The 71,771-nt window shown below is 44.1% G+C and overlaps 3 protein-coding genes and 1 pseudogene across 3 annotated transcripts; 3 read left to right on the top strand and 1 right to left on the bottom strand.

Annotated features, from left to right (window-relative positions):
- Positions 1 to 7,216: 7,216 nt before the first annotated feature.
- Positions 7,217 to 17,572, top strand: LOC149342102 (uncharacterized). The gene is made up of 5 exons (XM_089546750.1): positions 7,217 to 7,315; positions 9,720 to 9,871; positions 16,017 to 16,084; positions 16,886 to 16,972; positions 17,448 to 17,572. Exons 1-5 carry the CDS (start codon positions 7,217 to 7,219, stop codon positions 17,570 to 17,572), a joined length of 531 nt encoding a protein of 176 aa, XP_089402876.1.
- A 7,159-nt stretch (positions 17,573 to 24,731) lies between these two features.
- On the top strand, positions 24,732 to 36,212 carry LOC149342101 (uncharacterized). The gene is made up of 5 exons (XM_089546749.1): positions 24,732 to 24,842; positions 27,718 to 27,869; positions 29,067 to 29,134; positions 35,531 to 35,617; positions 36,079 to 36,212. The coding sequence occupies exons 1-5, from the start codon at positions 24,732 to 24,734 to the stop codon at positions 36,210 to 36,212; spliced, it is 552 nt and encodes a 183-aa protein (XP_089402875.1).
- Positions 36,213 to 44,079: 7,867 nt separating this feature from the next.
- LOC149342099 (uncharacterized) lies at positions 44,080 to 71,433 on the top strand. Its single transcript, XM_089542092.1, has 5 exons — positions 44,080 to 44,190; positions 49,758 to 49,909; positions 51,716 to 51,783; positions 52,335 to 52,418; positions 71,309 to 71,433. The coding sequence occupies exons 1-5, from the start codon at positions 44,080 to 44,082 to the stop codon at positions 71,431 to 71,433; spliced, it is 540 nt and encodes a 179-aa protein (XP_089398218.1).
- LOC149342100 (E3 ubiquitin-protein ligase RNFT2-like) lies at positions 61,994 to 69,292 on the bottom strand (annotated as a pseudogene).
- Positions 71,434 to 71,771: the final 338 nt, after the last annotated feature.

Below are 71,771 nucleotides of genomic sequence, written 5' to 3'. Positions count from 1 at the left end.
TTGAGCGCTGTTACACTCTGTCAGTCAACATTTCTAAACCAGCTCGCATCAACCTTCTTCTGAAACAGCCGTTACACCTAAGTATGCCGAATAAGTATTAAGTACCATATTTTTTCGGAATCCACGCAGCGTCAGAAAAGTAGGCAGAGACAGTTAAGGTTTCTTACGTGTGCGAAGGCGTAAGTTAGCCTGCTCATTTTGTGTTCGCAGTCACCGCGCTGCGGCGTGATGTAGCCCGATGCCATGAAACCGGATATTCTACCACTGCATGGCTGTACGTAGCCGCCGCCGCACCCGCTCTCATCGGCGCGCTATCTTGGTGAAGGCAGTCGCTGCCATACTGCGACCTAGGTATGATGCGACTGCTAATGGTTTTAAGGCCAGGTATGCAAAAATGCTGTTCCTCTGCTTAACATCCATAGATTCCTGGGAGTTGCCATACCACTCCTGGCGAAGTGCTGCAGCGGTTAAGCTCTGCGCTGCTGCGTTGGGATGGCAGGTGCTGCCACTGATGGTAATAGTGCGATCCAGGTTGTCCCGATCAACTTCGTGATATCAATATATGGCTCTTATATGACTACTATCTAGTGTTACTACACACCCGCACCCGCACAGAGGAGTTCTGCCTATATGGGGCAAATGAGGGTTACGCCTTAAAATGTAACCTGTCTACACCAAGGACGGCGAAAATGTCTGTTCTGTTTCAGTAGCGAGGAAAGAGTTCTGTAAAAAGTAAGGTGCTGTTTGTTTAAAAAAATGTTATTGAGCATCCATGGCCCTCACCCCTTCGCAAACACATGGTACCATTCAAAAATCACGTCACCGGCACGAGAACACTCGGGGAATAGATTCAGAAATATTTTCACTGTTCTACCATCAGGACTGCGACCTTTCCGGCATCCAAGGACAAAGAAGTCACGTGCAATAGGCTGCTACATCGACTCATAGCCGCATCAACCTAATACTGCACGCTGACATACAAGGATTTCAAAAGTAGACTTTCAGGATTTAAAAATAAATACAAAGAGCAGTGCAGAAAAGTTGTTTTATTGCGAAAACAGTACTACGCCAGGTCTAACCACTCGTCGCGTAGACCGTTGCCCGTGAACCTCCCTGCTCTTTTTACTCGTTTTGTTGCGAAATCAACACTACTGAAACCCAGCTCGGCTTGTCGCGTATGCGTGTGGCGGTGCGGCTACCAAACGATCTTGTGCCGTTGCATAGCTACCCGGGTTACTAGCCGAACTTACACGAGTTACTCGAGTAAGCTCGGGTATTAACTCGGGTAAGCTCAGCTAAGTTCGGACGAGTGTCGAGCCATCTGCGCGAGAGGTTGCTCGGGAAGAGCAACATGGGTCGCAAAATCCCCATCAGTGGCTGTGGTAGAAACAGCCACCTGGCAGTGCAGTGGCGCATCGCTTAACCGCTGCGCCACTGCGCTGGTAGTGGTATATACGAGGACTCGCCGCCATCTATGAATCTTAAGTAGGAATTACAAATGCAGTATACATTAGTATTAACCCACTAAACATATCTTGCCACAGCCCTAAGGAGGAGAACGAACACCTGCTTTCGCAGGTCTACTCACTTTAACTACGTTAAACCCGTAGCAATTTTTCTACTCACGATATGCGGCCAGGTGGACGCAAACTGTGGGGATGACTGTCATCGCAATACCAGTTTTAGCCCAGTGGATGATGATGATGAAAACGTTTATTAAAGCCACAATGCCTTAGTTGAAGGGAATGCTGAGCGGGTCCCTAGTCCGGGACGCCGTTGGCAAAAGCCGCTGCCCGTGCTCTGACGACGAGGGCTCGTTGTTCCTCGAAGTCCGAGCTGGACAGGGCCGCCCCCCAGCCCTCCCGCGTTGGCTGATTCATGATGCCAATGCTGTCATTTTTCTGACAAGCCCATACCATATGGTACAAGTTTGCCTTCTGGCCACAAAATTTGCACTGTGCCGAAAAGGACTCGGGCTCAATGGCGTGAAGCGTAGCTGGATTATTGAAAGACATAGTTTGTAGCCTGCGAATGTGGCATTCCTCTGATTTACTGAGACCCTTAGCGGGCCTCGTGAGTGTCGGCCTTTCAAGGCGCAAATGTTGTAATATTTCTGAATATGTTGTTAACGGAGAGGGGGAGCCTGAATCAGTAAGGAAGGACGTAGAAGGATGCCGGGGAAGAAAAGCTCGGGCCGAAGCGTGTGCGCGCTCGTTTCCTTCAACTCCCTGGTGACCTGGTACCCATATTAATTCCTTCTGTTCAGCTGAAGTCCTACATTGACTAAGAATTTTGCAGGCTAGCGGCGTGATTCTGCCACGCATATAGTTTCTATAAGCCGCCTGGGAATCTGTAACTATGTATTTCGATGCGGAGTGCGTTGCGGCTAGGGCTATCGCTACTTCCTCCATAGGGCTATCGCTACTTCCTCCATAGCCTGTGTATCCCCGTTACGAACTGAAAGCCCGTCCACGACTTGCATGTGGTGCACCACTGAGATTGTTTATATTTCTTGTACAGGACCCGCAGCGTCCACGAAGAACCTTCTTCCCTTGAATAGCACTCGTTCATCTTCTTGCTTCTCTCCACTCGTCTAGCATGATGATGCTCCGGGTGCATGTTTTTGGGAAGCGGAAGTGAAATAAATTTTTTATTCACTGCAGGTAGCATGCATGTTTATATTGATTGGTTTATGGGTGTTTAACGTCCTTAAGCGACTACAGCTATGAGGTACTATCAGCAAGAAATGAAACGCGAACAAGACAACTGAGCCAAGGACAGCAAAATAAAAAGCTCTTAGCCACGGCAATCTCAATACAAGCTCAGGTTATTTGAATTTCGAAAGCGCTAACAGTCTTCTTGAGAAATGTTAACCAATCTCGCTTGTAGTTCCTCTCTAGGAGCTAATATGTTGGTGTTTTTGTGTTGCCACCTCACTTTTCTTGTTCGCGTTTCATTCGTTGCTGATAGTACAGCATAACAAGCTTATAATGCAAACTTAGAGATAGTAGCATTTGATTACTATTCTAATTTGTAGAATTATAGTAACGTGCCAGTGTCTTGAGATATGCGTGTCTAAAATTTCCACCAAATCTATCTAATTACGCATGCCAGACTGCGGCACGCGGCATGAAGCTCTTTCCTTGTGTGTTGCAGCTGTTTAATGACGCTCTGTCTGTCAGAAAAGTAGAGTGACAGCTTATGGTGAGTACTTTTCGCTCTTGGCCAGCAGTGCCGTATCGCAACGCTTCATTTCACTTTCATTTTTCATTTAATAATACTGTCAGCCCCAAATGAGGCTTTAATAAGAGTGGAAAAGAAAGATTCAAAGAACAACAGCAAAACTGATCGCTCAAGAACAGGCATGAGTTGCGAAGCTCTGATATAGAGCAGCTAAAAGAAAATCGGATCTATGCACACACATGAAACAAACAAAATGCATCACTTCGAAAACCAGGACAGCAGCTCGCTTCAAAAATAAACCTACCTATCAGAGTTAGTGCCATACACACATTTATCTAGCTGCTGCAGGGATTCAATTTGTGATGTAGAGAATACAGGAGAGTCTAGAAGAGAGTTCCAGTCACTGCAGCTTCGGAGAAACTAACTAAACTTAGAACATTCATTTCGTACGGTTGTTAATGGAATGAACTTAATATGGCGATGCCTTAAAGTTTCATTGCCTTCGGTTTCAAATTAATCCGATTTGTTTATTTTGAGACAATTGTTAATAATGAGGTAAACGATTTTCAACTTTGCATACTTGCTTCTGGCATCTAGCGTCGCTAGTTCAGCTTTTTTACACAGTTCTGTTGAAGAGTGATCGCGGTGGAATTTATTATAGATAAACCTTGCAGTTCACTATAAGCCGCAGCGTGAACCATAAAACCTAAGGGCCTATTCTAGTAGACCATAACATGGCGATTATTTACATCGAAACATAAAAAAAAAGACGGCTGCTGTTCTGTGAGTAATGCGTATGAATCCTCAGTCCGTTATACCAGCTTGTACTTAGTGGTTTTTTTAGCAGCAGGAGACAAAATTCAGAGGTAGCTGAACCACTGAACTCTAGGCGTATCGGGCAGCTCAAGAGCACATTTCCGGCGGCGTGAGGACAGTTGTTTATTTCCATGTCTGCCCATCAGTAAACGCACTGATTCTAGACACAATGCCTTGTTTGCCAGTTGAGCGCCTTCTCAGATAACCAATCGAATAAGAATAAGAATAATAGTAAGAAAATAGCGGTATATATGTCTCGTACTTGGATTACTTCAGTAGGAAGATTATGTAATGAAATAGAAGTGTTACCCAATTTCAAGACAAGACAACGCAAGGGATCCCATTCGAAATCTCATCCCTAGATACTAATGGCGATGCTGGCCGTGTTTATTATAACATATAGGCACAAGAACTCCACCATTTGACACAGAAAGCCTCTTAGCAGTTGTTGCCTGAAAAGGGCCGGGAATGTAATCCCACGCCAGACATGACTGTGAGCCCGAATGGCGAAATAGTTTAATTTTTAAATAGCAGTGCCAGCATTGTATGCTTTTTATGTAAAGACAGAGGAGAGGTCATGCTCAAGGCAAGGCAGTTCACTATTCTCAGTGCCTGTTGCTGCAGCGCTAAAACCGGTTTACTGAATGTCTTCAAAGCGATCCCTTAGGACTGCGTGCAATCAAGTAACTGCTACTCACAAAACTTGAAACAAAAAGGCTTTACCGCAGGCATTTTTAAACACCATGGATCTTTCGTACCTGTAAAACATTCACAACAACAATTCTTGCTTAGATTCTCTACACGGCGCATCCACTTCCGAGCACGATGTTTTTTTGTTCCCCCATCACGTGCTACTGACGTTGCAGAAAGCTCATCCAAGCATTTTTTAGTGAAATAGCGGTAACCTAACTTTGTCTTGGTTAAATTATGGATAAGTTTCATTCTCGAAAAGCGTTTGCTAACACGCTGATGTTAAGCGTTTAAAATTTGGGTGGCAGTTTCAAGGAACCCTGCGGCTAAAGTCATTTAATTTTTGTCGGCGTATACATTGGCGCGTGTATTAGGCCGTTAGTTGGGCCGTTTAAATAGTGTGGGATATAAAGAGTGAAATAGAGTAATTATGCATAAAGACCCCAACGATTGCGCTATGTGGAAAACATGCGAAAATCGAAGGCGAACTTGATCCCTGTTCGTGCTCCATACTGCGCTGCCTTGGCCCATTGAGACACGTTTTTAGAAATCAAATATAACGACTGGTTTATGAGAGTTTAACGTCCCAAAGCGACTCAGGCTTTGAGGTACACTGTAGTGAAGGGGTCCGGAAATTTTTACCACCAGGGGATCTTTACTCTTTAACGTGCACTGCCATCGCAGAGTACAAGGACCTCCAGAATTTCGCCTTCATCGAAATTCCATCGCGGCGGCCGGGATCGAACCCGCGTCTTACGCGTCACAGCCGAGCCGGTAGGCAGTAAGCCACCGCGGCGGCCTCAAATGATAAAGAGCTAATCCTGTTTCTTCCACCTTTCTGCATAACACAAATATCTATGATTTAGAAGGCGTTTTTGATATCCTGAAATACACGAATAGAAACATTGGTACGTATTTTCCGGAATAGGGTCCGCGGAATATACACTTTTAGATGCTGATATTTCGTGTTGTCCGGACTCTTAATGGGTGCGGTCTATACATGATAATTTTGTTAAGACTATTTGTTATATCCGGAGTATGCCAGCATGGCTGTCGCTGTAAAAAAAAAAAATATCGGCGCCCATTGGGGCAACGACATTTTGATGTCCTAAAGCACATAGCGAAATCAGATACCAGTGCTTCGATACCTATTTCTTTCGCAAAGAGCAGTGTATTGGTGTGTATCCAAGGGAGGGAATGATGAACGGAAAGGCACGGAGGTTAACTACGCGAAGTGTGGATCCAAATTTCTAGTAACTAAGAAAAGGTATTGCCAGAATGCCATTCTTAGTACGAAATTGTATAATTATTTTTTTTTGCGAGTACTTTGACGAATGGAATATTAATTCAGCTAAAGATTAATACTTATTAAAATTAGCTAATTCTTGTGTAAATTAGCAAATTCTTCAGTATTTCAACTTCTGTTGATATAATAAGCCACCCTGGAAAACTTAAAATATCTGGCGAGGCAGCTGACAGAAACGCTTTAATATATTTTAGACAGAAGGTCGCAGCTAAGGCAGCAATGTTTTTTTTTTATTATCGACATCGGAATATTTATGATAACGCGTCCGCTGGAAGTGCCAGTAAAGCCTGCTCCGGTTATTCTTGGTGGTAAAAATTTAAAGACATCTCGCGATGACTTCTCGGGAATCGGGTTCGGGAATCGTCTTGAAAGCGGCCTCTTAATAAAAAGCTAAGTTAGTGGTACTATCGCGCTCAATATGAGTTGCAACGCGCGGTCATCGACCGGAGCTCGTTCCGTGGTGTGCCTCCTCGAAACAGTCGCTCGGAATGCTGGGAGAAACTGCTGTTCGAGGAAACAACAGCACCCCCGCTCAGGAAAAAGTTTCTCCCAGAATTCCGAGCGACTGTTTGGAGGAGGCAGACCACGGAACGAGCCCCGGTCGATGACCGCGCGTTGCAACTCATATTGAGCGCGATAGTACATCTAAAGTAACGGTAGAGAGTATTCAACAGACGCAGGCATGTCAAAAACACGTGGAGCGCTGGAGAAAAGAGCAAGTTAAATTTTTTTTGAGTTCAGAGGAGTCTGAAGAAATAATTATCCAGCGAGCTTTTCCTTAATAACACCTGTCAGACTGAGCGGACAATCTAGCACACTCACCTCGTTGAATATAAAAAAAAAGATAATGTGGAATGATAGCATGGTGCGCTGTAATTGCACATTGGAATTTCGCTTGTACCCTGGGCGTATGACTCGCTGCTTTTAAGCTGTATGAGGTATGTGTCCTAGCAGCTTATATTACGGGGAGTCAGAGAAAATCAGGATCAACGAGAGATTCAAAGATAGCTTAAAAATAAACTCAGATATTTGGCTGGAATTGCATCCTTTCTAACTGACATCGGTTTAACACAAATGCGATTGTCGGACACGGAATCCTTGATATCACTATTTTTGGACGTTTTGACCTTATGACAGTATGACATAACGCTCAAGCCAGACTTTGTATAAAGGCGACGAGAGTGGGCAGTAAGACTCAGAAGCAGGCCTCCAGTGCAAATCATGTTCCTATTCACCGTGTGTGCTGTAGGCCTTTGGGTGCTTCTTGTCCCTACCGAAGGGAAGCACAAGGAAACGAGTGAGCTCCCAGATGCCTTCGAGGTAAGTGCGGACCGGTTCATTATTAAAGGGAAGGCGCTGTTTCTGCCCAACCCCGCGTGTAAAGCACTGGAACTCTGCTAGAGCGGCGACCCGCAACGACACCGCTTTGCTTATCAAGCATGTTAACCATATGTTGCAGGGCGCTAGCGCCACCAGGGATGGAGGCGTAGGAGGCAGAACAGTTTGGTTTACGGGCTTTAACGTCCCGAAGGGACTCAGGCTATGAGAGACGAAGTAGTGGAAGCCTCCGGAAATATCGACCTTCTGGGATTCTTTAACATGAACTGACATTGCACAGTACACGGGCGATTGACCGCCGCGGCCGGGATCGAACCCGCGTATTTCGGGTCAGCAGCCGAGCAGCATGACCACTCACCCACCGCGGCAGTGTAGCAAGAACAACAACAAACTGATATCGAACTGTATATAAAGTTCTTGAAGCTCCATCTCGTGCTGTTGAGAAAAAGAAAGCATGCCAGGGCATCGATACTCACAAGTGCACGCTCGGTTTGGTTTGTTTAATTTGTTTTTACGTCCCAAAGCGACTCATGATATGAGGAATGCATTAGGTGAAGGCTCTGGAAATTTTCGGCCACCTGGGGTCGTTTAATGTGCAAGTTAAAAGACAAATGAAAAAATTGAGTCTGCGTACGCATTTACAGTGTTGAGTAGAGCATATGCCAGAACGCGCTGCATCTTCTCTTCATAAACATACAGTCCGCAACGGAAAAAAATAGAAACATGAAAATGTTATAATTGACATGAGTCTTGTATGGCACTCAAAAAATAGACATTTTCTGATGCCGAAGAAGAACTGTAAGGTCTCGGCGGCCTATCCGGATTAAACAGGCCACGCGGCCTCAACGCTGGGTCTCTGCGGGTGCAAAATCGCTTTCCACCTGGCCACTCCGAGATATGATGCCGATACGCATGCTGAAGCATGGGAATTGTAAGCGCGGGAGATAAAAAAGGCAATTCGAAAAACGACCCCACTCTAGGCTTGCGGTAAACCATTCTTTCCATTCGAAACAGAAACGTTAACGGCCACGCATCGCAGAAAAGCCGGCATCATCTTCGGCGCCGTTGGTTCTCACTGAAGATTCATTGGAAAATCTCCACGGATGCAACCCATGTGAGAGGTGATCCAGCTAGGTCACGTGATCTTGTGGCGTCGTTACAAGCTGCTGCCCACCCAATTGTGAGCAAAGTAGCCGTGAGGCAGGTGGAAATGAAATGAATGATCGCTGGCGAGAGGTTGCGCAGGAAGGCCACCCTTGGTCTCACAAGCCACACTGCCGGCAACAACTGCTACCGCTGTTTAGCTTTGCGCCGCTGCGGAAGAAGTGGCATGAGGACTTCCAGAGATCTATCTACGAATATATAGCGCCTTTATTTCGCTCCGAACAAACGCGCGGCCAAAGCACACCCGCACGTAGAAGAAGTGAACAAAGACTGCGCCTGGCTATGGCACACGACGCCAGTGCACGGCAGTTTGGTTCGGGTCTCGAAACGTCTTGGTGTTTATTTTTCTTCCACACCCAGGACATAAGCCCACAAATATTTAGCGGGGAACGGCCAATTACGCAATGTAACCTTTAACCCATTGACGCGATTGCGTCATTCCTGCAAGGAAGAGCTGAAGTTTTTCCTCTTTATTGTATTTGCTGCGCTGAGTCTGAGCTTGACGTAAAGTTGGACGCTCAGAAAAGGTTTGTTTCCTTGCCAGCGGAGAAGCTGACTGAGTGGCGGTAATTTTCAACCATTGCTCAGCACTAAACTCTCTGCAAACTATTTCCCTGGCTTTAGCATATCTTTAAATTCGGCTTTCAAGCAAAATGGCAATAAATATGAGCCTCGAAGTACCATAAAGTACTGCGGTTCAAAAGATTAAAATTGAACATTGATCTTTTACATTCAACTTTCACTATTCGAATGATGTAACCCACCACCGCTTACGAAGCAGAGCGGGCAGCCAACCTGCAGAACAAGCAGCAAACGCTGAAGATTTCCGTGGCAGAGAAGCATCTCAAACAACTTTACTGTATGATTTGTTTCTCAAACACCGATGAACAATGAGGAGATACTTATCTCAGGTGCAGCCCATCCTTCACAATATCAGCATTATTTACCCCACCATGCATTTTTTCACTCCCAGTGCCAGAATTTTTTTGTCAGGCCGTAGATTAGTTTATATAGCATAAAGGAAATGTAACAGCCTTAGAGCGAAAAGCATACCTTATAAGGTTATGCCACACCCTATATGGTAATCCTCCGCTATTCATCTTCCGATAAAAATAGGGCAGTAATCATCCTGTAATCTTAAAAGTATTTACAGACATCTCACAGCACTGGTTTCAGTTGTTGTGCAAGTCCTTCAATTGGCTACCTTTCGTTGATGACGCAGATATTTGATGCATTTCCTTCGGCGATCGCCATATATGACGAAGACATGGACGGAGACCTCGACTGTGTAAAAGCCGTTCGGACAGACTTCGACAAGGAGTCCAAAAAAGCGACCTATGTGTGGGTGCTCAAAGGACAGAATGGACAACCAGGGTGAGTGTCAGATGACTGGGATAAAGCAGGCTTTGTTACTACATCCACTACAGTATAAACAGCTATTGTTTAAAAATTATTCATTTCATGAATACAAGTACAGAATTTCACACTTGACGTGCGTTGCAGAAACGGAGCGTTTGCTGGAAATAATATTTGACTCAATATCAGGGGACAATGGTTTAAGTTATAAGCTCGGCTTCCTGTTTTTTTCTAGCAAAATTTAGGCAATGTCTTGAATTCATAGCTAGTTACTGGATTTCGGGGATGTTAAATGTTCATGTGAGCAGATATCTGGCATTTCGGGTGCACGTGCACAACATGTTGAGGGAAGTGATGTAATGCTACATCTCTGTGACGTGAGCTTGTGTAGTAACATGACGATAATCACAAAGTGGACAAGGGAGCGGAAAGCCACAGGGTGCTTTCCTAAGGCAAGAACCTTATGGCTCTCCCTTCCGTTGGTAAGTTTGTGATTACCAAGAACAATCTGCCCAACCTGTCTCTATTTTGACGGTACGTATATTAATACGTGTAAGCTTCATCCGTATAAGCGTATAAGCGTATAATGCGTATATGCGTATATAAGCTTAATGCGTATAAGCTTAACAGAAAGGGAGGCACAAGCACATACATACAGAAACCGTTATTGAATGCCTCATCTTACTGACTTGGCACTGAATGCATATTAGACTCGCTTACCTGCCATAATATCTTCAGTGTAGGAAAGCCCATGAAGTTGGTGACCACCTTATGACGATGACTGTGAGCACAGTAACGCAAAGCAACCGCGTTAGACAAGATCAAAAAAAAATTCGGTAGAATTGCATATTTAGACCAAATATGAAATGACTGCGCTAGCATTGTGCGTGGACATTATTTTGCAGGGTTTATCGTTGTTTTGAACTGCTTGCTATGGCTACTCTTTGTCATTCATGACATTGCTATGAGATTTAAATGGCATATACAGTGCGTGTATTTTGTGTTCATACTGAAATAAATCAGCGCGAGAAGCATGGAGTAACAAAGGAGAGAACAAACGCGGCGCGGTCTCCCAACTGAGAATAAGGACAGTAAAATGAAAAAAAAAAGAAATCAGTGTGTAAGCCGCTGTTTCATGATGCACAGATTTTTATTTTGTGATGGTGATAATTTAACATCGCAAGGGTCAGAAACTTTCATATCTCAAGAGGTGGGCTTTAGCTTAAATGCGTCGTCCGTCCCTCGGTTCAGTTGTTTGATGAAAATATGCATTTTTCGTGCGAACTTACTGCTGAACACCCATCTGGTTCTTGTTTTTTGGTTTACGCCCCTCTTACCGCATGCCCATACCTCGAGGTTATAAATCTGCTACTTTCATTTAAAAACCCTTCAGTTGGCGGACAGCTCCGTATTTGTCCTCTTCTCTCTTAGTCCGTGTTTTCCATGCTGTCTTCTTTTTAGCATGAAACCTTTCCAACTAACCAAGTTTGCTATCGTACAGTAGATACAGACGGCAGAACCTTTATAAGAGTAGTTCTATTCGTGCATATTTTTTTACGGCTTCCGTTCTGCAAGTCCGGAACTGTCGGCGGCGGTAGCGTTGCGAGCAGAACGAATACGTCGCGTGAATTTGTGACCCTTTCGCACGTACCATCCGTGGCAAGAGGCAAAGAGCTGTTAATTCCATGGTATCTATATTCTCGGCTGTCACCTGATATAAATTACACATACAAACCTGCGTGTATATAAGGCACGAATATATCCTTGGGCTTGGTTGGCAATACGCGAAAGAAAGCACGCAGTGAACGAACGCTGTACTTGGTCTTTAGGCCGGGGAGCGGAATTCGTCTGAAGAACCTGAGCTGCTGGCAGTAAGTTGAATTTGTACGCTGCCGTTATCAATATCTGCTCCAATGACGGTGAGCATGTACCTAATATACACAAGCTGAATTGGGCTGAAAATAATACAATGGAAAAGGCGCTAAAGATATTTTATGGAGGCCATCTAAAATATCAAGAGGACATACACGCGGGGCTAGCTTACAAGGTTGAGAGTAATGTGGAGTAGAGACATGCGTAAAAAAGTGCTGCAAAAGAAAAGGAAGAAAAAGGACGCGTGGCGAAACTATATTCTGGATGAGAATGCTTAGTTTGTGATATGTACATATACATAAAATGAATAAAACCATGCGGAAGGACCATGACTGACAGTCCAAAAAAATGGGGTGATATATATATATATATATACATGTGTATGTGTGGTATCTGACCACAAGACGGGAAACGGGAAGTCATTATTGTCGCTTCTTCAACTGTGTTCAATATAATGAAAGTCGCAGTCGTTTCGCGAAAGAAAAAAACAAGCAGACCTCTTGTTTCGAGTACCTCAATCAATCAATCAATCAATCAATCAATCAATCAATCAATCAATCAATCAATCAATCAATCAATCAATCAATCAATCAATCAATCAATCAATCAATCAATCAATCAATCAATCAATCAATCAATCAATCAATCAATCAATCAATCAATCAATAAATCAATCAATTAATCAATTAATCAATCAATCAATCAATCAATCAATCAATCAGTTTATTCTGCACTGCACAGACACTTTACAGATTCAGGACTGCCGAAGCCTCAGTGGGCTTGTATGACAGCGCCTGGCAGATAGCGGTAATTCGCGTGCGGCGCTTTACAAACTAAGAATAACAGAGAGCAAGAGAAAAGTAACACAGCAGTAAAACGTTGAACACGTCACACTTCAAAGTTAACTAGAAAAAATGCTGATTACACTAAACTGCATCTACAACAAATGTATATCAGGCAATGTAGGCGATGAAAGTCCAGAAATATATGACCATGAAAGGAACGACGAGACAAAACAGGCGATAAATTATACCAAGAACTCCAACACAAAGTTAAAGGTCAGATGAAAACAGATTAACGCAATAGTTTTTTTAGTTTATAATTTGTACTCACAGAAAACAGAAAATGCACTTGACGGAACACATTTAGTAACGAAGGAACATATAATGCACGGGGTTTTTTACTATAGTGAGTGGAACAGCGGGGAATGCAATATCTCACTTTTGGTCTGAGAGATCTACTCGGAACATACTCAACTTTATATGCCCTTTCCCAAAAATGTTTGAGTGCAAGCGTTTCAAATAAGAGTGCATTAAATCTTGGGAGCCTTAAAAACTAGAAACATCACATTCCTTCGGTAGTTGTAAATCGTAAGCTCTGTTTTTTAAGATTGGGCGCAAGATGGAGGTAAGTCTGTTTTGTCAACGAAGCGCACAAGCCCATAAACTGTTATGCCATACCTTAAAAAACTGTAACCGAAGGCATGAATTATTGCTTTTCTAACGGAAAAAGGCACGCAGAATCTAATATTGAAGATTAATTTCTGACAGACATGGTGAAGGTGAGAATTCCAAGATAAGTCACTATCAAACAGTAAACCAAGATATTTTACCCGGGAAGCATAAAGCCGGGGTGTACAGGAGCGCGGGGCCCAATCAGATGCATGTAAAAGTAAAAACCGGTCAAGCGTCAAGTTTTTCAAAGGATTACAGAAGCATATCAGATTTCTTTTGGATACGTTAACGTTGATAAGATTGTGAGCGAACCAGTCAATACCTTTTGTTGAAGTACTTTGAAGATCATTGATAGCATCAGAAAAGTGCTTTGCACAGAAAATGATAACCATATCATCAGCATATTGACACAAACGACCGGGAACTGTGTCAACTAGATCATTAACAAAGATATTTAAACAGCAAAAGGCTCAGAATAGATCTTCGGGGGACACCCGTGTTGATATCAGCGCAACTACTGCGAAAATTGGCGACTGAGACTAGCTGTCGTCTGTTCTGTAAGAAATCGGTAAGCAATAACAAAAACGAACGAGCCTCTAAATTCTAACATTTCAACTTTAGTTAAGAGCAGGCTATGACAAACGCTGTCAAAAGCTTTACTCACGTCTAGAACAATGCAATGCAACCTGGTTAGACTCGAAAGCAAAATTCAAAGTGTCAGCGAAATCTTCAAGAAGAACCTGGGTGCCTCTGCCCTGCACAAATCCGTACTGGGCAGCTGAAATGACACCATGCTTCAGGAACATGTGCCAGAGTGCTTCAAGGAACATGTGTTCGGGTGTGGCTTTGCTGCACCAACTACACGAGAAAAATACCTGTTAAATTCTTCCACAACCATTTCACCATCGCTCGCAAAATGTCCCAGAACAGACCTGTTCTTGCACATGGCAGAGTTCTCATATCTTAAGTCGTTCACAAGCCTCCACGTCCGTCGGCTGTGAGAACGTGCATCGAAAAGTTTTTCCGGCAGTGTATCTGCTTGGCAAGCCTAACCATCGCATTGACTCTGTTTCTGCATATCTTTAACCTGAGACGTAACTCGTCGCAAGAAGGCGCATGCCTTACTTGCGTCCACAGTAATTCTTTTTCTTTAATTACTGCCAATATTTCCGCTGACATCCACCTGCTATCAACACTACGCTGTTTAATATGAAGACACCGCGTGGCGGCCTGATTAAATTTCTTGAAGAGTTTAACGAATTCTTCATACATCTCACCAAAAGGAACGGTTTTTAAGAAATTGTAAAATTGTACCAGTCGTATTGTGCTAATAACTCGAACAAAATTTTGGGGTCTGTGACAGTAATTTTTTTTCTGAAATTTATAGCCAAGACGGCTGGGCGGAGTCGCAGTAGATGAAGTAGTGATCAGCAAGTTTTTAACGAACAACAACTGAACGCGTTGTAAGATTGTGAGCACGAACATTAATATGGTCAATACACGAGACAACCAGACGGTTAGATAATGTCTCTTCACGCACCATAATTAACACTTGAGCTCCATAATACTCGAGCACCATAATTAACACTCTCATAATTCAGAGACACAATTTTGGCTAGAACTATTTTGGCCACAGTGGTGTACCTAACAGACAAAAATACTCACATCGCACCTCGGGAAGAACGTCGTTCGAGAATGAATCAGGAATTTTCTAAATTCCGACCAAAAGCGTTTTTCAACGGGAAGTTGATGACCACAATTTTTTTCAAATTTCGTCAGATTTCACCATAACAATGAATACATCCCAAGATCTCCCCTCCGCACAGTTGCATATACCTGCTATTAACGTTTGCGCTAGCGTCTAGATCGTGCCTGATTCGTTTTCTATGGCAGACTTGACTATTCGATGCGAGCGATGAAAAAACTACAAAAAAAACCTTTTCGCACGAAGCGGTAAAATAAAATATTACTTTCAAGAATTTCTTTAAGGGTACGTTAAAATACTCCCATAATCTAAATTTTTCTCGAGGTGCTGCATGACTTACATCGGTTCCTGGCTTTCCTACTACTCAATCGACTTTAACGAAACCAGGAGAAGCTGGAAAATTTCCTTCCTGAGAGATATGTTTTGTAGCTGTGCTCAGTGAAAGATGTTTACAAATAATAAGGTAGAGATGTGGTGATTCCGAAGGCTTCTGCAGCCATATCGAAAGGATCGGTTGGATGTCAGGTAACATCCCAATCCTCTATTATATAGGCGTGCGCATTTCCCTTTTGGTACGTCTCCAAATCTGGTTGCGATGATTTCTCTCTATTCTGTATCCTCGCTTTCTCCCTCTTCAGTATTATTGGCACGTAGGTGGAAAGCCGACAAAGCGTTTTCGTTGCGTATTCCTATTTCCCTCCGCTGAAGAGAAAAGGTTACCTTCCTTGTCATGCCATGAATTAACGCGCTGAACAAATTTTATTTATATACATCCTAAAAGTAAATGCGAAACACTCTACACTGTAGCACGCTCTGTCCAACATGACACATTATTAACAAAGCTCCCGTTTTACGGAATCTGAGGTAGAGTACACATGGTCATGTTTACCTTCGAGGGAACTATATACAAAAATAAATGATACCTCTACCTCATCTAACCCAGATGCTATTAAGGATCTATTCTTGGCCCAACATTAATTTTACTCTATATAAACGACAGGGTGAAATGGCCTCGTCAGGCGAGAAACTGGCTTGAGCCTACTCACCCAATACAGAATTTTTTGTAAATTTTGTCGTAAATAAAAACTTACTTACATTTTTGTTCTGACTACAATCTGTACTATCGTTTCAGGACCAACATTACTTACCATTTGAAGCCTGGTGCGACGCCGGAAAAGGCTGACTATCTTTTGAACGAGTGTAAGCATTAATTTTGAACTACTCACTTTTAAAGAGAGTGTGCGCAAGATTTTTACTTTCGCAGGGTGTCAGTGGGCGATGGCGAAAAATATGCCACCTGCTTAATTAAAACAGAATAAGGCGCAACATAGACGATATGAACAACCAAATGGCGATCACTAACTCCTCGTGATTCTTTTTCTGAACCTACTACGATAGTATACTACGAACCTACTACAGTGTACTACAGTGTAGTATACTACAGTGTAGTATACTACTACAGTGGTTTTTGCCAGAATTAGTGACATCGTATATCAGATTGCACGCCCACACCGCAACTGGTAGCCGTTCCGCGAAAACTGAAGTATCATGTGTCGCTCGTTTGAAGCCTTTCCACTCTCGAGGCATAAACCGCCCGGTGGGCTTCGCTGGCACGGGAATATGCTACGGACGAGTGGAGACGAGAGAGTAGAAGTGAAAAAAAGATTGAAGTTGGGCCAGGTGGACACTATCGGGAGCTGATTTGGTGCGCCTGTTGCGCCTGACGTTAAACGAGCTTAAGTAAAGGTTTTGCGCCCGTAAAAATATATTTACTAAACATATTATTTGAGGCTGCTCCAATCTTTTGAGAGATTACGTTTAGATATCATGTCTTGGCTGGGCTACGAAAAAGTATTTTACTCTGAGGGTCGATGAGCTTAAGCATGAGACACTGTTCAAAATCGCTATATATGTCCTGTTTCGACGGCCAGAGCAGTGACTGGGAATGCAACCGTTTCTCAGTATTGATTTAAGAGCACTCTCATCTTCAACTCCCTACAGCTGATGGCCCCTGGAGGACTGCCGATTTCCTTTATTCGGATTACAAAGATTGCGTCGTGTTTGATATTCCTTACAAGGACACAGAACGTAAGTAACGATACTGGAATCGTACGACGCTCAACACATAATACATATGGACATGTTTTGCGCTGTGGTGACCGTAGTAGCACGCTTAATTTTGCATACGGCTCAGTTATCCTCTCATAAAACTTTATGTAGCCGCTTATGAACAGGCATGCTATGCATGAATATTAGAGTGCGCGTTTCTCCCGTGTGCCTTATTTCACATTATTTGGAGATTCGCATGAATGCAGAAAGCCATAATGCACTAGCAAGAAAGGTTAGAGACATAAGGTTTGCAGGGACGTAACAAAGCACCAAATCGTTGCAAATAAAGGAATGAAGTGAGAACCGTAGGTTAACTGTGTTTAATGGTTTAACTTAAGGTTTGCGAGGACAAAGCAGAGGCGGGCACAGTTATATTTAAAAAAAACAAAGATCTGTGTATTTCCACTGATGTGTGCAAACACCATAACCATAATATTCTTTTCTTTCACAACAGAGTGCGGGTTGTGGGTGTCCCTCCAAGTCAAGGATGACGTGCCACAGAAGTGCACAGACAAGTTCCAGGAGATCTGTGACTTCGGAGTCCTAGCTTACGACAAGGAGAGCTGCGGCGAAATATAGAAAGTGATTATGCCTTGCAAGTCTACGGGACCCCATGGATGACTTTTGATTGATATCTCACTCTACGGAATTAGCACAAATAAAGGAAGTGGTGAAACTGATTTAGACGTCTTGGTATTGGCGTTAACTGAAATTAAAATAAACTGAAATTTATAAAGGCGATTACGCAATTCCTTCACTATGGCTCGTTGAGGAGAGGTGTAACAATATAGCGAGGAGCCTCGGCAGAAAATACGGCCCTCAGAATGGTTGACTCTGCTCGTGTTGAGCAAAAAAATGGGCGAAGCTCCGGTTGACAGCTGAGCAGAACTTCGTTTCGTGCTAGCTGGTGCAATCGTTGTAGAAGCGGAAGGAAATAGTTCTTAGCAGAAACGTGAGAAAAAACTGGACAACTCGAGAAAGGAAAAAGGAATATCGAAAATCAGGACTAATTTCAGTGCCTTAGCACAATCTGGTTCACTAGCGAAAAAGCCACTATGTAACCTGGTGAAGCTCGAAGTATCTTGATTTTGCTCGGGTAAGCTCGGCGGGAAAACAGCGAAGGGAAAAAGGTTCCCTCCAACGTGCGTCAACCGATCCAGTGGTTGTAGCAAAGCGGCAGGCTGAAGCAGAGTAGCGAACACAATCTAACCTGGCTAAATAGGATGCGGAAACAAATCAAAAGCGAAAAATGCGCTTGAGTGCGCATTCAGAGTTGATAACCGACAAAAACACACAAAAATACGCATAGATAAATAAAGCCACACACACCAGCACACCTAAGTAGGAAAATGGGGATAAATTTTTGACAGAGGGCAATCATCCCCACTTACGACAAGCAGTTAGATATGCTCAAAGAGCCATAATTTGCCCTTCTAGCGCTTAACCGTCGGAGTGGCGTCTGGAAAAAACAATCGTATGATCACCTTCCAAGCTCTATTGTTCTTTTTTTGTTAATACTTTCTTCGAAGCAGGCCCCGGTTAATAAGTTCCAGTCTCATATCTGAGAGCAAATGCTGAGCTGCTCCTCTGGAAACCACATCGAAATACTAGTTAAAGGAGCCTTCCAAAGCACTTCTCTATCGAATTTCTGAAAGGAAATTCTGGGCACAACACCGGAGAAGGGCATCTGTACAGGATTTCTAATTTCTCTGTCTCCATCTCCTAAACGACATGTCAGGGTACAGGCCCCGCTATAATTCGCAGCCCTCGTTTTATTGTTTATAAGTGAAGGATGTCATCTAAGGCAAAAAAATATATAAGTGATGCATACACGTGTACTTTCTCTTGGTAAACCGTGCGCGCGAACCCTGCAGTGGTCTGAATCACACCTGAACCACTTGAACATAACGGAATACCTGAACCAAACCTGAACCACAATACACCTTTAGATTTATGAGATGATTATCGCAATTGCGAAAGGTGACCCATTCTAAAAGAAAGCGATGTACTGATCCCCCATTTGCGATAGCATACGTTAGATGCGATACAGGAATTTTTTATTGCCTCATTGGCTGAAGGTGTAAGCCAAACTGTCGCACGCGCTCGCAGGGAAAGGAACTGCCTGTCATAGTAACTATATCTAGTGTCGTGTTTGTTTACAAAATGTTGATAAATCGTCACTTCGATCGTTTCGTAATAAACAAGCTTCGAAAACTCTGCGGGCACTGCGTTACCTCTTTGAGTGTTTTTTCAAAGTTGGTGGAAAATAAAATCATCATTGGAAACAACAAGACAGTCCACCGTAATGTAAACCAAATGACCTCACGGTTTCCTCCGTGGTTGTACATTCAAGCGTTCTAAAACTTGAAATCAAATTCAGAATTAGCTGAACCACTGAGCTCGAAGGTTTCGAGCAGCCCAGCTGCCACCTAACCACGGGTAGAGAAATACGAATGATTTTAAGGTTCGTAGATGTGCCTATCATCAACCGCAGAAATCCTAGGTATAGACTCACTGCCATGTTCCCCAGCTGGGCATTCTATAGCACTAGAAATTTTCTTGTCTTATTGGGACCGGAGCAACCTAAAAAAGATCGACTTTAATTAGGAAGAGCAGCATAAGAGTATAATTGTGTCAGAGGGTGAGGAGGTAACAAAGGACAAATTATTGTAGCCCGAGCCAAATTCCGATTTCGCCATTTTTTTTATATATATGCAGCAGAAGGCCTAAAAGTTGAAACTGCAAATAGGGCATCCTTTATGCTACTATTAAGCCCACGCCTATTATTTCCGTGCTGTTCGTTTCTAAACTCGTACAGGCTATTCACTGTATTTTCATGTAGCATTTCTTGATGCGCATCTGCCTCTGTAGAGATCACTCAGTGCCAGAGACGTCAAGACAACCGTATACGAGCCACCTGTAGCTTGCACAGGCAGACGTGAAATATTTGATATTCACAGAGGTAATGAATGTCCTGGGGAGTAAGTGATTTTTACTCAATCGCCCACTCATTCATAAGAAACCAAACTGTGGCGTTAGTTTTAGGTGAACTTGAGAGTGCGTTGTGATGTATAATGTCGGCCAACCTTTGTCGCAGTCTCTTTTCACGGAAAACTTAGCTTAAATACTTCGCCATGCTGGTGCTGCAGCGCGCAGTCGAAAACAATGCACTGAGAAGCCTTTGCGTGGATGGTACAGCCATCTTAGTTTCTTGCGCCAGTACAGCTAAAAAAGACAGGGCTTCTTACGGCCCTCATCAATCTACCTTTCCGAAAGTCGGAAACAAGCTGCACTTGGCAGCGACATATAGATGGATTGACTAAAGTAAAAGTATTGTACGTGCTTGCCCTCAGTTCTGTTTGTCTTCAAGCAGCGATCCTAAAATTTGGAGACCGTGACATGTTCTAATGCTCCATTTTGATCGTTGAACATATGTCTGTTTTCAGAAGGCATGCAACATACAATGCCTAGTAACATTTCCCAATATTTCGATATAACGTAGTTCTGTAATAATTCTGGTGCGAAAGAAAAAGTAAATACTGCTCGCTATTAAAAGCCTTCATGCCTGACTGTTTCTGACGATGGCAAAATATATGCAGACATCCGAATTTTTTAAAAGAAATTTAGCAATGACTCGGCATGTGAGCGAGCGGTGAGTTGTCCCTACTGTTTTGTCCATCAGATCAGATGACTGCAATGTGCACTTATCGAGGAGCGTAGAGGTTTTTCTTTGCTTAATCAATATCCGGTTAGCGGAAATACAGGCCTTCGACTGCGAACCATAAGAAGAAGACAAGACAGAGCTAAAGAGAGCAGCTTACCTGAATACAGTGTAGAGATAACGAGATACACTATAATGGAAAGTAACCTTGGCTGCAAGAGCGCATGCGCAATAGGGGAAAACAAGTGTGAAATCTGCGACGCCAAGGTGTTGTTTTCTTTTATATATTTTTATCGTGTTATTCCCCTCATGCATTTTTACCAACTCTATTTTTTTTTTTTTGCGAATATGCATTAGGTACAGCCTGTTTGAAACATTGCTTGTCTCAGTGCTCAAAATTTGAACGTCTTAAAGTGATTCAGTTCTCGTATTCGTTAAACTAAGATTAAATTCAAGCCTTCATCCTACCAAAGCATTCCTAGAAGTCTGTAATATATTCCATTTCGCCGACATACTGTCCGTCAAAAACTGCAAATTTGGGGAATTTGTTCTTTATTTATATGCCTGATACATTCCTCTAACTCATACTACAGACATATAATCTATCGGAATGCCTCCAATATTTCCGTATTTTTCATACGGTACATTTCTTCTTGCCGCTTGTAAGCACGCCTAGGCCCATCATTGTGCTCAAAGGTTCTTCTGTAGCTTCCATCAATAGCAGTGAGATTACGACTGTGTTAACTTTTGTAAACCTGCGTTACCAGCAAACACAAATATAGATCGTCAGTTGAGCGCCAATACAGAACGGGAGAGCATCGCTATTTTTTGGTCGGTTAGAAAGCGTAGCCACCATCCGTACGGTGACCACCTATGGACCGTACCTCATCTACACGCGCTGTGCTCATTGTCGTCCTTGAGAAAATTTCTAGAGGCGGAGGGGGGCTTCGGCGCTTGATTCTAGGCCTTCTTGAATTGGACTTTAGAATCACTTGCAAATCTGGACAGCAACAGAAAGGAACAGACGAACTCTCTTGTCGCGTAATCAGCGCCCCAACACACGTCGTTTGGTTCGTCGCCGGTTCGTCCCGATGATACACACGCTCTGCCTGTGACACACGCACACATTGATTTTGTATTCAAAACCATGCAGAGTGACCTCTCTCCGAACAGCAGTCGAGTTTTTTTGTCGATCGATCATCCATTGCCTCAGAACTTCTCCTCAACCTCACAGCGCCCTAACGGTACGCCAAATTCCTAGCATTAAAATGCAGAATGCCACACTCCTACGTGACAACTAAAGCCTTGTCGCAATCTCCTAGGGTCCTTTTTTCGGTGCTCTCCGCTTCCAGCTGCTGCAGCCGTTCTATGAAAACCCCACCGCTGGCCACCTGGGCTTTCAGAATACATACGATCGCATTAAAGGATTGCTGTTCTGGCGGGGCCCTACGAAAAAAACCAGTCGAAAGACCTCGCTTCTAGGTTCTCTTTGACCATGCAAACCGTTGACATCACTTCCGGCGATCCTCTTCCAACTCCTGCCCTTGCAACCAAGCCACTGAACATTTACCGCTGCGGACCACCGCACCGGATACGCTGAAACTGCCTGCGACCCCGTTCGCTCCTCAGGTAGCACGTTGTTTAGTGCGCGAGCACTACAGCTTCCACTCAGCCGCTAAGCTGTTGTCTTTACGGTTCCTCTTGAGGGCACGTTGTGGCGACGTCACAAGATCATGTGACCTAGCAGGCCCAGCTGCAATCTAGGTTTAATCGCTGGGGATTATTGGGCACTTGCGCACGAGCCCTTTTTGCGGATCTTTCAACGCTCCCTTTGCATCCTTTAAGAGCTGGGTAGCTGTACGCCACCCGCCAGGTTGAAAATGGGCGACCTAGGCCGCGTGAGCTTGAGATATCATCACAATCTGCTGACCAGATTCTGAGCTAACTGCCCACCACGGCTTGTAACAGTGCAAATAATGATTAGTCGTCAGAAGTTGCCCGCGAACAGCAACCTGTGTATCACCAGCCACGATGGTGGCGGCCGCTCCCATCGCCCTATAAAAGTAATGTAAAGAATAATCAATGAAGGACTGAAAATCGAAATGCTTGCGCATCTAATTCGCATCTGGCCTAACCATGGTAAGTCATCCGCCATTTTTGTTCCTGAAGGTCCTGCTTCACTGGCACCGAGTTTCTCTCCTTCTTCTAAGCAGGTGTTTCAAATCTTTTGATTCCACTGGCCTGGTACAAATTCTTCAAGCCTCGAATGTATTAAACAAAATGACTGCTTGTCACCCCCAAAACAATGCCCGCACAAAAGCGCTGCACTGAAATCTTTCTCATATGCTCCCCATCAGTATTCAAAAAGAGCCCTTCAACTGGGACCCCATGCATCTGTTTGCTAATTTTGCCTAAAATACTCAAGTGCAAAGGAAATGAAGACACCCTCCTTTTTTTGCAAGGAAGCCCCATACCGTGCTCATTGAAGCACTTTTCTTTACTCCACCCGCACTCTGTGCAGCCCCTATCTGGAACGACTTGCATCTCGTATAGCTCACCGCCGCGAGCTTGCTCGTTGAACACGGAAACAAGCCAGGCCTTCCTGAACGAATCTTATGACTGTGCAGAACATAGAATTCCTGCCCTGGCGATAAGGTTTTTTCAGTGCACTGCCCTGCGCACATCCAGGTAATGTAAAAAATTTATATTGCTTCGCCGTTTTATTTGACCGCACGTAGTGATCTAATAGACATTAATCCGTGAAAAATTATGTAGCATTCGGCGCATCTGCTACTGACCGTCGCTGTTAATGCACTGATTTCATGCAAGTTTGCCCGTCGGCCTTTGTCGCTGTAACTCGGGTCCAATATAGCCTCTTTCGGCCTTTTCCTTCTTTTCCTTCTTCGATTGGGCGATAGCGTAAGTACCGCACATGCCGAATTATTTCTGGACAAAAGCATTGTTGAGCGGAAAATCGTTTGATGAACGCAATTTTTTCATATAATGTAAGATTTCACTATAAAAATCATTATATCCGCAGACCATCCGCCGGCAGTTTTGAATTTTTTTCTAATCACGTTTCTGCTATCGCCAAAAGCGTTCCCAGTTGGTTTTCTATAGCAGACTTAAATCCTCGATGCGATCGGTGGAAACACTTTACAAGAATGATTTTGCTACTTATCAAAAGAACAGTCTAGTACCTTCAATATTTCCAGAGCAGTATTTTACTATACTTCAGTTTTGAAAATTTTTGTCCAAGAATGTTGGACATGAGGGGCAATAAAGCCTGGTCCAAGTGTTCTCCGTGTCAAAAAATAAAAGGTAGGTGATGTTAATATCCTCGAAGCGCCCTCTAGATAAAATTCTAAGTTATATTAACAACTGCAGATAGCGTAGATTGGATTCTGCAGCCGCATGCCTGTCAAAACCTCCTTCAGCGAAGGAGAATCTAACGGCATGCTTCACAGTTATTAAAACTCAGGGGACACTGAGGTATTTAGAACCGCAAGCGTTTCTCTACAATTACAGCTCTCAGTCCGTGCATATTCTCTACAATATTCACCCTGTGGTTCTGGATAACAGCTATCGCTCAGATGCCAGTTCTCGTTCGAGTGCAGCAGATAAGTACGTCGCGTTTTGTTCATGATGTATGCAAAGTCCCATTCGATATCTGTACACTTTGCACAGTTGCATAAGGGAAGAGCAAAATGCTTGTATGCTGCTTCACATGCACAGCTGAATTTAGCCTATACTGTGGGCGCAGACTAGTGGGGTGACCTATAAAAAAAGTAGCATAAAAGACGAAGTTCCATGATAAGATAAATAAAACTGGCAATCTGCAGCTAGAATTGCATTTCTTCATACTGACAACAGCCTAAAACAAATGAAAATGGCAGGCATGAAATGCATGATATGAATACCTTTGGACGCCCAGACAGCGCTTTAGACATTTTGACGTGAATGTGTGTTGAACTTTTTGCCGTGTCAGAGCTGACAGTGCATAGCTAAGGAGGCGACAGTGAAAAAGAGGTTGAAAGAGGCGACAGTGCACAGTTAACAGGAGCTTCGCTTTGCATCATGCCTTCTCCCCTAGTCCTGGTCGGTGCGTGTGCTTTAGCTCTGTCGGTTCCATTGGCTCCGGCCGAGGCAAAGCACAACGAACAAAGTGAACACTCAGATGCTTCCGAGGTAAGTTCCGCGCGGTTCACCAGGATTCGGAAGGCCCCATTTCTGCCAAACACCGGTGTAGAGAGCTGTAAGTCCGCTTGAACTATTGCGGCAATTTGCAAGGAAAGGGCTTTCTATGCCCTGCACGTTAAGCAGTGAGTAGGCATGTTAAGAAGTACGTTAATTCACCTTAATAGGCATGTCAAGCAGTAACAGGCTGGCCATCAGACTTTTTTGTATCTCGATACGGCAATAGGCGCTGAGGAGAAAAATCAAAGTATGTCAGGCTCATCGGCACTCACAGGAACATTTCGTTGTCGTTGAAATCATAATGGCTTTTTTGTGTCAGCCCAGGTCTCTTCATCTATTTCTGAGAACTTTCGAGACACAGCTTTTATTTCGTTTATATAACCTCGAAGCTTTGTACAGTCAGTAGTGCGGGATCGTGGATTACCGTCAACGGATTTTGAATTTGTATCGAGTTTACGCAAAATAAATGGCTCTGGGTGGCGAACTATAAGTAACTCAACTATGTAAGTGGCTAGACGCGAAGAGCAAGAAAAAATCGAACAAACCAGCATACTCTCTGCAGTTAATGATTCATTTTTGTGAGCAAACGGGCTTACAGGATGAATCAAATTGCGAAGACAAACTTTAGCTGCTCCATTTAGGTGATTGTTTGTAGGTATGTGGAATTTTTGAGCTGTCTTAACAAGTGGTTTTGATGCTAAATGCTCGTGGTCCACTTTCGTAGACAACAGGAACTAGCGTCATCTGTTGGCCGCTATAGTAGAAACAATGCGTAAGTCAGGGGGCTATATTTAACTTCAAATATTTAGGAAACTAGACAGTGCAACGTCATTATTCAAGACAATCGTGATCATTATGGCCTACTTTTGATATAAAAACCTTACTAATGTAATGCTGCCTTGTTCACATTGAGTATTTTAGACCGACAAGAACTTCAGTTTAATATACTGATTATTTAAAATTACCGCGATGATGCTGAGTGTCAGGAATGCTCGCAGAAGATGTCAGCTTTGTATACACTAAAACAGTTTGTCCAGATTTACCGGGTGTGTATACGAGGCATAACTTGCTTGAGAGAGAAAGAGAGAGAGATAGAGAGCACAGTTAACATTTTTTTTCATAAAGAGAAAATTTCAGGTCAAGGCATGGGGAGAAAATAAACATTATTGAGGGATATTTGCTTTGAGCTAACGAATGCCGATAGATGCTTCTCGAAATGAAGTAGGACAGAAAGAAAAAAGTAACACCACATAGCACATACTTCAACTGACTTGAGCGCTTTATTGTGTTTTCGCATCCATCCGGGTTCATATTGCTAGCGCTGTGATCGAGTGAAACATGTGGAACCAACTAGCCTCGCGTCAGTCGTGAGCAGAGTCTGCATGCCTTGATAGCTGGAGGCCTAGTGAGCACGCCGCGCTATTTTATCGTGAGGAATATTTTTCTTTCTTTTTTTTCATAATGACAAACTACACATGAAACAAGTAATAGCGTTAACGTGCTCAAATATTAATGTTAGCCGTTTTGGTATACCAAGCTGAACTTCCTCCTAGTAAAAGCACAGCGTTTGGTACAAACCTTAACACCCTCCCGAAAACGGTTACACTGAAACACAACTATTCTAATAAAAAACCTGCAGTTGACAGGAACTAGAGCGCTATTCGATAAATCACAACTAGTTTAAGTATTTAACACTGAATACTGAGAAGATAAAGGACGATCAAGGAAAAATTGCGTCCCCTTATAGAATTTCACTTTTAGTACTTTATATCAAATAGAGCAGCTGTCGCTTTTGTTAAACATATGGTAATGGCACCCATAAAGAAGAGAAGCCATGAAATCTTTCATACGTTTGTAGAAGCCTTATATGGCACAGGGGGAAATTTGTCTTTCAGAACTAGAAGGTCGACTGTCTGTTTTAAGCAGACATGTTTCAAGAGCAGGAGGCATGTCTAAAGCTCACAAGCATCGCAAAAAACGGTACTGCATGCGTCTCCCAAACACAAGTCAACAATGTGCAAGCCCATTCCCAACGCGGAGTTCAGCTTTTGTATATAGCATTATCAGCAAAGCTCAAATCTTCATCCGCTGTTGGCTGATTTTTTTGTGAACCCGCAATTGAGTTTAAATCGCTTTAAACGATATGTAACTCATTCAGAGCCAAACGCGATCGAGTCGTTTGGAGTGAGTGAGTGAGTGAGTGAGTGAGTGAGTGAGTGAGTGAGTGAGTGAGTGAGTGAGTGAGTGAGTGAGTGAGTGAGTGAGTGAGTGAGTGAGTGAGTGAGTGAGTGAGTGGGCTCAGTCCATGGCTTCGGAGGCTTTTGCCAACCTTCTGGCGATCAGAAGGTGCGCTGGCTGGTCATGGGAGCGTGCGCTGGTCACCTTCATCTCATTCCCAAGTAAGCAAGTAACCAATTACCCAAATAATTACCCACGTAATTCAGCTGTACACTTAAAAATAGGGACAGGTGTCTCATAGCAGAGGTTACGTTGATATAACCAGCTGCAAAACTTCTCATAGGGCATATGTACAATAATAAGCGGTCCGCTATGGTAAAAATTCGGGTGCTTACGGATTGTCAAGCCGCTCGTGACCAATGACGGACCAAGTTGAAAACAATTTTTTATAAACACGCATCCACCTAGCAAGGAAATGAGTGAACAGATGCATTACCAAAGATTCATATGTACAGTAGTTCTACATATAAGATACGGCAACAGCTTTTATTTCCTGCCTCCATATGGGGCCGCCATCCATAAACACCCGGAAAGTGTTTAATGAGACAGGTCACTTTTTGAAACTGATGTTCCCAGTTACAGTTGCCAAGCAAAACATTCTGTTCATTGCCTTTCGTTGTTGTCACAGATATTCGAATCTTTTCCTTCCGCCATCGCCATTTTTGATCAAGATCTGGATGGAGATCTAGACTGCCTCAAAGCCGTTCGGACAGAATTTGACAAAGAGTCCAAGAAGGCTACCTACGTGTGGGTGCTGAAAGGAATGAATGGACAAGCAGGGTAAGCGCTAAATGATTGAGTGGAAACGGAGTTTATGCAACGTTGACTGCTGTATATAGAATTTGCGTTTATAAAATTTTCTTGCATAGAAGCTAGTCCTGAATATTATGCCCAATGTGCACTAGCAAAAGAGTGCGACAGCTGCAAATAATTTTTGAAGCAATATCACGGAACGATAATTTTATATTCTAAGCTCTACTGCCTACTGTTTGTTTTGGCAAATTTTATATAACCTACAAAATCTACAATCCGTGCCTGGATTTTTCTTTTCCGTTTCCTTTTCTTTTTGTGATTACTCGACATCATTGCACCGATGCTGTGGCTGAATGCATATAGCAAGGTTGTATCCTAAGATGGTTTACACCTTCCCCGTCAACTAATTACCGATATTCTTCATTTTCATGCGAAGCTTCATGCGTTTATAGACTGATTTGAGCCATGAAAAGTCTGCGCAGTCAAGCATCTGCATTAAAATTGGAGTCGAAGCCATTCTGTCCCGGCTATTTGCATCTCCAGAACTCCACAAATAACTGCTATCGTAATTTGTTGACATTTTGTTTGGTCACTGACGCTCCATTGTAACAACAAATGTCAGGCAAAGCATCCTTCTAAAATCACCGCTTATTTATGGCGATTTTAGGCGCTCGCTACGGTCCCTGCTTATGTGGTTTCATTGGTATTGCTAAATGGACTTCAAGAAAAGCAGGAAAGATTAGTTAATTTGGGCCACGAATGATATAGCGTGTAGTTGTCGTCTACGTAATATGATCCCCCAAATTAAGGTACAGAACAGGCGCTCCTGTAGATATAGGTGTATGCACTACCAGGAATCGCTTCCGCAGGCGCTTCTAAACAATCGGAATCATTTGAGGAAACATCCAAATCCTGTATTACACTGGTGAGCGCATTTGCTGTGTGGCATCTTTCCAATTCCGCCTGCGGCTATTTTGCTACTTTCTGGATCCTTGCTTTTTTTTATAGAATATCAGTTGCATGTAAGCGGAAAGTGGACAAGGGGGTTCATTGCCCGCTACTATATTTTTTTCCTGCAAACAAAATTTAACTTCCAGTTCAAGTGTTAAATTAATTCACAGGCCAAACTTTATGGCTTGCCTTCGAAAAATAAATGCGAACGCTCTACGAGGCGTCTCGGTAATTACGCTTTTATTGTCATTGCCATTCGTACTGTCATTTCAGGACCAATTTAACTTACCACATGAAGCCTGGAGCGACGCCAGAAAAGGTTGACTACCTTTTGGACGACTGTAAGTATTACACTCATTACCTCATTTCAAGAGTATGCAAACTATATCTTTCGCCAGGCGTCGATTGGTGGTTGTAATAAAATACAGCCTCCTTAATTAGAATAAGGCAGCGACATAAGCAACAAAAGCACGAACAAGCGGCGCCTGATATTCGTAGTGTTTTCGGTGTTGCACCTTATTAGGTTTAGGCTTGCAGCACCAAACGGCCCGACAATAACATCTTGTAATTAGTCCATTAATGTAGGACAGCCTTTATTTATAATTTCTGTGCACATTCTTTGGTATAGCACAATATTTTGAGTAAGCACCTTAAGGTAGCATGCCTTTGCTGGGCTGTGAAACATTCCTTTATTCTGAGGGTCGATGAGCTTGATCATGAGACAGTGTGTTCCAAGGCGCTATAATGTCAAGGCCTTTTTAAGGAACGAAATCAGTGATTGGGAATGGGACTTTTCTTCAAGTGTTGACTAAGAGCGCTCTGATATGTTAACTCCCCGCAGCTGACGGCCCATGGAGGACTGCTCTTTTCCCTTATTGGAACAAGGACTGCGCTGTGCTTGACATTACATACAAGGAGACCGAACGTAAGTAATGACGCTGGAATTGTACGACGCCCAACGTTTGGCACATATAGTCCTATTTTGTGCTGTCACGATGGTACCACAGTACTTAAGTGAGTTTACGCAACGCCTCCTCTAAATAGTTAAAGAAGGCGTTGGCTTACGCATCGGTCATCTTCCTAGGAAACTTTTCTAGCCACTCACTGTAAAGGCATGGTACATATTGAAATTACGGTGTGCTTGTTTACATGCGGCTCATGTCAAACGATGTACTGGTTCGCCCCACTGCAGAAAATCGAATTTCTTTATTCAAGCGCTTTAATGAGTCATTATTAAGTTGTCAGTGATGTTCAAGATAAAGTATGACAAAGTTTGAGACGGCGTTAAAACCAGAGGTTAAACATGTTTATTGGTTAGAAAGTTTTACAGGGCAACGCGCTGATGAACGCAATGATATTGTAGCAGCCCTCCAACTCTTCACGTTCACTTTTGTGTATCAACATCACAACTATATTATTGTCTTCTTCCACAACAGAGTGCACATTGTGGGTGTCGGAACAAGCGAAGGATCGCGTGCCACAGGTATGCACAGACAAGTACAAGGACATCTGCGGCTTTGGAGTGCTAGCTTACGACAAGGAGAGCTGCGGCGGCGAAATATAGAATGCTCTTGAACCTTGCAAGCCCGCAAGACCCCGGCGATGACATTTCGCTGATATTTCACTGTGTGGTTTGACACATTCAATGAAAATAAAGGTTGTGGTAAGACTGGCTGGGGCGTCGTATTTAAACGGATAGAGGAAAAATTCACAATGAAGTGAATTTTACAAATGCGTTGATCTCGGTCCTTCCATCTGAGCCTTTGAGTGAGGGTAAAATAATGCTGTGAGGAACCTGTGAGGACTCTTTTTGCGTCAGCACTACAGCCGAAGCTCTCCCTGGGACACCCTAGAGCAACACATGTTGTCGGACTAGTGGTTATATTCTCAGCAGAACCGGAAGGTCTTCATCAACTGGCTAACTCTAGAGAGGAAACAGGAACATCGATACGCACGAAAAACTTTTTAGAGGGTGAACATCTCCGAAAACAACTAGCATCTTGGCGTATGTACAAAAGGATGCAATTAGCTATTCAAAAGTGTAACCGTCCGACTAAGTACAGAGAAAAACAACTAGATTATGAAGCCTCGAGTGGTGGTGTTTTCTTTAACTGCTTTTTTCGAAGCATTACCTCAAAAATATGCTTCAATCTTATACGTCAGAACCGAGGCTGAATAGCATATTAACCCAATCATCCCCCAAAAGTGTTTGTAAATAACATTTTACAAAAGGCACTCTGGGTAGAATATCTGAAAACGATGTCTCTTTAGCATTTTCAGCTAATCGATCAACAAAACATCTTTTTAAACAAAATATGAGGCGACGGGTCCCGGAAATACTCGCGGCATATGCAGCATGCCCAACGCTCAAGTTTATACATGAAAGTTATCCTCTGAGAAGAAATTGGAAATGCTACTTTAGTGTGTTATTTCTTCCATTGGTCAGTTTGTGTGAGCCTTAATGCCTTATTTGGGGGAAGTGCCCTCTTGAAACGTTCATCCTAACTCAACGAAATAGATGGCTCAACCCTCTAGCCATGCACTGCTGTTGAGTCATTCTTGTCCACAGCGCACCAGCGACTCAATTCCCTGCCTAAAATTCGACTCCTCATCGCAGCTTCCAGCGTTTAGAAGCATCGCTTGTTCTGAAATAGAGCCGCGCAGACCAGCCAGCAAAGTGGATGCAAGAACGAAGCGATGAAACCGTGGACTACTTTCTAGTTTCCGTTTTTGTTGCACCTTTCACATTGCTCGAGTGCTCGTGTGAAGGGTGACGCGCACTGTACATGGGTGGTTAATACACTGTGGCGCAAAAATATTAAGTGAACCTCGTGAAGCGAGAATATTTGTAAAATTGGGAGAGTTGGAAATTCTTTTTGATGATATTATGTGGACAAATTTTGCGAACATTTTAGGGGGCGCACACAAGAAGTGCATGAGAAAAATCTGAACAATGCTTCTTCGCTTTTAAATTACTGTGATCGCACAGACAATGGTTGAGGGCCAATATATGAGAGAAAACAGATATTTTGTCGCGCCGTTCTCGACAGTGTACGTGAGATATGATGCAGGCTTTTTAAGTCGCCTCGCGTGCTAAATGTGCAAGCCAGCCATCACTCGCGCACTACTAGTAAGGTTCTCTTTAGCGTAATGCAACCACATCTGGAACGGCAAAGGATGCAAAAAACAGAGGCTCAGGCCACATTTCAATAATTTATTTCTCCTTGAACGCCGAACAAGGACGTCTTCTTAATAGCGATGCGCTCTACGGCACCTGATAAGAGATAAGAGATAATTAAAGAATGGGAACGACTTTTCTCCGCCATACTACCCCTAACAGCTGGGGCTGTAGTCGAGACAGGATCTTGCGGAGTTTTTCCAGTGTATCGCGATGGTACATGCCGACCCGACAAGGCGCTTTCACAGTAACGTGCCCAATTATGGGCGACTTTTTTCTAGCACAGCTGGCCTGCACTTCCAAAGGCGGCTGTTTATTTGCGCTAAGTCTGTCCTGGCTTTCACTGTTTATTAAAATTTCCATCGTAAATGGAAAGCCTGCAACACAATGCTTATTTGCCGCCATTGCAGTTTGTTGTTGTTTACAATAAAACTATCCACCAGGCATAAACAATATGAGCGTTAAACCCTAATATCCAAAAGATTAAATTCCGAACAGTACACCCATAACTGGCACACCACGAGACATACTGCAGGCAATGCAGTTCTGTCATTTGAAAAAAATATATAACTTTGTATTAGTGGCCAATAAAGGGCGCACTCAGTCACTGCAATTCCTGTGCTGTAACTAGCAATATACAGCGAAGCTTCGTGAACTTCACCCAGCTTAATGCAACTCCTTGTGTGCGAGCGGGAGGTAGCTGGGTACCTTGCAGGGTTTAAAAACGATGCTTTTCTCGCAGGGCCAAGATAATTATTGTGAGACTCGATGCTACAAGATGGTATGTTTTAAACGCCTTCTGAACGCGGTGGGTGAACATTCCCTGAATCAATTACAGTTGAACGTTGTTGTGATGAAGTCGAGGGGGCCCGCGATTGCTTACTTATAGCCGTAGGTTCGTTTCAGCCCGAGTTGACCAACGTTCTAAGGGGAATGGTCATTACTTCGTTATATCCTTTATTTTGTTGAAAACCACTTTGTTATAACGAGGTTTGGCCGTATTACAATTAAAAAGAATGCGTTATTGTGGCTCTTTTGTAAGACGAAACGAAAGTAATAGACCGCCTGGAGTCGTATGGCGCCCAGTTGTGTTATCCTGTGATCGAACGACAGCGCCCAGCTGTATCTTTTTGTAGGAACGAAAGTTTGTAATGAAGTTCACCTATATCAAACTTGCGTATGTTGTAAGCCTAGTGAGTGTCTAATGGATGCAAAAATGACTGTAAAGATAAGTTAATTTAATTCAAAGATAATGTATACGATCTCACCGTGTCGTGCTGGCAATGGTCTGTAGGCTAGATTGGTCGCTCCATTAATGATTTCCTTCGAGAACAGAAGCGTAAACAACAAAGACGGAACGAACAAGACGGGCTGCATGTACTACTTGAAATCACATGCAAACTTTAATGTAAACCACCCTGCCGCTAGTGCTTTCTAAAGCAGGTGGAAAGCCAACAAGCGTTTTCGTTGCCTACCCCTATATCCTTTCGGTCAAGAGAAAAGATTACCTTCCGGGTCACGTCATGAAGAAATGCGCTGAACAAGTGTTAATTATATACATTCCAAAAGTATATGCGAAATACTGTACCATGTAGCACGCTCTGGGCAATTACATTTTTATTCTGATTGCAATTTGTACTGTCGTTTCAGGACCAACATTACTTAACATTTGAAGCCTGCTACGACGCCGGAAAAGGCTGACTACCCTTTGAACGACTGTAAGCCTTACGTTAGAACCACTCACTTTTAAAACGAGTGCGCACTCGATTTTCAACTTTTGCAGGGTGTCAGTGGGCGATGGCTCAGAATATGCCGCCTGCTTACATAGAATAAGGCGCAACATGGACATCATGAACAACTGAATGGCGAACACTAACTCCTCGTGTCATTCTTTCACTCTTCGATGTCATGCCTTATTCTAATTAAGCATGTGGCACAGCCGACCGATCGGCATGCCAAGCTCAAACAAATTGCAGACTTCGCATAAACAGTTCTTTTTGTTTAATAGCATATGGATGTAGAACATTTTTAAACTGTGTGCCGACGATACCTGCTCGTTGTTTCAACGGCTCTGTGCTCCTGCATTTTGCGTGTCACGAACGACAATTCCGCCTCCGGACATTTGAAATCGGCTCGCATGCTCCATCGAGTTCAAGGGTGGTTTTACTAGCCGAAATCCGTTCCACGACAGAGCGATTTGTGGCCAGTTGCACGCAGTGACAGCGCCACAAAACGCCCTACCAGAGCTCCACCTGGCCTAATTAACCCCGTGACGCCTCCCAGCAGTCCGTCCGAGCAGGTTTGAATTGATCCGCTTGGACATTTTTCCAAACCTGCAAATGGCAATCGCTGGATCGTGGTAAGTGCTGATCACCTTACACGTTATTGTGAAACGGCTAGCCTACCATCGGTTTCCACTCATCAAATGTCGGTATTCCTCCTGAGCAGTGTCCTCTTAAGGCATGGACCGCCGCTAATGCTAACTAGTGTCCTAGGCTGCCAATTCACTGCCTATATCGTTCAAGAGCTGCTACGTTGGTGCATGGTTACCTACGGCCGGGTCCTCAAAGCCATATAACGAACAGACTACAGTCTGATGGTGCGCAGAAACCGTAACTCACCAACAAGCTCGCCATGTATGTGCACTCTGATCATAAAAACTGGGACACCATATTTTCCTTCATAACATATGCCTCAAATAGTGCCACTCATGAAACGACCGGATATACTGCATTCTACTTCTGTTACGCTAGCCTGCCGTGCTACGCCCTGTACACCATCCTACCCTTTTCTACCAGTGACAAGATTTGTACCACTGAGATCCTGTCTTTGGCTGAAGACGCTCGTCGGATTGCTGGCTGCGATCCATTGCTTCGCAAGTGCGCTTCAAGGAGAGGTACGATAGCCACCGAAAACATATTATCTGCGCACGGTTGATATGGCCTGGCTTTGGTGCCAAGTCAGGCGCTGCGGCTTACACCAAAAGCTACAGGTCCACTACCATGGCCCTTACGTGGTTGTGGCCCGAATTAGTGGCATCGCATATCAGATTGCGTGCTTCACCTAAACTGGGCACCGTATCGGGAAAACGCAACTATCACGTGTCACTCGTTTGAAGACATGCCACTCTCGGGACATAACTCGCCTGGCCTGTTTCGGCTGCAAGAAAAAAAAAATGCCACGGACGAGCGAAGACAAGAGAGTAGAAGAGAGAAAGAGGCGGAAGTTGGGTCGCCTGGACGCTATCGGGAGCTGTCTTGGTACGCCTGGTACGTATGGCGTTTAACGTCCTTGAGTAAAGGTTTCGCGTCTGTACATATATTTTCTGGGCACATTTATGACGCAGCACCACGCTTTTCAGAGATTACATTAAGGCAGCATGCCTGGGCCGGGCTGCGAAACATTCCTTTACTCTAAGGGTCGATGAGCTTAAGCATGACACACTGTTTTCAAAGTCGCTATAATAATATGGCCTGTTCCAACGGCCAGAGCAGTGACTGGGAATGCAACTGTTCATGAGGATTGATATAAAAACGTTCTCATTTTCAACTCCTTACAGCTGACGGCCCCTGGAGGACTGTCAATTTCCTCTACTCGGATTACAAATACTGCGTCGTGTTTGACATTCCGTACAAGAATACAGAACGTAAGTAACGACACTGTAGTTGTACGACGCTCAACATTTGACACGTATCGCCATGTTTTGCGCGGTCATGACCTTAGTACCGCGCTTTATTTTGCTTACGCCGCAGCTGTCCTTTATGTAGCCGCTTACTGAACAAGCATGCTATGTTGAAAAATAGGGCGTACGTGCTGTCACGTGCATCATTCCACTTTATTTTAAGATTCACACGAATGGAGAAAGTATAATGCCCTAGTATTACTCGATAACGAGGCTTAATAAGGTTTGCAGGGACGTAACAAAGAATAAAATCGTTGCAACGAAAGAAACTAAGTGAAAACTGATGGTTAAATGCGTTTATAGTTTGAAGGTTTGCTAAGGCAAAGTATTGGCGCGCAAAATTAAATTTCAAGAAAAATCAATCTGTGTACGTCCACTGATGTGTGCGAACATCATACATATAGTATTATTTTATTTCGCAACAGAGTTCGGGTTGTGGGTGTCCCCCCAATTCACGGATGACGTGCCACAGAAGTGCACAAACAAGTTCCAGGAGATCTGTGACTTCGGAGTCCTAGCTTACGACAAGGACAGCGCTGCGGTGGTATATAGAAAGTGATTACGCCTTGCAAGATTACGGTGCCCCATGGATGACTTTTGTTTGACATCTGAATCTGCTGAATTACCGCAAAGAAAGGAAGTGGTGGAACTGATTTCGACGTCTGGGTAATTGCGTTCACTGAACAAATTTCACCGGACTGAAATGTGTAAAGGCGGTTACGTAAGTGCCTCACTATGGCTCGTTGAGAAGAGGTGAAACAATATAGCGAGGAGCCTCGGCAGAAAATACGGCCCTGAGATTGGCTGACTCTGCGCCTATTGAGCAAAACAACGGAGCGCGTGTTGAGCAAAACAAATCGTTGTAGAAAGGGAAGGAAAGAGTTCTTAGCAGAAACGTGAGAAAACACTCGGGTAACTCGAGAAGGGAAACGAAAAGATCGAAATGCCGGACTAATTCCAGTGCGTTCGCACAATCTGGTTCTCTAGCGAAAGAGCCGCTATGTAACCTGGCGAAGATGGAAGTAAATTGGGTTTGCTCGGGTAAGCTCGGCGAGCAAACAGAAAAGAGAAACAGGTTCAAGCCAACGTGCGTCAACCGATGCAGAGGTTATAGCAAAGCGGCAAGCTGAAGCAGAGTGGCGAAGACAACCTAACCAAGCTAAATAGGATGTGGAAACAAATGAAAAGAGTAAAATACGCTTTAGTGCGCGTGCCGAGTCGATAACCGACAAAAATACACACAGATAAATAACGCCAAACGCACCAGCACACCTAAGTAGAATTTAACATAATAAGGAAAACGGGGATAATTTTTGACAGGAGTCAATCACCACCACATGCGACAAGCAGCGTTATATGCGCGCAAAGACACACAGTTTGTCCATCCAGCACTTAACCGTCTGAGTGACGTCTAGAAAAAACAACTGAGCGATGACCTTCCGAGTTTAAGCGTTTTTCTTTAATACTCTCTTCGAAGTAGGTCCTGGGTAATAAGTACGAGTCCTATATCTGAGAGCAAATGCTGAGCTGCTTCTCTGGAAACCGCATCGAAATACTGCTGAATGGAGCCTTCCAAAGTAGTTGTCCATCGAATTTCTGAAAGGAAATTCTGGGCACAACATCTTAGAAGGGCGTCTGTACAGCATTTCCGAATTCTCTGTCTTCATCTCCTAAACCACATGCAAGGCAAAAGGGCCCGCTATAATTCGCAGCACTCGTTTTATAGTTTATAAGTGAGGGATGTCATCTAAGGTAAAAAAAATAGTGATCCATACACGTGTCCTTTCTGTGTTTAACCTGTGTGTGCGAACCCTGCAGCAGTCTAGTTGCGGGAGCCCTAATGAAATCTTTTCAGTATTTCTGTGGGATTGAATACGCATTCCTGAAGCATTGTACAAGCCGGCTTATCTGTGGTGCTATGAAAAATTAATTGCATACTGTAAAGCAACAAAAATCAGAAAGCTCGAATAGTTGCAATTCCAAATTATGTTACTGTACGGCGCCAACACTGAGAAGACGGAGGAAGGAAAAGGATGGGAGAACAGATGCATGTGAGAACACAGAGAAAACCTGAACTGCAATACCTGTTTAGTTTTATGAGATCATTATCGCACTGGCAAAAGGTGACCCATTGTAAAGGAAACAGATGTTCTGCTCCCCCATTTACGACAGCATACTTGAGATGTGGCGGAGGCATTTTTTATGCCTCACGGGCTGAAGGTGTAAGCCAAACTGTCACACGCGCTCGTAGGCAAAGCAACTTCCTGTCTTAGTAATTATATCTTGCATAGTGTTACATAACATCGAGAAATTTTCGTTTCGTTCGCTTCGTTATAACAAAGCTTCGAAAAAAAACTCTGCGGGCCCTGCGTTACCGATTTGAGCGTCTTTTTAAATTTGTTGGCTTACAAAATCATCATTGGAAACAACACGACAATCCACAGTAATGTAAACCAAATGACCTCGGGGTTTCATCCGTGCTTGTACATTGAAGTGTTCTAAAACTGAAATTCGGAATTAGTTGAACCACTGACCTCGAAACGTTTCGAGCAGCCCAGTTGCCCCCCCTTCCGCGGCAAGCGAACTATGGATAATTTTAAGTTTCGCAGATATGCTTATCATAAACCGCAGAAATTTTTGCTACAGACACTGCCATGTACTTCATCTGGCAGCTCTACAGTACTGGAAATTTTCTTGTCTCAGTGGGACGTGAGCAACCTATAAACTACTCACATTATTTCTGAAGAGCAGCATAAGAGTATAATTATCTAAGATGGTAAGGAGGTAACAAAGGAAAATTACTGTAGCCTGAGAGAAATCCCGATTTTGGCAGTTTTATTGGATATGTATACAGCAGGAGGCTCAAAATTCGAAACTACAAAAAGAGCCACCTTGATGGTACTCTTCAGCCCCCGCCTTTGCCGTCCATGATGTTTATTTCTAAACTCGTGCAGGCTATTCACTGCCATTTCATATAGCAATCCTTTCTTGATGCGCATCTACTTTGTACAGACCACTCAGTGCCCAAGACCTCAATACAGCCGTATACGGGCCACCTGTAGCTTGCACAGGCAGACAAGTAGAAATATGTATTTGATATTCAAAAAGCTAATAGCCTGGGAGGAAGCGATTTGAGTCAATCGCCCACTCATTGATAAGAAACCATACTGTGGCATTATTTTTAGGTGAACTTGAAAGTGCGTTGTGATGTGTCAAGTCGCCCAACTTTTGCAGCAGTCTCTTTTCATGGAAAAGCTAGTTTAAATACTTCGCCATGCTGGCGCTGCAACGCGCAGTCGAAAACGACGCGCTGAGGAGTCTTTTCTCGGGCGGGCCTATGTTTTTCTACACGGAATAATACTACAGCGAACTTATTTTCGTGCGCCAGGACTACTAAAAAACACAGGGCTTCTTACGGCCATCATCAATGGAGCGTTCCGGAAGTCGGCAGCAAGCAGCACTTGTCAGCGGCACAGCGATAGGCTGACTAAAATACATGTACTATACATACCAGCCCTCAGTTTCGTTGTCTTCAAATAAACTATCCTAAAATTCGGAGACCGGGACATGTCCAATGCTCTATTTTAATCTTTGAACTTGTGCCTGTTTTCAGAAGGCGTGTAACATACCATAACTGGTAAAATTTCCCAATATTTCGAACGAAAGACCAAACTTTGCATCTTGGGACACGCATCCGATCAAGATAAGCCTGGCAAGACATTACTTGAACTGTTAGAATTTGCTGTTCAAGCTTCAGCATAATCTAAGTTAAAATTCGAGATTTTCAATATGTTTATTCGATTGACACAGTACAGGGCATGACTGCGAGGTTCCTTTGTCATAGGTAAGTCTGGAGACGTCAAAAAAGAGTAAAGGAATGGTATAGGATATCATGCGTTTCACGTGAACAGTATGAACGGAATATAAATAAACTAGAAATACAATTATTGGTTGATAGAATGAATAGCAAAGTAACACAAAGATGTATAACCATACAAGAATGATTTTCGCACATTAAACAAAAAAAAAGGAATTAATAAGCGGTTAGACCTAACCGCTTGAATAACCAATCGAATATCAAAAAACAATAAGAATCACAGTAATAAATTGGCCCATAGATATGTCTAATACTTCTGTTTTTAATACAACGAAATGGTGTTATTAAGTATAATAATTAGCCAACTATAAGACTGCATAGAAGAACTTGTTCGCAATTCACAACCCTGTATACTGTAGGTGACGCTGGCCGTAGTTATTAGTTCCCTATGCAACTTTCCTCCCTCCCTATCCGTCCAGGCTGGCCACCCTGGGACCAACCTAGGGCAGAAGATTCTCTTCGGACTCGTCGTGCCATGGTCGAAAAATCAGCTGAGATGTGGTGGCCCCGGTACCCACAATATTACGAATGGTCACTGCCAGCCTATCTTGTCCAGCTCCTAAAGGCGAAACTTAAGTGCCCGTCTAATTTTTGGTTGCGAAGGTTCTTTATAATCAGATGCTACTTGTTTTGTGACGTCGTTCTGTAATGAATCTGGTGCGAAAGAAAAAGTAAATACGGCTGGCTACTGAAGCCTTCATGCCTGACTGTTTCTGACGATGGCTAAACATGTTCGGGCATCCGAATTTTCTCAAACAAAATTAGCAACGACGGGGCTTGCGGTGAGTTGTCGCTATTGTTTTGCCCATCAGATCAGATGACTACTATGTGCATTAGCTACTGCCTGTTTGAAAGAGTGTTTTTCTCTGTGCCCAAATTTGAACGTCTTGAAGTCATTCAGTCTCTATATTCGTTAAACTAAGATTAAATTCAAGCGTTCATTCTTGCTAACTATTCCTAGCATTCTGCAGTGCGTTTCTTTTCGCCGACATATTGTCCGTAAAAAAATTAAAATTGAGTAATTTGTTCTCGACTTATATCCCTGATACATTCCTCTAACTCATACCACATACATATGTATTAACACTTCTTTATGGGCGAGTTGGTGCATACTTGATTTGAAGAAAATAGCCCCAGAGCATGCAAAACACGAAAAGACAAGGACGAGACACGAAGCGCTATTCAAACATACATACATATGATCCACCGGAATCCCTTCAATATTTCCTCATTTTTCGCACGGTTCGTGTCATCTTCCCGCTCGGGCACGCGCCTAAGCCCATTATTGTGCTCAAAGGTTCTTCTGTAACTTCCATCAATAACAGTGAGCCTACGACTGTGTTATATCTTGTAAACCTGCGTTACCAGCAAAAACAAGTATAGGTCGCCAGTTGTGCGCCATTACCGAACGGGAGGACCGGTGCGTTAGAAAGCGTAGCCACTATCCGTACAATGACCACCTCTGGATCATACCTCCTCACCAAGCGCTGTGCTCAATGTCGTCCTTGAGAAATTTTTCTAGAGGAGAGGGTGGGGGGGAGGGGGAGGGCTTGGGCGCTTGATTCTTGGCCTTCTTGAATGGGACTTTAGACTCATTTGCAAATGCAAATATGGACAGCAACAGAAGTGAACAGACGATATCTCTTGTCGCGTAATCAGGGTCCCAAAACACGACGTTTGATTCGTCCCCGGTTCGTCCCAATGATACACACGTTCTGAGTGTGACAAACCCACCCATTGATTGTGCATTCAAAACCATGCAGAGTGACCTCGTCTCCGAACAGCAGTTGAGTTTTGTTGTCGATCGATCATCGATTGCCTCAAAATTTCTCCTCAACCTCACAGCGCCCTAACGGTCCGCCAAATTAATAGCATCAAAATGCAGAATGCCACACTCCTACGTGACAACTCAAGCCTTATCGCAATCTCCTGGTGTCCGCTTTTCAGCGCTCTCCGCTTCCAGCAGTAGCAGCCGTTCTTGAAAACCCCACCGTTGGTCGCCCGAGGTTTCAGAATACTTACTATCGCATTAAAAGATTGTTCTTCTGGCGGGGCCCTTCTAAAAAAAACCTGTCGAAAGGCCTCGCTTTTAGGTTTTCTTTGACTATGCAAACCGTCGACATCGCTTCCTGCGATCTTCCTCCAACACCTGCCCTTGCAACCAAGCCACTGAAAATTTACCGCTGCAAACCACCTCACCGGATACGCGGAAACTGTTTGTCTGCGACCCCCCTCGCTCCTCAGGTAGCCCGTGGTTTAGTGCGCGAGAACTATAGCTTCCATTCAGTCGTTTAGCCGTTGTCTCTGCGATTCCTCTTTGAGGGCACGTTTTGGTGACGTCACAAGAACACGTGACCTACCCGGCCCAGCTGCATTCTAGGTTTAATCGCTTGGGAAATTAGGGCACTAGCGCAAGAGCGCTTTTCGCGGATGGTACACCGCTCCCTTTGCAACCTTGAAGAGCTGGGTAGCTGTACGTCACCCGCCGGGTTAAATGTGGGTCACCTAGATCGCGTGACCTTAAGATGTCATCACAATCTGCTGACCGCATTTTGAGCTAACTGCCCACCGTGGCTTGTAACAGTTCAAATAATGATTAGTCGTCAGAGGTTGCCCGGGAAGAGCAACCTGGATCTCACCAGCCACGATGGTGGCGGCCGCTTCCATCGCCCTATAAATGTAATGTAAAGAATGATCAATGAAGGAATCAAAATCGAAATGCTTGCGCATCTAATTCGCATGTGGCCTAACCACGGTAAGTCATCCGTTATTTTTGTTCCTGCATGCCTTTCTTCACTGGCACCGAGTTTCTGGCATACTTGTAAGCAGGTGTTTCCAATCTTTTGGCTCCTCTGCCCTGGTACAAACTCTTAGAGCCTCGAATTTATTAAACAAAACATCTGCTTGTCACCCCCGATACAATGTCTGCACAAATGCGCTGCACCGAAACCTTGTGCCCCTGTCGCGAACGACTTGCATCCCGTAAAGCTTGCTCGTTGAACACAGAAACAAGCGAGGCCTTCCTGAAGGAATCTTATGACTGTGCAGAACATAAAATTCCTGCCCTGGCGATAAGGTTTTTCAGTGCCCTGCCCTGCGCACATCTAGGTAATGCAAAAAATTTCTATTTCTTCACCGTTTTATTTGACCGCACATTGTGATCTAATAGACATCCACCGTGAACAATTATGTAGCATCCGGCGCCCCTGCTACTGACCCGCGCTGCTCATGCACCGAGTTCATGCAAGCTTGCCCTTCGCCCTTTATCACTGCAACTCGGGATCAGTATGGCCTCTTTGGGCGCCAGGCGGAAATTATATTGAGCACTGTAACTAAAACCTCGTCATCATCTGCAAAAAAACATCCTTTTCCTTCTTCGATTGGGGCGAGAACGTAAGTACCGCACATGCCGAATAATTCTGGACAAAAGCATTGTTGAGTGGGAAACCGCTTGATGAACTCAATTTTTTCATATAATGTAAGATTTCACTGTAGCAGTCAATATATCCGCAGATCACCCGGCGGCAGTTTTGAATTTTTTTCTATTAACGTTTCTGCTATCGTCACTCAAGCGTTCCCAGTTCCCAGTTGGTTTTCTATGGCAGACTTAACTTTTCAATGCGATCGGTGGAAACACTTTACAGGAATGAATTTTCTACATATGGAAAGAATAGTCCATTACCTTCAATATTTCCAGAGCAGTGTCTTACTATATTTTAATGTTCAGAAATTTTGTCTGGGAATGTTGGACATGAGTGGCAATAAAGCCTGGTCCACGTGTTCTTCTTGTCAAAAAATAAAACGTAGGTCCTCCAAGCGTCCTCTAGATAAAATTCTAAGTTAGATTAATAACTGCAGATAGCGTAGATTGAATTCTGCAGCCGCCTGCCTGTCAAAACCTCCTTCAGCAAAGGAGTATCTAACGGGATGCTTTACTGTTATTAAAAACTCAGGAGACACTGAGGTATTTAGAACCGCAATCGTTTCGCTATAATTACAGCTCTCAGTCCGTGTATATTCTCTAGAGCATTCACCGGATGGTTCTGGATAACAGCTATCGCTCAGATGCGAGTTCTCGTTCGAGTGCAGCAGATAAGTACGTCGCGTTTTGTGCATGATGTATCCAACGTCCCATTCGACATCTGTACACTTTGCACAGTTGTATAAAGGAAGAGCAAAATGCTTGTATGCTGCTTCACATGCACAGCTGAATTTAGCCTATACCGTGGGCGCAGACTAGCGGGGTGACCTATAAAAAAGTAGCATAAAGGACGAAGTTCGAAGATCAGATAAATAAAACTGGCAATCTGCAGCCAGAATTCCATTTCTTCACGCTGACAACAGCCTAAAACAAATCAAAACGGCAGGCATGAAATGCATGATATGAATACCTTTGGACGCCCAGACAGCATTTGGGCGTTTTGACGTGGATATGTATTGACGTTTTTGCCGTGTCAGAGCTGACAGTGCACAGTTAAAGAGGCGACAGTTAAAAAGGCTGAAAGAGGCGACAGTGCACAGTTAACAGTTAGCAGCTTCTCTTTGCATCATGCCTTCTCCCCTAGTCCTGGTCGGTGCGTGTGTTTTAGCCCTGTCGGTTCCATTGGATCCGGCCGAGGCAAAGCACAACGAACAGAGTGAGCACCCAGATGCTTTCGAGGTAAGTTCGGCCCGGCTCAGTACGATTGGGAAGGCGCCATTTCTGCGAAACACCGGTGTAGAGAGCTGTAAATTCGCTTGAACTATTGCGGCAATATACAAGCAAAGTGCTTTGCATGCCCTGCCCGTTAAGAAGTCAATAGGCACATTAAGAACTACGTTAAGGCACCTTAATGAGTACGTTAAGCCGTAATAGGCAGGCCGCCAGACTCCCTCGTAACTCGATGCGGCAGTAGGCGCTGACGAGAAAAATCGAAGTATGTCAGACTCATGGGCTCTCACAGGCACACTTCGTTGCCGTTGGAATCACAATGGCTTTTGGTGTCAGCCTAGGTCTCTTTCTTTATATCTGAGAACTTTCGAGACACGCCTTTTATTTCGTTTATATGACCTCGAAGCTTTGTACAATCAGTCGTGCGGGATCATGGGTTTCCGTTAACGGGTTTAGAATGTCTGACGAGCGTACGCAAAATAAATGGCTTTGGTTGGCGAACTAAAAGTAATTCCTCTTTGTAAGTGGCTGCACGCGAAGAGCAAGGAGAAAATTAGAGAGGACACTCAAACTCCGCTTTGAGGGTATGGCGCGATAACGTAATGGGAAACGCGCGGGACTCAAGTTGCAGTCGTAGTTCGTCGCAACATCATTCTCGACAAATCCAATGCCACGAATGCCAGCATACCTTCCCCACGAAACGAACGGACAGCAAGCCGCAAGTTTCGTGATGAACGCGCCTTGGATGTACGCTGCGTTGCTCGCTGCTCACTGCGTGATTCTTGGGTCCCCGCACGGCCCAACTGCGCCCGAACGAGACGAGTGGCAGGCGCTGCCGTCGCGCGCTCTCTGTTGGGCAAGTGGAGTGCATTGCGAGGAGGAGGAGGAGGGAGAGGTTTTAGTGGGCGCCGCCTGGTGGCGCTACGTGCTCGCCAAGCGAAGAAAAAAAGTAGAGGAAACGCACTTCACTACCCGCATAACTGCGACTTCTGTAATTTCCTTGCTGATAATTACTAATATAGACTGCCGTACATGTCTCTAAAGCACCCTTCTAAGACAACATCGTAATCATTAGACACGCCTTTGCTCATTCCAAACCATCGAGCTGGCGTGGCGGAGTGGTTAAGCGTGCTCGTCTCGCAGTCCGGAGGCCCTGGCTAGATTCTCCAACTCACCCAATTTTCTACTCGGTTTTAATTATTGATGCATCTGCGATTTTTCGCTCACGGCCAACGCCACCAATGCCGACACCGGCTTATCTGGGACACGGGGCTCTTAACGCTATGACGATAAAAGCAAACAAACAGTATAACATCTGTAATTATCGATTCCTTTCCGGGAGCAAAACGGCTCAAAGGTTGAATCAACAGCGAGGGAAAACTTCTGTTGCGCCATTTAACTGCTTGTATGTAGGTACGTGGAAATTTGGAGCTGTCTAAACAAGTGGTCTTGATGCTAAATGCTCGTGGTCCCCCTTCGTAGACAACAAGAACTAGCGTCATCTGTTGGGCACTATAGTGAGAACAATGCGTAAGTCAGGGGGCCATATTTAACTTGAAGTTTTAAGTAAAAACTAGAAATTGCAACGTTAATTTTGCCACTGAATCGTGACCATTATGGCCTACTTTTGTTAGAAAAATCTCACCACATGCAATGCTTCCTCGTTCACAACGAGTAGCTCGAATTCCGACCGAAGAGAAATTCAGTGTAATATACTGAATACTTGAAATTCCCGCGGTGATGCTGTGTTCTGTAATGCCGGCACTAGATGACAGCTTTGTATACTATTCTAACGGATTTCGTCAAGTCAAAGAGGGACAAGGCATGTATGAAAAGGGCAGACATCCCCTACATTCATAAAGTAGCCCATAATCTAAAACATGTAGCTGGGAGGTTTGAAGTCGAAGTTGTTTTTTCGGCACCTTGCAAGTTGAGCGGGCTTTGCCGGGCCATCAGAAACTGTAGTGAAAGTGTATTAGGAGTTAGTCCATTTAAATGCCGTGTTACTCACAGGTCACCGTTGGTGGAATGCGCATGCTCTGTAGTCTACGAGCTTCCACTATCGTGAAAAAAAGTATACATTGGTCAGACAGGCCGATGTATTAATGTTCGCCTGAGGGAACATCTTAATTCACTATCAGACACCAGATACTCTCATCTGAAAGATCATTGCCGCGAGTGTGGGAAGGAAAATGATAAAAAACAGAAAAAGTGCCGCCCTTTGGTCACAAAAACTAAAATTTTGTTTAGACACCGGGATAAATTGACAAGAGAGATTATGGAAGCTTATTTCATACGAAAGAAGGAATCACAGTGTATCAGCCAGCCTTCTTTGGCATTAGTTAACAAAGAAGTATCGTTTTTAGATAATTCATGACTTGCTTCATTTTGGGGATTCAGGGGTGTTTTTGTTCAGAGTTCACCACGTGGCATATTGTGCGTTTGATGGTCTTGGTTCCACTAGACCAATGGTAGTTGCTCTGTTTGTTCACGTGAGTGTGATGTATATATGTTTTCGTTTTTCAATAAAAAAATTCAGTTTCGAGTCAGCGCTCGTCTTTGTGTCCTCTTCCTTTGTCCGTCGTTTTGTTTCGCGCTGTTCCCTCCCACGATGTTTGTATACTAAAAACGTTTGCCCACATTTACTGGGCTTGTATGCGAGGCATCACTTGTTTGAGAGATAAAGAGAAAGCGATAGAGAGTAGAGTTAAAATTTTTTTCAGAAAGAGAAAATTTTGGGTCAAGGCATTGGGATAAAAGAACGATTGAAGGTTACTTCCTTCGATCCAACGAATGTCGTTAGATACTTTATTAAATGAAGTAGGACGGAAAGAAAAAGGAAACACCACAAAGGACATACTTCAACTGACTTGAGCGCTTTATGGTGTCTTTGCATTCGTCCGTGTTCATTTTCTTAGCGCTATGATCGAGTGAAACATGCGGAACCAACTTGCCCCAAGTCAGTCGTGAGCAGAGTCTGTATGGATTTTTAACTCGAGGCCTGGTGTGCCCGCCATGCAAATTTTTTCGTAAAGAAGACTTAAATTTTTTTTTTACAAAATGACAAATTACACATGAAACAAGTAATTGAGTTAACGTGCTCAAATATTAATGTTAGCCTCTTTGGTACACCGAGCTGCAAGTTCCTGCCTGGTAAAAGAACCGCGTTTGGTGCAAACCATAACACCTTCCTAAAAACGGTTACACTGAAGCACAAATATTATAATAAAAAACTCTGCAGTTGACAGGAAGTAGAGCGTTATTCGACAAAGCACAACTAGATTAAGTATTTAACATTGCATACTAAGAAGATAAAAGAACAACCAGAAAAACTGCGTCTCCTTGCGGAATTTCATGTTTATTACTTTATACCAAGAAAGGCTCTTGTCGCTTTTCTTAAACATAGCGTATTTGCAGACATAAAGAAGGAAGCCCATGAAATGTTTGATATATGGATGGGAGCCTTATATGGCACTGGGAGAAATTTATCTTTCAGGCCTAGAAGGCCGACTGTCTGCGCTGAGCAGACATGTCCTAAGACCAGGAGGGATGTCTAAAGCTGACAAGGATCGCAAACCACGGTACTGCATGCGTCTTGCAAACACAAAAGTGAACAATGTGCAAGCACTTTGCAACGCGCAGTTCACCTTTTGCAATAATAACATTATCAGCTAAGCTCATCATCCCTTGTTCTCAGACTTTTTGTGAACCCACAGTTCAGTTTAAATCGCTTTAAAAGATATGTAATTCATTCAGAGCCAATAACACCCCTCACACTAAACACAATCTAGTCGTTTGGAGTGAGTGAGTGAGTGAGTGAGTGAGTGAGTGAGTGAGTGAGTGAGTGAGTGAGTGAGTGAGTGAGTGAGTGTGAGTGAGTGAGTGAGTGAGTGAGTGAGTGAGTGAGTGAGTGAGTGAGTGAGTGAGTGAGTGAGTGAGTGAGTGAGTGAGTGAGCGAGCGAGCGAGCGAGGGAGCGAGTGAGCGAGCGAGCGAGCGAGGGAGCGAGCGAGCGAGCGTTTAGTGAAAAGAATGGTGGCTGGAGATCTGTAGGTGGGCCCCCAGTCCATGGCTCCGGAGGCTTTTGCCAACACTCTGGCAATCAGAAGGTGCGCTGCCTGGTCGTCGAAGTGTGTGGTGGTCAGATTCACGTCCAATAGCTCCGGGGCCGCATTACGTGGCTTTAGATGTTGGGGTTTTTGGGAAAATGTCCATGTGATATATGTTAAGGTTGGGGTGTCGCCGCACCTTTGACATTTTTCTTCGTAAAGTGTTGGGTGTAGACAGTGTATGTTTTGCAGGTTGGCAAGAGGTGAGGGAAAAATGAGGGGGAGGGTAGAGACGTCTATTAAGGCGTTGGGTATCGAGCCAAGCGGCGAAGTGAGAGGATAGAGGATATAGGGCAGGAGGCAATGGCCCCACTCGATGAGTATATTTTTGAGGTCAGGTGTCCGCCCTGACATTGCCATGAAGGCTTTCGTGGACGGGGACCCAGGTGACGACGTGGTGTTGATGGAGACTGTGTCCCAAGACGCGGAATGCCTGTCGTGGGACGGGGCTGCTTGTACAGGCTCGACAGGCGGCTTGAGAGCCTGCAGATATGTGAGTGCTGATGGAGTGAACGCCATTCACATTATGGCGAGAGCGATGGCGATCGCTTCAGCGGCGGTAGGGTCTGGGGCTCGGACGGAGGGTGCAAGAAGTGAAGTGTTGATGTTGTCTACGGCAACACACGGGCAAAGTATACTCCCCGAGGTCTAAGATAGATTTGCTTCACTTAAAATACAGAATAGAAAACGATAACCACAGAACCAAATTTTCGCTTCAAATCAGGGGAGGTTGTAGCAGCTACGAAGATATTCACCAACATTTCGATCTCTTCTACTGGCTAGCCTCAGCATCTACGGTGCTATGTTTAAAATCCTCATCTTATTGCTAACTGTATCAAGAAAACACAGCTGGATTTAATGATCTAACCCTACCCGCGACTGCCCTAGATCTACAAAGAAGCGCGCTAGAGATTAGCTTACTCGGTTTTTACTGCAAATATGTCAGTTCTTATTTAGATTTCATATAGCTTGATTGCAGACTATACACGGCTATCTTGAGTTATTGCTCTTCTAATAAGCATTAGGTCAGTAATTATGCTGTTCACTTAAAGATAAGGACAGTTCTCTCGGAGCAGTGTATACAATGATATAACGCTGCGAAACTTCTCATAGGGTCTATGTATAATAATAAGAGGTCCGCTGCGATCAAAATTCGCATCCTTACGGATTGTCATATCGCGCGTGGTCAATTACCTAAATGACGTTCATGTTGAAAACACAAAAATTTTTATAAACACGCAATCACCTGAAAAGAAAATGAGTGAAACAGATGCATTCGGAAAGATTAATAGGTATCGTTGTCCTGCATATAACATAAGGCAACAGCTTCTATTCCCTGCCTATTTGGGGCCGCCATCCATAAGCACCCGGAAAGTGGCGACTGGGACAGGTCACTTTTTGAAACTGATGTTCACAGTTACATTTGCCAAGCAAAACATTCTGTTCATTGCCTTTCGTTGTTGTCGCAGATGTTCGAATCTTATCCTTCGGCCATCGCCATTTTTGATCAAGATCTGGATGGAGATCTAGACTGCGTCAAAGCCGTTCGGACCGAATTTGATAAAGAGTCCAAGAGGGCGACGTACGTGTGGGTGATGAAAGGAGAGAATGGACAAGCAGGGTAAGTGTCATACTAGTGGGTTGAAACGGAGTTTGTGCAACAACGTCGAATGCAGTACATAGAATTTGCGTTCACAAAATTTCCTTTCCTGAAAACTAGTCCTCAATTTGATGCTCAATATGCACTTGTGAAAGAGTACGACTGCTGCAAATAATTTTTGAAGCAATATCACGGAACGATTATTTTTGTTCCAAGCTCTACTTCTTTCTGTTTGTTTTTAGCAAATTTTATCCAACGTACCAAAATATACAATTTATGATTGGATTTTTATTATGCCTAAATGTGGACGTGCTCACAGAAAAGGTACTTCATGTTGGGGTCATGAAGCGAGAAGTCACGTAATTCTATATTTCTCTTGCGTGAGCACGAGTAATTAAATAAAGACGCTCAGTACAGTCAGAAATATATCGCCGTCCACTCGAAGCTCGATGGAAACTGAGATGCAACATGATGCTCGGAGGGACCCTTATCGATTGCCTCGTCTCAGTTACATGGTGCTCAATTGCTACCAGATGCGCTTCACTCGCTACTTTGGTAAGTGTAAGAAAGTCCATTAAGGATGCCTTCCACTACGACTGTGGACGAGGAAAGCAAATACCCACGCTAGACAAGGTGGAAAAGAAAATGAGGAAAACATGCGTTCAAATGCTTATTCCAGAACTGTCAAGCACGGAAATCCTCAGTACACCACACCGAAATTTTGAGCATCATCACTGATGGTACCGTGTTTCCACATTTCGTTTCTCTGATGACACGCTCCGCTTTCTTATCACGTGACTCTGCCGCGTATGATGACGCGTTCAAAATGGGAGCGAGGGAACTTAGGCGTCGTCTAAAGACTTTTTTTCTGATTACTCGACATCTTCCAGCCGCCGCTGTTTCTGAATCCAGGGAGCAAGGTTGTATCCTAAGATGCTTTATTTTTCTCCTTGAACTAATTAACAATATTCTTCAATATGATGAAAAACTGCATGCGCTTATAGACTCTTATGCGCCAAGAACAGTTTGCGCAGTCAAACCTTTGCATTAAAATTGAAGTCGGAGCCTTTCGATTTCGGCTTCTTGCATCTCAAGATCTCCATAAGTAACTGCTATCGTAATTTCGGTGACATTTTGTTTGGTCACTGACGCTCCATTTTTACAACAGATGCCAGGCAAAACATCGTTCTAAACTCACCGCTTATTTATGGCGATGTTCGGCGCTCGATACGGTCTCTCGTTGTGTGGTTTCGTTGCTATTACTAAATCGACTTTAAAAAAACCAGGGGAAGTTCGATAATTTGGGCCAAGAATGATATAGATAATTTAACAAAACTTCTGTTATGCAGTTTCTGATATAGATTTTCTGATATGGTATGCAGTTGTGATGTAAATATGATCCCCGAAAATCAGCTACAGAATCGGCGATCCAATAGATATATGTACATGCACTACCAGAAATCGCTTCAGCAGGCGCTTCTAAACAATCGGAATGATTGGAGGAAGCATGCAAATAGTGTATTACATTGGCGAGTGCTTTTGCTTTGTGGCATCTCTCCGATTTCACCTGCGGCTTTATAGCTATTTTCTGGACCCTGGCTTTCTTTATAGAATATCAGTTGCATGTAGGCGGAAAGTGGACAAAGGGGTTAATTGCCCGTTACTGTATTTTTTTTCTAAAAATAAAATTTAACTACCATTTCAAGTCTTAAAATAATTGGCAGGCCAAGTTTTATGGCTTGCGTGGGAAAAGTAAATCCGAACGCACTACGAGGCGTCACGACAGTTACGCATTTACTGTCATTGTCATCCGCACTCTCATTTCAGGACCAATATAACTTACCACATGAAGCCTGGAGCCACACCAGAAAAGGCAGACTACCTTTTGGACGACTGTAAGTATTACACTCATGAACTCATATTTCAAGAGTATGCAAACTCTATCTTTCGCCAGGTGTCGGTGGGTGGTTGTAATAAATTGCAACCTTCTGATTTGAATAAGACGCAACATAAACGACACAAGCGACATAAGCAAGCAAAAGAAGAACACGCGGCTCCTGACAATCACTGTGTCTTCGATGTTGGAACTTATTGTGTTTAGGCATGCAGTACCAACCGGCCCGACAACATACCTTGCCAAAACAAATTTCGCACTTCGAATAAGTGACACTTTTTGTTATTAGTCTATTAATGCAGGACATCCTTATAAATTCTGTGCACATTGCTTGGTATAGGACATTATATTGAGTAAGCACCTTAAGGTAGAATGCCTTTGAAGGGAGGGAAATATTTCTTTATTTTGAGGGTCGATGAGCGTGATCACGGAACAGTGTGTTCCAAGGCGCTACTATGTCTTGGCCTTTTTCAGGAGCCAAAGCAGTGATTCGGAATGTGACTTTTCTTCAAGTTTTGACTAAGAGCGCTGTGATTTGTTAACTCCCCGCAGCTGACGGCCCATGGATGACTGCTGTTTTCCCTTATTGGAACAAGGACTGCCTTGTGCTTGACATTCCATACAAGGAGACCGAACGTAAGTAATAACAGTGGATTTGTACGACACCCAACATTGGACATCTATCACCCTATTTTTGTTGTCACGATGGTAACACTGCGCTTAGGTGAGCTTACACATCGGTTATCTTCCTTTGAAACTTTTCTAGCCACTCACTGAAAGCACTTAGAACGTACAGAAATTAGGGTGTGCTTGCTCCCAGGTGCCTCACATCAGCCAATATACTGATTCGCCCTAATGCAGCAAATTGTATTTCACTAGCCAAGCGCTTTGATGAGGCATAATTAAGTTGTCAGTGATGTTAGAGATTATCAAATTATGACAGAAAAAGAGACGACGTGAAAACCACAGCGCAAACATGTTGATTAGTTAAAAAGCTTGGCAGGGCAAAGTACTGACGAACGCAATGATATTGCAGCTGCCCTCCATCTCTACACGTTCACTTTCGTGTGTCAACACCGCATGTATATTGTTGTTTTCCTCCAAACAGAGTGCATATTGTGGGTGTCGGAACAAGCCAAGGATCACGTGCCACAGGCATGCACAGAGAAGTACAAGGACATCTGTGACTTTGGAGTGCTAGCCTACGACAAAGAGAGCTGCGGCGGCGAAATATAGAATGGTCTTGAGCCTTCCAAGCCTGCAAGACCCCGGTGATGGCATTTCTTTGATACTTCACTCTGTGGTTTGCCACAGTCAATGCAAATAAAGGTGGTGGTAAGACCGACTAGGGCGTCGTATTTAAATGGATACAGGAAAAATTCACAATGAAGTAAATTTTACAAATGAGGTGATCTCGGTTCTTCAATCTGGGCCTTTGAGTAAGGGTAAAATAATGCTGTGAAGAACCTCGGCACGAGCTACTGTCTCGAAATTGGTGGACTCTTTTTGCGTGAGCACTACAGCCGAAGCTCTCTCTGGGACGCCCTGGAGCAACACATGTTGTCGGACTTGTGGTTGTATTCTCAGTAAAACCGGAAGGTCTTCATCAACTGGCCAACTCGAGAGAGGAAACGGGGAGACCGATACCCACGAAAAACTTTTCGAGGGTGATCATCTCCGAAAACAACTAGCATCTTGGCGTACGTACAAAGAGATGCAATTAGCTATTCAAAAGTTCAAGCGTCCGAGTAAGTTCAGAGAAAAACAACTGGATGATGAAGCCTCGAGTGGTGGTGTTTTTTCGAAAGTGGTTTTTCTCGAAACATTACCCCAAAAATATGCTTGGATCTTATACGTCAGAATCGAGGCTGAATAGCATATTCCCCCAATCATCACGCAAAAGTGTTTATAAATCTCATTTTTGAAAAGGCAGTCTAGGTAGAATATCTGAAAACGATGTCTCTATAGCATTTTCAGCTAATCGCTCAACAAAACATATCTTTTAAAAGAACATATCTGGTAACGGGTCCCGCTAATATTCGCGGCATATGCAGCATGCTGTAGTTTATAGTTGAAAGTTTTCCTCCAAGAAGAAATTTGAAGTAATACTTGTGTGTGTTGTTTCTACCGTTGGTCAGTGTGTGCGACCCTTACTGCCTTATTTGGGGAAAGTGCACTTTTCAACTCAACGAAATAGTTCACTCAAGCCTCTAGCCCTGCACTGCTTTTGCGTCATTCTCGTCTAGAGCGCTCAAGTGACGCACTCCCCTGCCTAAAATTCGACTCCTCATCGCAGCTTACAGCGTTTAGAGGCATCTTTTGTTCTGAAATAGAGCCGCACAGACTAGCCAGGAAAGTGGGTAGAGGACTCTGCCCGGAAGCCGTGGGCTGCTTTCTGATTTCCGTTTTTGTTCCACTTTTCACACTGCTCGATTGCTCTTCTCAAGGGTGACGCACACTGTACATGAGCGGTTAACACATTGTGACGCAGAGAGAATAAGTGTATCTTGTAAAGCAAGAAAAATTATAAACCTCGAAGAGTTGGAAGTTCTTTTTGATGAACATATGAGCCCAAATTTTGCGTACATTCTAGGAGGACACCCTCAGATAAGTGCCTGAGAAAACAAAAAAATCGCAACAATGCTTCTTCGCTTTTAAATTATCGTCATTGCACAGACAATGCTTGCGGGACGACATATGAGAGAAAACAAATATCCTGTTGCGCCGTTCTCGACAGCATACGTGAGATGGGATGAAGGCATTTTATGTCGCCTCGTGTGCTAAACGTGGACCCCAGCCATCACACGCGCACTACCAGTGAGGTACTCATTTGCGCAATGCAACCACATTTGTAACAGCAAAGGATGCACTAAACAGACACTCAGGCCACATTTCATTAATTTATCTCTCCTACAACGCCGAACAGGGACGCCTTCTTAACAGCGATGTGCTCTACGGCATTTTGTTATGTGATAACTCGGTCGCGAAATTCAAGAATGCGAAAGGCGTTTTTCAGCCATACTACCTCGAACAGCTGGGGCTGTAGTCGAGCCAGGCTCTTGCGGAGTTTTTCCAATGTATCGAGGTGATACTTGCCGACCCAACAAAGATCTTTCACAGTAACGTGCCCAAATATGGGCGACTTTTTTCTAACATAGCTGGCCTCCACTTCCGAAGGCGGCTGTTTATTTGCGCTAAGTCTCTCGAGGCTTCCACTGTTTATTAAAAGTTCTATCGCAAATGGAAAACCTGCAACAAAATTCTTATTTCCGCCATTGCAGTTTGTTCTTGTTGTTTACAATAAAAATTATGCCCCATACATAAACCATATGAGAGTTACAGCCTAATATCCCAAAGCTTAATTTTCTCACAGTACACCCAAAACTGGTGCACCGGGAGTGGTACTGCAGGCAATATAGTTCTGTCATTTGAAAAAAAAAACATAACTTTGTATTGGTGGCCTGGAACGACTTCTGACAAAGCGCTTTTCACAATCATTATAAGCGTTCATTTGAATCTATCCCACTACAATAAAGGGCGCACTCAGTCACTACAACTCCTATGCTGTAGCGAAGCTTTGTGAACTACACCCAGTTTAACGCAATCTCTTCTGTGTGCGCGGGAGGTAGCTGCGTACCTTGCCGGGTTTAAAAACGATGCTTTTCTCGCAGGTCCAAGTTAATTGTTTTGAGACCCTATACTACAAGGTGGTATGTTTTAAACTCCTTCTGGGCACGGCAGGTGAACATTCCCGAATTCATTTACAGTTGAACCTCGTTGTGACGAAGTCGAGGGGGGCCACGATTACTTACTTATAGCCGTAGCTTCGTTTTAGGAGCGTCGAACAGAGATGCGCAATTTCTGAGTAAACTGCTGGAAGTTTGTGTGTTTAAGTCTCGCCTTCGCCTCTCATATCGTCACGTTGTCGTGACGGCAGTCCAGCGGCCAGGAAGACACCAACAAGACTTGTAAACGAAGCTCTCTATTCGGGCTGACTTGCGCCCGCAAAAGAACTGAATCACTCGTTGGCGGCGTAAGCAAGAAACGTGCTCGTCCGTCGTCGAACTAAGAATGCCCGCTGCTCGCGGCATCGCTCAATTTAAAGCCACCAAGGAAACTTTCAGATAACAGGCCAAAATCGTCTACAGTAATCTGGAAAAACGTAGATGCAGCTCTTCATGGCTGGATCAATCGAGATTAGTCCGGTCGCTTCTCTCGTCACAAACAAAAATGGTAACACCCCTTTCCTGCTGCCTTGAGCGCGAACGAACGGACACTGCAATGATACGTGGCAATATGCTGATGCGATACAGGGCTTCCTGAAACTGAACCACCAAGCCCATGTATTTACCTCAGCTTGAGCCCCACTTACTAGGGGCGATTCCGAATCTGCATTCTGTCGTCGCTAGCACTCACCTTCGCAACGATGTTCGCAAAGTTGCATAGTGCTTCCTTCGACCTACTCCTCCGCTTCGGCAGCAAGAGAGAGTGACTACGCTTTGACAAGACACGCTTAACCGTAACCTGGCAATATGAAAGAGCACGACTTTTCACCACGCATATGGGTCGTAAATTCAACTAAGATATAGCATTGTAGCTATGACCAAGAGTGTGAAATGGCTCCAACAGCAAAACGAAGTGTCATTCTCGTTCGACAAAGTCAATGGAGCATCTGTCATAACATGCAACAGGTCTCCGTTCCAGCAATAAGAAAGGAACGATAGAACTTTTCCTTCCTAAATTGGCATTTACGCGCCGTAGGACTTTGCGGCTGCCAAGTGATATTGCAATGTGTTGTTTCCAAACGCGGTGCCTGACTTCGCCAGTTTTTTTACGCTGCTGAATTACGTCCCCTTGTGGTCTTGTGCCCTTGTGATGGGAGAAAGGCACTGTGTGTTCACGCCGGGTTATGACCGAGGGCGTGCATGTTTTGAAGGAAGCTCAAGGATAAGCGGCAAATTTTTTAAAAGTTATAACGCTTCCTGCGCAGGCTCTACAAATTATCAATGCCAAAAACTCTCGTTACCAAAACTGAAACTTTCACGTTTTTTCAAAAATATTATTCGCGTGAATTAATATGGAAAAGCAGGTCTTCCGCATAATTTGTGTTTAAAAAAGTCAAGATGTTTTTAAGAGATAAAGTAGGGTACAGATAAGCAGACAACAGGGAATGTCAATGACACATAACACCCCAGGTAAAATAAATCAGTAAAGAAATAACGAAACCATTTGTACGTTAAAATAGAATAAATGGCTACTTCACAAAGCGTAGTATGTGCCCTTTAGCATAATGGTTGACGAGGCCAAAGTATGCGTGGAAAGGTTGGTTTGTAGGTTTGCGTGAAGAAATACTGTTATTTTTTCGCTGAAGCTTTAAACGTTTAATTGATATTATCCGTCGAAAGGAAATCTATTTCAAGAAAATGACATGTACTTTAGGTTTAAAGTTTTGTACCCGGCGACCACATAAGTGACCACAAAGTTAAGCGAGCTTCCAAATTTTAAGTCTGACGCGTTGCTTCCAAACTATAACCAAATATTCGCACAAGATGGAAATTTCATAAAAGCTTCTCTATGCGGTAGCAGGTGCTACGTACGACAATAGCAGCAGCGTAGTATAAAGCACTGCGTTCTCCAGAAGTGCTTGCACGTAGTATGTTTCTGCCTTTACCAATGATTGCTTTCCTAATCTTCCATTCCGTCGGTTTTTTTTTCTTTATTCTAACTACGGAAATACCTGGCTTTGCTCATATACAGTTTTGTTGGATTATTGCCAGCGAAATTTTTGTCAGGGGAGTGATTGTCGGTGCGTCCAAGTACTTTCTCTTCAGGACTGTGAGGTTACTTTTGTTGCCAAAATTGGCACGTTGTTATCAAGCAAAGATCAGAAATTCTGCTTGAGAAGGTCAAAATGCAGATCGCCTCTGGTCTCCTGAGGGCAAAAAATGCCACGGAAGATGAAGAGTCTAGGCGAATATCTGTCTTTACTGTGTCGAACAAAGCGCCGCACACTGCGATGCAATAAGGTACTATGGTGCGAACCACATTACAGTCAAAGCGCCTCAACTGTAAGCATGGGTGCTCACTCATTTAGACTGCAAGGCAGCGTCCGCTGCGTCATTAAAATTTACGACTTGGAGCTAGTGGACAAATTTAATATTTGTTGACTTGGCATAGATCAGTGAATGTTTTCTCAACTTCTATTTGGTGATAGCTTACCTTTGATAGTTCATAAGAGATGGGTTATTTTAATGGTCCGGTTCATAAATTTATGTGACGGACATCATAGTGCTCAACGTTATATTTTAAAGATCTTTTTCCTGCTAGAATAGCGGTTATAAATAACAGCGCTTGGGCAGGCACTCACTTTATCCTGTCCTTATCAGCTTGGAAAGTGCGCTCTAACTTCTTAGCAAGTTCTTACAGCTGGAGGCACTTGTAAAACTGCATAACTTCTTTACACCGATAAAAAGGTTGCATAGTAATCGTCTTTATGTAAAAATAAATCGAACGCAACCAAAGGCTGAATTAACGAGAGCTACTTTTAAAAGAGAATCAAATCAGCACTCAACCATAAATACATGCCGGTTTAAAAATCTTGCAGCATACAGCAAATTTGGAAATATATTAATGTGCTCAGAGTGTCCTCATTATTCAGATTAGTGTTGTATTACACACCTGACGCGTATATTACTGCTCACAAAGTTACGATAAAAACTAAATTACCAAAGGCCCTCAGGCTATTTTCAAAATCTAAGTTCCTGTAATGTATGAATAACAAAGCTGCCTTTAATTTCTCCCCACATGCTTCAGCAACGAAATTTGTCCTGCCCACAGAGTGCTTGCTAATGTTTCTTTATGAAATCAAGCAGAAGGTCCCCAAAGCTCCCGATTAAATAACGCAGCCACATCGAAGAAATGGCCGAAGTTGGCCGATACTGTGATCCCTACGTCAAAAGTTGTGATTTGACTCCTGTGAGTAACGCCGACACTTCTTTTTGTGCTCCGAGAAGCAAGCGGAAACAACAAAACAAAGAACCTCGCATAGCGCTTACATGAAACAGGCATCGATACCTCTCATAATCCAGTGTTTTCACAAAGAAAAGTGTGTCTAAGTACAATTTGCCACAACCGTGTTTTTGAAAGATAAGGACCCCTTAAGTGAAGGAAATTACAATAACAGCTCAATTTTTAGAGTTCCGACATGTAGTGCCGACGACATGCAGACCATGGCGCCGGATGAGCGAGAATAAAGGGCTTTTCCAGTTGGAATCCCACTGTACAATCCAGTGACCACAATCTCTCGTTGGTCATATGGATTTGGGCAAAGCCGCTTGCGTGAGGTCCAACATTGCAAACTCGAGTTTCTATCTTTGGCTTGTTTCTCTACTGATGCGGCGCCGCTGAGGTGGTGCATGATCGGTGTTTTAAAGTTCTTTAAGTGGGTCAACACCGTGAAAGATATTGCGATGTTCGTACAATTCGGGTTATTGTGGGTTTGCGCCAAGTTAAAGCAGCAAATAGAAATAAATCAACTCAATTTCTACGACTAGGAAGCTACCACTCGATGGTGCGAACTGATCAGCTTCGCAGGTCGCTGCGCGAGAACACTTGTCTATCACTGCACTCGAACACGCCTCGTGTAAAACTGCAACACACTCTCACAGTGTGCATTGCACATCATCGTCTTCGTGCACTAATACTGCCAAGAAACTATTATTCGCCCTTGAGCTATGCATGTAGCGGTAGAGACAGAGAGATCTGCGCTGAATGCGTTGGCTTGGGCAACGTTCTGCAGAAACACGACACTAGAGCAATGGGCATTGGCGTTGACAACACTGCTGCAGAGACGTGGCAGCATAGGCCACCGGCGTATATCAGGGGAATTTGCATTTACGATGAAAAAGTTGTAGACGAGCCTAACTGGCTCCCTGGGTCAGTGGACATCTCAAAGGCGCTTTCAGTTCTGTGGCGGTGGTGCCCACCTGCGAAAAACTGCGCCTTCGCACAATATTATGTGCTTAGCAATGGTAAACCACCGGAAGTTTCTTTTCTTTTTTTGCTCACCGCTTGGCCATAAAACAAGCCTAGAAATTAGGCCAAGGAGAGAGTTTCAGACGCGTGCGATGGTTAAGCATCAGAAGTCCACTGCCGACACGTGCCTTCGAATACATCCAGGGTACAGCGTACTCACGTACTCTGAGTAGTTGCTTTTGACTTAACGGAAGAAGTTGGGCTAGTTGGTACGCATTCACTGAAAAAAAAGTAGGTGGACGCTTTGATGTTGACGTCGTTTTCTCCGCCCTTGCAAGCTTTCCCGTCTGTGCGCAGCCGTCCAAAAACGGGCGGACGCAACACCTCGCCTCGTCAGCACAGTATGTGGCATCAAGCACGTCAACAAATATGTTGAATGCTGTAAAATAATTAGTCTACAAAATTCCAACGACCTGCGGGCATGCTTGCATCAGCCAACCCGGCCGCTGCTTAAACATACGCCTTATGGAGCATAAGAATTTCTTTAACCAAGACCGCTCTAACCTGTCTGACCACTGCCGGGTATGTGACCGGCTAGGAATTTGTAAGCGATGTGCGCCAAACATTTTATGAACACCGCTGTTCTTTTTACACACCACAATCAACTCAGACGCGAACTATAGGAAGTGTATTACATCGCAAAATAAAACGACACTTGGATCACCACCCCTTCATTCACCCTAACAAGTCACGAAAAAGCTTTCCTTGATGACTCTTGATTTTGTCTCGCGTATTTCTTCTTTCGGGCCGATATTCACTGTATTGCTGTAGATCTTCAGTTGATGCGCCTGTAATCCGTTTCTGATTAGGATTCCTGGTGCGGCGTCATTGAACCTTAGTCTCTTGCTTTTTGGTATTTTCTCCTTTTTGTGTACATATTGCTGTTTTTTTCCCAATAAACCTTCATTTGCGAGAGGGCGCTTGTGTCGTGTTGTCGCCTTCTTCTCTTCGTCTTCGTCTTTTTGGCGTTTACCATGATTGATTTTATGTCTCATGTTAATTATGTCTCATTGAAACATTAAGGCTGGAAAGCTCTCTCAATGTCTAAACCAAAAAAACCAAGAACGTTAACAGCATGCGTACGTGAGGGGGCTGAAAACAAGACCTGAAAAGGCAACGCTGCCTAAGGAACAACAATGATGGCACTCCGCCCCTTAACTTTTTCACACGCTTATCTCGATCACGTGACCATAGATGGCACCAGGGCTGCAGGGTTCATTCGCAAAAACAAATGTCTCACGCCAACTTCCAGTGAGCTGTAGTACATGAGTTCTCAATTACTACAGGCTACGCCAAAAGCGGAGGGCTCAGTCTCTTAAAAATGAGTGTTAATACTGCAATGTAGCAGAGATAGAAAGTATGAAGAAACCGGATTAAGCATTAACACTGACTGCACTGTGTCGGGCGGTGCCGCTGTCCACAAATCAAGCGGTATCATTCATTTTGACAGTACTGTTTACTTCTGATGAAATTGCCTTTCATAACAAAAAAATACAAGTGTAAAAAGTTCCATTTCAAAAATTTTAGTGGCACTGTAATTGCTTGTTGGTACGTCTGCAGACAAAGAGATAACGCGAGAGGAATGAGAACGTCAAGCGTTCGATGAACCGGCATGCGACGTGGAAGCTGCGTGCGCCTGTGGTGTTTTATAATTACCTTAAGCATCATGCTGGCACCGTACTGTGCATTTCGGTCGAATCGATGTCTAATGGTAATAGATGTCCTTGACTTCCTTTCCACCGCTTCTACGAACCCTTTGGAAATTGGCGGCCGCATTCCCGCTTGCGTGCTGCAACGGAAGCAAAACACCATTTAAAGCATCCTATCCTGATGAGAATCAAGGGAAATTTAATGTACACCTGCTTTCTGCCAAACTCGCAGGGTTGTAAGGTAGAAATTATGCTTGTGATACCAAAACAGGCCCATATCCAAATTTCTGAAGTAGAATTTCAAAATATTTCGAAATTTAGAAAACAGAAAAAATGTTTTAAAATCTTTGCAATAAAAAAAAATTGTTGTGCAATTCCCGACAGTTTCTCACTCACTCAGTGAGGTTTGGTGATGCAGGGAAGCACAAAAAAAAGGAACGCGTAGCAGCCGCGTTCGTATCGGAAATAACTACTAAATGGGGCTTTTATCGTAATTAAGGCATGCACTAAAGAAGAGCAGCGCATTAGTTAGATCACAGTTAAAAAGATTTCAGTGAGGATAGTTGTAGACCTGTCACAGCACATCGACTCCTCTGCAATTTGTGCTCGGCACACGGGGCAAGTTCGCTAGCTCCCTGTCGAACCACACTGAAGCCCACTCTACGCAGAAGGCGTAATTGCATGCTTGCATGATGGGTCGCTTGTAGTCATCTTGACATTAGAGGCCCGGTCACCAATGACTTTGTTTCTGTAACATTTACTGAGTTTCTTTAATTCACAATTTAAAAGAAATTCACCAGTCCCCTTTTCTAAGCTCTTGTCTTGGAGACATCTGCGTACTTGCAGAGCAGCTATACCCCGGAGATGATCATGCTGAACATCTTGCTCTTACGAGTGTATGACTCCGAGGAATAGTAGAGCCAGGAAAGCATGGGCATAATCTACCGGTACAGCAGCGAGCAGTTCTCCAGGAAAGCACAGTAGCAGCCTGGTCTTGAGAAAGGAGACATGCATGGCGGCAGGGTAAGAATCACTGCTTTCACCCGAGTACTGGCCAGCTTCAGCACAACGTCCCCGACGATCTATACCACTCCCAGGCCACAGATAGGTATTTTATACGGAGGAACCCAGCTAAGCGCATAGACGGGGCAGTTCTCTGCTAGTAGCAAGTACACGAAGCAGATGCAGGTATCATGCTGATGACTGCAAGAAGCAAGGTTCTTAGCTGGTGATTTGCCTGCTTCTGGTCATGCTTGATCCCAGAGTTGGCATGACCGATGGTTATGAAAAGTTCTATGATTATTAAAACAACCACACGATGGTCGAGGGACAAAGTGCATTGTAGAATGAGCGCAAAGGCGATATGTTTGTGCACAAACATTAGCATGGCACGATCATTGGGGTTGTTGTCCCACTCTTCGACCTCCGTAACTGTCTCGGGACTTGTGTCAGGCAGCTACCCGTTCAAGCCCATGAAGCCCCGCCGCTACTACTTCTGTCAAGTAATGTGTGTTCCACAATGGAGTAGCTGGTGGTGGTGGTGAAAAGGATTTATTTCAAGTTACACATAGATAGGTAGATTGGGAGGTGGTCTCTAGTGCGCCATCCCCCTCACAATACAAGGTGGGGTCCTATTCCGGGACCCCATTTGACTCTACCGCCGCTCGGGCACGCCGGACCATGGCCTGTTGGGCCGGAAGGTCGTGGCAGTCGAGCAGGGCCGCCTCCCAGTCCTCTCGGGTTGGGTTGGGGTGGGGGGTGAGGGAAAGATTTTTTTGGCATGCCCACACCATATGGTAGGGGTCAGCCACCTCCGTACAATATGCGCAGAGGCCAGAAAAAGAGGGGTCGAAAAGTTTCATGACTGCCGGGCACAGCAACGTATTTGTAAAAAGTCTTATCAGAAGACGCTCACCGGCTTTTCCCAGCCCCTAGAGGGGGGTCGGGTACTTGCGGTGAGAGTCTTGGTAGTGATTGCTTATATCTTTAAATTTTAAAAGGGGTTCGTTGTCCAGATCCGAATCGGCAAGGTCATCGCCAGCGGCCCCGGGAAGTGAGTCCGCGGGCGGCTGCGTCTGCAGCCTCGTTACCTGGTAGGCCTTGCTGGCCCGGAGTCCAGACTAAGTAGCGGAGCGTAGGATCTCGGTCCCGTGCCGCGTTCCGAAGTATTCGATAAGCTGTGAGAAAGACCCAACCCAGCTCATAATTTCGACAAGCTCCTTGCGAGTCTGATAGGATATATGGCGCCTGAGGGTGAGAGGCCGCAAGGGCGATGGCTACCTCCTCAGCGTGAGTTGCGCTGGGAGCTTTGAAAGTGAGCCCGTCCACCTGTATTTGCTGGTGTATGACCGCGGCCGTCTACCATCCCCCCCTTGAGCGGTGCGGGCCTGCCACGTCCGTATAAAATGCACCGTGTGTGTTGCCATAATGGCGGTGGAGGGAATCCGCCCGGGCCTGCCGCCGGCCATTGTGGTCTTCTTTGGAGATTTTCGTAGTAAGGGGTCGAACGTGGATGGCGCATCTCCACATTTCGGGCACTCGTACCCTTTCCTCGGTGTGGTGGTTGTGTTGAATGTGTAGTCGGTCCAAAAGGCGACGACCGGACGCGGTCTGGGCTAGACGCGTGTATTAGTTGGCGGGGCCTCTGCCTCCATGTTGATCACATATGATGTGCCCACGCCTGCATTGATTTCAGCTGAGGAAGAGGATGAAACTATGGTCGGAGAGCCGGATATTCGCCCATGGTCATGGAGTTGCTGTGCTTGGTGCCACAGTCGCCATGACGCCTGCGCCTGCAGGGAAGACTGTTTTAGCACAGGCGTCTGTCTGACGAGAACAAGATGGTTTTGCTAGTCACCATGTGTAGATAGTTCTATTTGTTTAAATTCGGTTTTGGCACAACAAAAAGTTCCTAGCGATTGTGATCGTGTTTCTGTGATGACTAATTGACATTTAGCGTTTAGCGTTTTGGCTCAGGCCAAATTGAGTAATTGGGAATTTTCTGTTGTGTAGCAAAAGTATTGCACATGCATCTAAATCTGACTGGAATTCGAAATTACGAAGTATTCGTCTGAGGCGAATTATGCTTTGGAGCGTTTGCTTGAGGTGGCTCCGGTTTAACGTACCTACTGCCCGACGGCGTCGCGGTGTGTGGGCAGCCAAAAGGAACAGCCACGAAACCACCGAATGTCAATTTGGACGAGCAGCGGTAGGCAAGCGGAGACCATTGGAAATTAACCGGCACAGCGTTCATGCCTTCCACTCGCGCGTGTCCCGGATGACTTCCAACGGTCCGGTAGTTTCGGATCACTGCGCAACGGAAGCTGAGGAAGTTCTCTCACTCGTTCGGGAAAGCGATCGCCAGCGCGAACCAGTCAGGCATATGGCCCGCAGTTTGATTTTTAGATAGCGGAACCTATTTTGCACGCTATGATTATTTCAACTTTTTTAAAGATATTGATCAGTCATACCCAGAACTGTTGCAGCTTCAGGCAATTAATACCCGCGTATAGCCGAACCTTCCGCAGACGCCGCAAATTGTTCGGCTAAGCGTGGAGGTACAGGCCCCCAAAATCAGTTGATATTTTTTTGCAAACGGACGTCATAGCTTCAATGTTGTCCATATCGGCGTGGTTTGAGTCAGAGCGACAAATTTTTATTTCACTCCTTCTGTTTTGCACGTAATGGGCTTGTGTAATGAAAAAGTAGACTAATTCGAAAACACCTTTACACACTCATTAGAATTACATACACACGCTCAAGCGTTTTGGTATTGCTACTTGGGTGAGATAATCAGGTTGTATGAATTCTCAAACTTTGTGGGGAATTCTTGCGAAAATTGGAAGCGATACTCTTCTGTCTTCTTGCGTATACAGTCGATACCTTTGATACTCATCTTCTCTATAGACCAGCGTATCAGGCTGATACGCGCCAAATAAAAGAGATTCTGCCATGTTTCAGTAAGCTATTTTAGGGATTCGTCTGGCAAGGGGCGAGGCCTGGCGTTGCATTAATTCTTACGAAGGTACACACTCTAGGTGTTACATACTGTAGATGCAGACGGTCATGCAGACGGTTAACACTGAGACGATTAACATAAAACTAAACTCGCATAAAAACTTCTGTACAAAAAAAAAACAAAACAAAAGGGGACGCTGCAAGGCGTTGGCGAAAACAGCTGCGTGCACGAGCGATGAGCCAGGACATGCGGACTATCAAATGGAACGGGCAAAGTATTGAAAGAAATATTTCAAGCTTTGCGGAACAATGAAAAGCCAGTTACACTTCAAATTTAAGCCATATTCTTAAATATTCACTTAAATCTTCTAATCTATGCGAATAAAAACCAGTCATGTGCCGCTTCTCGCAGCGAACTGTAAGACTGGTCGGCCAGTGTCACCAATATTTGAAGCGTTAGAGGCGCCGGGCGAGTCGGAGATGTCGGCGTGGACGCTGTAGACATAGGCTGGGCTCTGGCACAGGCCCCAGCCCCAATTAGAACCTCCGGTGCGGTGCCGTAGAAACGCAAAGCCGAAGAACTTGAGCAAAGTGCCTTATTCATGTTTTGCATAGTTAAATCCTGAAATTTTTAGCCGTTTTAAATATCTCGAAAAACGAATGAATATTTGCTTTGTTGTCGAGGCACGTTATAAAATATTAGTTTTTGTCGGTTATAAAATATGATAAATACGTCTCTAATCCTATACGAATAGTTGAACTTATAAAGTGGGGCACGTAGTCAGTAGATATTGATGATCCCCATAATGAATAAAAAATAGTCTCAGTGGGGCCAGAGGCCTGCTCACTCCTCGCTACGCCGCCGCCTTCTTATAACGAGTGTCCCCAGCTAAAATTAATCTAGACTTTGTAAAAGGCGGAGTGCCTTACATGAGTGAAGCAATCTGATTGCATTTTAGAGCCACGTGACCTTGTGAGCCGCATTTTTTATCCCGAAAACTTATTGAATCAGTTTAGTCTAATTGATGAATTCTTTATTTATAGTAGGTTTCTCAAATGGAGTGTTAATGCGGAAGTTATTTATCATCACCGAAAAATGGCAACTGAATTTTTTTCAGCAGGGTACTGCCGTATATACTTGATTTCACCGTGCCCTGAATTTTAACGCACGCCCGTTTTTCAGGGCAAAAGAAACAAAATTTCGGGTTGTGGGAGGCCTCACTGCGATTCCTTAACGAAAGAAAACCGAAAGATTTAAGGTGTTGGGTTTTTCTGTCTACTTTTATTTCGAAAGGCGTTCTGCGTTTTAATTTTTACACTTCGTTGCCGGCACTTTATGTAGACACACAAAAAACAGGAACAATTTCAGAGAGACGTCAATATGCGGCCTTCCTATCCTTGAGCTCCTGGCAGACGGACGCTCGGCTGCCTACAGTGGCATATGCAACGTCGCTTCCCTCAACCAACCACTTCAAACCGGATTTTACCGCTATTATCACATGACGCCACCTTCTTGCGCCAAAACTTTAAGTCCACCCACTACAAAGCCGTGCGACTATAATGCACCCTGCAAATGTGCGTCCGGTGAACCAACTGCTAAAATTTTCAGGGTGGGCAGGGAAGCCTGGCCAACATTGAGTGCCAAATTTTGGGGGTGGGCCTGGGCCGGGCTTAAGCCTGTAAGCAGCGGAACGTGGACCATGCTCGGACCATGAACGGGTGCTTTCATTGAACGGCCGCTTCATATGTTCCCATGGGATTAGCAAACGGCCGGTCAAACAGGTCATCTTAAGTTATTTATAGAGTGCGAAGGTCTTAATTTTCAGTAATATATCACGTGATATGTTGAGCAGACCGAAAAAAATGAAATCAAGGCAGATAACCCACATAATTGACACAGAACTGAATCTGAACCACTATGTTTTCCTGAAGCTAATTTGTTTGTTTGAAAGCCTCTCACATTACAAGTATTTTCGGTCTTATCGACACACTACTCTTGCTTGCCCAACCTCCTGGCATTGGGAGAAACGTTATGCATCATAGTAAACGCATAAGTGCAGCGTCCGCACACAAAATGCTGAAACGTTTCATTTTAATCAGTTCAGTATAGCTTGGAGCCATCAGAAACAGCAATCCTGCCTTCGCTATTGCTCTTTTGGTGCGAAGTTCTCTCCTCTGAAGGCATCACACTTGACTCCGCCACAGCCCACGCCTTTGCTCTGTAATTTTCAAAACTGGATACTAACGAGTCTCGTATCCCCTGGAAATCGTATTATTTCTTCTGTTTCGTAGTGGCGCTGCTACAGGTTTCTAGGAGCGTAGAGGAAGCGGCGCTTGCGAGCAAAGTCGGACCTTCTCTGAGGCACCTAATAAATGCTTAGTTCACAGCGCCTGTGTAGTACGGCTCTCCTTCCTTCGCTATTTGTGCTCGTGCTAAGTACTTTTCAAATGAGACTGCACGCTGATATACAGGGTGTTCGAAGATAGACATTCAGGATTTAAAAATATGTACAAAGAACAGAGCACAAGAGTTCTTTTCCTACATAGGATATGCGGCAAGGTGGAAGAAAACTTTGGGGATAACTGTCATTGTAATATCAGCAATTATCTGAATGGAATAAATTTTTGAATCACTGCTGTTAGCACACATGTTGTAATTAAAAACTTAGAAATTGGAGGAGGGTGGGCCGTTGATTTTGCAGAATTTTAATAACGAGCATGTGCCCTGAGCTCTGCGAGTCTGAAATTTCATCCGAATCCGTCTAATTACTCATACGAAACTGTAGCAACCGGCATGAAGCTCCTTCCTGGTGTTAGGCAGCTGTAACGTTTGACGCTCCGTCTGACGGAAAAGTGGAGTGGCAGATGACGGGGATTACTTTTCACTCTTGGCCAGCAGTGCGGTATCGCTGCGATTCTTTTCGTTTTCGTTTTTCATTCGTTAATACTCTCAGCCCCAAAAGGGCTTTGACAGAAGTGGAAAAAACAGCAAAATTGGCGGCGCAAAAACAGACACGTGTTCGGAAACACTGGTACACAACAGTTAATAGAAAAATGCCTTTAGACACACACATGAAAACAAAAATGCATCAGTTCAAAAACCCGGACAGCACTTGGCCTCAAAAATAACCCTACCTCTCATAGTTAGTGCCATACACAAACTTATCTAACCGCTGCAGGTAATCGGTCAGTCATGTACACAAAAAAACAGAGTCGGAAAGAGAGTTCCAGTCATTGCAGCTTCGCAGAAAGCAACTCAACTTAAAACAATTATTTCGTATGGTCAGTAATGGCATGAACTTACTATGGTGCGGCCTTGTGTTTCATTGGTTTTGATTTCAAAATAATCTGAGTTGTTTAATTTGAGACAGTTTTAAATAATGAGGTAAAGGGATTTCTATTTTCATACCTGGTTCTGGCATCTAGTGTCGCTAGTTCAGCTTTTTTACAGATTCCTGTTGAAGAAAAATTGCGGAGAAATTTATTATATTTATAGCTTGAAACAAATCGCTGTATCCTATCAAGTTTGACAAAATTGGTTGCGATGTGAGGATCCCATACTATTTTGGCGCAATCAATTACCGGTCCAACAAGTGTTTTGTATACAAGGCACTTTGCATAAGGAGTTGCATTCTGCATAGTGCGTCTCAGGTACTATACTGTTTGGAAGCTTTGGACAAAGCATGTTCTATGTGGGTATATTCAGCCTTTTCAGAATGGTGTATATGCCATACCTACGTATTTGTATTGGTCAACTAATTCAATTACCTACCCATTAGTCTGGTTAAAATTGAAGAAAATTATTGTTTCTAGTTGCCGACATGAACACAGATTGTTTAAACTTACACTCCATCTGCCCAGTCGCCCCATGATTTTGCTATTCTTTTGGAGATTGCAATTTAATTTGTTTTGATCATCGCTTATATTTATTTTACTGTAGAACAGGCAGCCGTCGGCAAAAAGTCTGAATGGAATATTAATTCTATTTTTGGGATTAGCCCCGCCGCGGTAGCTATGTGGTTACGGCGCTCGGCTGCTGACCCGAAAGACGCGGGTTAGATCACGGCCGCGGCGGCGGAATTTCGATAAAGGCGAAATTCTAGAGGCCCGTGTGCTGTGCGAATCAGCGCCCGTTAAAGAACCCCAAGTGGTCGAAATTTCTGGAGCCCTTCACTACGGCGTCCCTCATAGCCTGAGTTGCTTCGGGACGTTTAACCCCAATAACCCAAACCATATTTTGCAGATTATTAATCAAAGAAAAAAGAATAGTGCTCCTAAGACACTACCTTGCGGCACCCCAAGAGGCGGGAAGAATTTTAGGCTGTCAACCTCTTTTACATATTGCTCACGAGAAGATATATACGAGAGAAACCATTTTGGGAGGGTTTGATTTTTGAACACAGCACAATGCTTGGTGCGATACTTCATTGAATGCTTTCGCAAAGTCAGGGTATATTGTCCTTCATCACATACGCTTTAAATAGTGCCACTCATGAATAAACCGGATACAGTCCATTCTATTTCTGTTACGCTCGCCTGCCGCGCTACGCCCTGTACACCATCCTATCATTTTCTACCGGTGACAAGCTTTGTATCAGCGGGATCCTCTCTTTGCCACAAGAAGCTCGTCGGATTGCCCGCCTGCCATCCATTGCTTCACCAGAGCTCTTCAAGGAGCGGTACCATTGCCGCCACCAACACATTGTCTACGCTCCGCAAGATATGGTCTGTCTTGGGTGCCAGGTCAGGCGCTGCGGCTTGCACCAAAAGCTACTGGCCCACTACGATGGCCCTTACGTGGTTGTCGCCAAATTAGTGGAATCACATATCAGATTGCGCACTTCCCTTAAACTGGTAGCCGAAAACTGAACTATCACGTGTCGCTGGTTTGAAGCAATATCATTCTCTGGACATAACTCGTCCAGCCTGTTTTTGCTGCAAGGAAGAAAATGCACGGACGAGCGAAGACCCGCGTACAGAAGAGAAAAAGAGGCGGAAGTTGGGTCGGCTGGACGCTATCGGGAGCTGACATGGTACGCCTGGTACACCTGGCGTTAAAAGACCTTGAGTAACGGCTTCACGTCGGTACATATATTTTCTGTGCACATCATTTGAGGCAGCACCACGCTTTTCAGAGATTACATTAAGGTAGCATGTCTGGGCCGGGCTGCGAGACATTCCTTTACTCTGAGGGTCGATGTGCTTAAGCATGAGACACTGTTTTCAAAGTCGCTCTATGGCCTGTTTCAACGGCCAGAAGAGTGACTGGGAATGCAACTGTTATTGAGGATTGATAAAAGAACGTTCTCATTTTCAATTCACTACAGCTGACGGCCCTTGGAGAACTGCGAGTTCCTCTAGTCGGTTTAAAGAGAGTGCGTCGTGTTTGATAATCCCTACGAGGATACAGAACGTAAGTAACGATACTGTAGTTGTACGACGCTCAACATTTGACACGTATCGTCATGTTTTGCGCGGTCATGACCGTAGTAGCGCGCTTTATTTTGCTTACGCCTCAGTTATCCTTCCATGAAGCGTTATGTAGCCGCTTACTGAACACGCATGCTATGTACGAAAATAGGGTGCGCGTGCTGTCATGCGCCTCATTCCACTTTATTTTAAGATTCACACGAATGGAGAAAGTCATAATGCACTAGTATAACTCGTTAAAGAAGCATAATAGGGTTTGCAGGGACGTAACAAAGAAAAAAATTGTTGCAACGAAAGAAACTAAGCGAAAACTGAAGGTTAAATGCGTTCACAGTTTGAAGGTGTGCTAGGGCAAAGTATTGGCGCGCAAAATTAAATTTAAACAAACATCGATTTGTGTACGCCCACTGATGTGTGCGAACACCCCATATATCCTATTATTTTATTTCGCAACAGAATGCGGGTTGTGGGTGTTCCCCCAAGTCAAGGATGACGTGCCACAGAAGTGCACAGACAAGTTCCAGGAGATCTGTGGCTTCGGAGTCCTAGCTTACGACAAGGACAGCTGCGGTGAATTATAGAAAGTGATTATGCCTTACAACTCTACGAGGCCCCATGGATGACTTTTGTTTGACATCTAACTCCGGTAAATTACCGCAAATAAAGGAAGTGGTGGGACTGATTCGACGTCTGGGTAAGTGCGTTGACTAAAAAAAAATTCACTGGACTGAAATATATAAAGGCGGTTACGTAAATGCCTCACTATGGCTCGTTGCGAAGAGGTGAAACAATATATCGAGGAGCCTCGGCAGAAAATACGGCCCTGAGAATGGCTGACTCTGCGCGTGTTCAGCACAACAACGGGCGAAGCTCCGATTGACACTTGAGCAGCACCTGGCTTCGGGCTAGTTGGTCCATT

This window comes from Amblyomma mixtum, chromosome 5, assembly GCF_055824585.1.
Source record: "Amblyomma mixtum isolate Tamu chromosome 5, ASM5582458v1, whole genome shotgun sequence".
NCBI classification, from domain to species: domain Eukaryota; kingdom Metazoa; phylum Arthropoda; class Arachnida; order Ixodida; family Ixodidae; genus Amblyomma; species Amblyomma mixtum.
This window is presented reverse-complemented; position numbering and strand designations above follow the sequence as displayed.

What these genes read in the sequence shown, in the direction of transcription:
- LOC149342102 (XM_089546750.1), top strand. Translation starts at nt 7,217, where the DNA reads ATGTTCCTATTCACCGTGTGTGCTGTAGGCCTTTGGGTGCTTCTTGTC. An exon ending in GGACAGAATGGACAACCAGG is followed by an intron (nt 9,872 to 16,016) that starts GTGAGTGTCAGA and finishes CTATCGTTTCAG; the next exon opens with GACCAACATTACTTACCATT. An exon ending in TCCTTACAAGGACACAGAAC is followed by an intron (nt 16,973 to 17,447) that starts GTAAGTAACGAT and finishes CTTTCACAACAG; the next exon opens with AGTGCGGGTTGTGGGTGTCC.
- LOC149342101 (XM_089546749.1), top strand. Translation starts at nt 24,732, where the DNA reads ATGCCTTCTCCCCTAGTCCTGGTCGGTGCGTGTGCTTTAGCTCTGTCG. An exon ending in AACACTCAGATGCTTCCGAG is followed by an intron (nt 24,843 to 27,717) that starts GTAAGTTCCGCG and finishes TTGTTGTCACAG; the next exon opens with ATATTCGAATCTTTTCCTTC. An exon ending in TCCGTACAAGAATACAGAAC is followed by an intron (nt 35,618 to 36,078) that starts GTAAGTAACGAC and finishes ATTTCGCAACAG; the next exon opens with AGTTCGGGTTGTGGGTGTCC.
- LOC149342099 (XM_089542092.1), top strand. Translation starts at nt 44,080, where the DNA reads ATGCCTTCTCCCCTAGTCCTGGTCGGTGCGTGTGTTTTAGCCCTGTCG. An exon ending in AGACTACCTTTTGGACGACT is followed by an intron (nt 51,784 to 52,334) that starts GTAAGTATTACA and finishes AACTCCCCGCAG; the next exon opens with CTGACGGCCCATGGATGACT. An exon ending in TCCATACAAGGAGACCGAAC is followed by an intron (nt 52,419 to 71,308) that starts GTAAGTAATAAC and finishes ATTTCGCAACAG; the next exon opens with AATGCGGGTTGTGGGTGTTC.